The sequence below is a fragment of the Triticum aestivum genome, chromosome 4D, assembly GCF_018294505.1.
Source record: "Triticum aestivum cultivar Chinese Spring chromosome 4D, IWGSC CS RefSeq v2.1, whole genome shotgun sequence".
In the NCBI taxonomy this organism is placed as follows: domain Eukaryota; kingdom Viridiplantae; phylum Streptophyta; class Magnoliopsida; order Poales; family Poaceae; genus Triticum; species Triticum aestivum.
In genome coordinates, this window is record NC_057805.1 from 481,170,790 (window position 1) to 481,242,370 (window position 71,581).

General features: G+C 47.9%; 2 protein-coding genes across 4 annotated transcripts; both read left to right on the forward strand.

Annotated features, from left to right (window-relative positions):
- Nucleotides 1-13,079: 13,079 nt before the first annotated feature.
- Nucleotides 13,080-19,078, forward strand: LOC123098813 (DUF21 domain-containing protein At5g52790). Of its 3 annotated transcripts, XM_044520888.1 has the most exons (11): nt 13,229-13,776; nt 13,869-13,982; nt 14,742-14,828; nt 15,476-15,615; nt 15,692-15,779; nt 16,535-16,608; nt 17,100-17,266; nt 17,461-17,654; nt 18,030-18,076; nt 18,186-18,438; nt 18,580-19,078. In XM_044520888.1, exons 1-11 carry the CDS (start codon nt 13,438-13,440, stop codon nt 18,607-18,609), a joined length of 1,533 nt encoding a protein of 510 aa, XP_044376823.1. In that variant the 5' UTR covers nt 13,229-13,437; the 3' UTR covers nt 18,610-19,078. The 3 variants fall into 3 exon arrangements, 2 of the variants coding, with proteins under 2 accessions (XP_044376824.1, XP_044376823.1); XR_006447985.1 differs by lacking the exons at nt 18,186-18,438; nt 18,580-19,078 and having other exon boundaries at nt 13,082-13,776; nt 17,146-17,266; nt 18,030-18,077; XM_044520889.1 differs by lacking the exons at nt 18,030-18,076; nt 18,186-18,438; nt 18,580-19,078 and having other exon boundaries at nt 13,080-13,776; nt 17,146-17,266; nt 17,461-17,655.
- A 26,835-nt stretch (nt 19,079-45,913) lies between these two features.
- On the forward strand, nt 45,914-48,290 carry LOC123098814 (uncharacterized). Its single transcript, XM_044520890.1, has 2 exons — nt 45,914-46,933; nt 47,933-48,290. The coding sequence occupies exons 1-2, from the start codon at nt 46,362-46,364 to the stop codon at nt 48,087-48,089; spliced, it is 729 nt and encodes a 242-aa protein (XP_044376825.1). The 5' UTR covers nt 45,914-46,361; the 3' UTR covers nt 48,090-48,290.
- The last annotated feature ends 23,291 nt before the right edge of the window (nt 48,291-71,581 follow it).

The following is a 71,581-nucleotide window of genomic DNA, read 5'->3' on the forward strand; positions in this document are numbered from 1 at the left end:
AGTGCATACAATCTTTTTTAGCACACACAGTGACATGAACTTCTATATAGAATTGTCCAACATGGTTGCTGAATGGAACATTGAGAATACAAGGATTGTCACCGAGTTGTTTGTCAAGCAAGTGAGAGCTGGAAATAGGCCAAATACTCACTTGACCTCGAATGCATATGATGAGGTGGGGAGGGAATTCAAACTAATAACAGGGCTGGAGTACATCAATGACCAATTGAAGAACAAATGGGACAAACTGAGAGGTGAATACAGCATATTCAAGAAACTTAAGTTGAAGGAGACAGGAGCGGGATGGGACATAGAGCGTAACACTGTGAAACAAGATGCGGAGTGGTGGAAGAAGGCAAAGATAGTGAGTTTTCATCCTCATGTTGTGCATACCATATCTTTCTTCTCTTTAATTGTTGTTAACAAATGCTATCATCGTTGTATATTTACAGGACATTCCAGGTTGTTACAAGTTCAGGAAGCATGGACTTCGCAATGAAGAGAACTTGCGCATCATGTTTGAAGACATCACAAGTGACGGTTCCGATCACTGGAATCCGACTTCTGGCATCCCCCTACTTCCACCGCACTAATATCAAGTGCCATAAATCTTGAGCAAATAGAAGATGTTGATCTGTTGGAGGATACCCAAGAGACACCATCTCCTGTTACGCCAAAGGTTAATAAAAGGCTTGGAAAGATCATTTGTGACACAAACAAGAAACCCAAGACCGCACAAGTCATGCAGGAGCAGATTACAGTGATTGGGGACATTTGTAAGGAATCACACTCAACATTTCAGTCGTTCTTTAAGCACGATGACACCACCTCTGTTGCATCTGTTATGAAAGAAGCAATTACTTGTGGTGCAATAGAAGGTAGTGATGAGCACTTCATTGCCACTGAGCTTTTCATCAAAAGAGAGCAAAGGGAGATGTTTCTAAGCATGAGTGCTGAAACTCGTTTGGGTTGGCTCAAGAGGAAGTTCAGCGTCAAGTACGGGAACTAGTTGTTTCCAATTTATGTCATATGTGTGATGGTTGCTTATGTCCTATGGTACTGAACCATTTCGTATCCTATGTGTGAGGTTCAACAATATTAAGTACTCAGTGTTGAACAATTGTTTCCTATAAGGCTTGTAATAACTTATTGGATAATATTTATGAAGTGGAGTTTCATCTTCATATTTCTTACTCGCCATGCTAACCTTTGTTAGTTAATTCATTGGTTGTGTATGTGCAGATGTCATCTGATAGTGACAGTGATGATGAAAACTATTATGAAATGAAGAAAAGAATGGTTCGTGCCCATGCACAAGAAATGAACATCATGTATCTGAGTGCATCAACCATATTTGAGAAGTATTGTGACAGTTGGGTGATGAAGGCTGATCCTAGGACATCTATCTTGAGTGGATTTGGATGGTTGCAGGAGACTATCAGTACACCGGGAGAGACCTTCAGCATGCTTAGAATGAAGGCAACAATATTCTTTGAACTTCATGACTTGTTGAAGGATAAGTATGGGCTGAGCCATTCCCCTTTTGTTAGTAGTTATGAGTCTCTTGCTATGTTCTTGTGGACCTTGGGGGCTGTGAATCAAATAGAAGAACCCAAAACCGTTTCAAGCATTCCGCCGATACAATCCATCGTAAATTCCATGAAGTACTACTTTGTGTGGTGAAGATGTCAGCTGACTACATCAAGCCTAAGGACCCAAATTTTAGGACCGTGCATCCAAGGATTCGGAATGACAAAAGGGCTTATCCACACTTGAAAGACTGCATTGGTGCAATAGATGGGACTCACATTAGGGCTTCTATTCCGAGGCCGCACAAGTGAGGTACATCAGAAGAACAGGAGCAATAACTCAAAATGTGATGGCAATATGTGACTTCGATATGCATTTCACGTATGCATCTATTGGTCAACCTGGTTCTATGCATGACACAACTGTGCTATATACCGCAATGCATATGGATAAGGCCACCTTTCCCCATCCTCCAAAGGGTAAGCATTTTTGCTTGTTGCAACTTATGTCTTATGTCCAACAACTTACATGCACCATTCTCTCTATTTTGTAGGCAAGTACTATCTTGTAGACGCTGACTACCCTAACCGAATTGGATATCTTGCGCCCTACAAAGGAGAAAGGTATCATGTCCCTGACTTTCAAAGAGGTGCACCACCGAATACTCCTAAGGAGAAGTTCAACAGGATCCACTCGTCCAAACGCAATTGCATAGAGAGGGCCTTTGGAGTTTGGAAGATGAAATGGCAAATTCTTTTGAAGATGCCAAGCTACTCAATTGAAACCCAGAAGATGATAGTGGCTGCTACCATGGCATTACACAATTATGTTCGCTTCCATGACAAGTCAGATCTCCACTTTGTTCGATGTGATAGGGATCCGGATTATGTGCCAACAATTCCAGAACGGTATAAGAAGTTTGTTGTTCCTACAAATGCATCGGATACGTCAACTTCGGAGGAAAATGGTGTTGACATGGATCTGTTTAGGAACCAACTTGCTACTGACATTGCTCTAGGTTGGTGAAGATTACTATAGGAATATGTACCACTTTTGATTTGCAGAACTTATGCAAATATTATGCTTTTGTTGAATGAAATATGCGTGCACTGTGTTGATCCTTAAAATATGAGTTGCCAACATTATATTTTCAGTCAAAATAAACATTTCAAGATGCATTAGTCATAATTTGCAGGCTTGAAAGCATAGCAAACTGGACCAAAATTGCTCTCTGTTAGTGAAGGAACATACAGAAAACGGAGAAAACGCTGTCTCCCAGCGATCTGGGCTGAAAAATGCCCTCCACTCGGTCCAAATTAGGCCTTTTAGCCAACTTTCCAGCCCCTAGGAGCCGGGCCTCACGTGACTTTCCCCCCAGCGTCCTTCTTGGGCTCACTTCGGCCTCTCCTCAATACCCAACAAGGCCGAATTCCAGTGAATATGGATGGCAGCCCATGTGTGGCGACCGAAACCTGGAGCTGAGACACCGAACGAATTTCTCAGCGCTAGCGCTCGCGTCGGAAGCTGGCGATCCAAAATAGAAGCTGGATTTCAAGATTTATGGCAGTTGGGGAGCTGCCGAACAGGCCCTTAATCCCACTATTTTGGAAGAGTGTCAACTTCGCATGCATGTGGACTGTGTTGAGAATATGTTATGTGATAGCTATTTTGTTGAATTTTCTTATGATCCTACATGTAATTATTATGAGAGAGGAAAATATGGTTGTAGAAATTTTCATGTTACTAAATTACCTCTCGTTTTGTTGAGATTGCTATTGTTTCTTTCCGCCTCCTTGCATATGCTAGATTTTGCTTGCCTTGATAATTTGTTTGCCTATAAGATGCCTATGCATAGGAAGTATGTTAGACTTAGATGTGTTTTTCACGTGTTTTATGATGCTCTCTTTGCGCTTCAATTCTTGTCTTTCATGTGAGCATCATTGAAATTATCTATGCTTAGCTAGGGGCGTTAAACGATAGCGCTTGTTGGGAGGCAACCCAATTTTATTTTTAGTTTTTTTTGCTTTTTGCTTCTGTTTAGGAATAAATAGTTGATCTAGCCTCTGGTTAGATTTATTTTTATGTTCTAATTATTTTTTATGCCAAGTTTAACCTATAGGATCTTCTTGGATGATAGTTATTTGATCTTGCTGAAAATTCCAGAAACATTCTGTTCACGAAAACAATTGTTAAAAATCACCAGAACGTGATAAAATATTGATTCCAATTGCAGCAGATCAATAAACAAATTTTCTAGGTCGTCCTATTTTAGTAGATTTTTTGGAGTTCCAGAAGTTTGCGTTAGTTACAGATTACTACAAACTGTTCTGTTTTTGACAGATTCTGTTTTTCGTGTGTTGTTTGCTTATTTGATGAATCTATGGCTAGTAAAATAGTTTATAAACCATAGAGAAGTTGGAATACAGTAGGTTTAACACCAATATAAATAAATAATGAGTTCATTACAGTACCTTGAAGTGGTGTTTTGTTTTCTTTCGCTAACGGAGCTCACGAGATTTTCTGTTAAGTTTTGTGTTGTGAAGTTTTCAAGTTTTGGGTGAAAGATTTGATGGATTATGGAATAAGGAGTGGCAAGAGCCTAAGCTTGGGGATGCCATTGGAACCCCAAGATAATCTAAGGACACCAAAAAGCCAAAGCTTGGGGATGCCCCGGAAGGCATCCCCTCTTTCGTCTACTTCCATCGGTAACTTTACTTGAAGCTATATTTTTATTCACCACATGATATGTGTTTTTCTTGGAGCGTCTTGTATTATTTGAGTCTTTGCTTTTTAGTTTACCACAATCATCTTTGCTGTACACACCTTTTGAGAGAGACACACTTGATTCGGAATTTATTAGAATACTCTATGTGCTTCACTTATATCTTTTGAGTTATATAGTTTTTGCTCTAGTGCTTCACTTATATCTTTTAGAGCACGGTGGTGATTTTGTTTTATAGAAACTATTGTTCTCTCATGCTTCACTTAGATTATTTTGAGAGACCTACAAAACAGCATGGCAGTTTGCTTTGACAATGATAGGCATTCAAGATTAGTAAAAAAAATTCTTAAGAGTGTGTTGAATACTATGAGAAGTTAGATGCTTGATAATTGTTTTGAGATATGAAGATAGTGATATTACAGTCATGCTAGTTGAGTAGTTTTGAATTTGAGAAATACTTGTGTTAAAGTTTGTGATTCCCGTAGCATGCACATATGGTGAACCGTTATGTGATGAAGTCGGAGCATGATTTATTTATTGATTGTCTTCCTTATGAGTGGCGGTCGGGGACGAGCGATGGTCTTTTCCTACCAATCTATCCCCCTAGGAGCATGCGCGTAATACTTTGCTTTGATAACTTGTAGATTTTTGCAATAAGTATATGAGTTCTTTATGACTAATGTTGAGTCCATGGATTATACGCACTTTTTCTCTTTCCACCATTGCTAGCCTCTCTAATACCGCGCACGTTTCGCCGGTATCATACACCCACCATATACCTTCCTCAAAACAGCCACCATACCTACCTATCATGGCATTTCCATAGCCATTCCGAGATATATTGCCATGCAACTTACCACCGTTCCGTTTATTATGACACGCTCCATCATTGTCATATTGCTTCGCATGATCATGTAGTTGACATTGTATTTGTGGCAAAGCCACCGTTCATAATTCTTTCATACATGTCACTCTTGATTCATTGCATATCCCGGTACACCGCCGGAGGCATTCACATAGAGTCATATTTTGTGATTCCCGTAGCATGTAATTGTTGAGTTGTAAGTAAATAAAAGTGTGATGAGCATCATCTTTTATAGCATTGTCCCAAGTGAGGAAAGGATGATGGAGACTATGATTCCCCCACAAGTCGGGATGAGACTCCGGACGAAAAAAAGAGGCCATAAAAAAGAGAGAAGAAAGACCCAAATAAAAAAATGAGAGAAAAAGAGAGAAGGGACAATGTTAGTATCCTTTTACCACACTTGTGCTTCAAAGTAGCACCATGATCTTCATGATAGAGAGTCTCCTATGATATCACTTTCATATACTAGTGGGAAATTTCTTTCATTATAGAATTTGGCTTGAATATTCCAATGATGGGCTTCCTCAAGATGCCCTAGGTCTTCATGAGCAAGCGAGTTGGATGCACACCCACATTGATGGGCTTCCTCAAGATTCCTTTTGTTGAGCTTTCATATACTTATAGCTCTAGTGCATCCGTTGCATGGCAATCCCTACTCACTCACATTGATATCTATTAATGGGCATCTCCATAGCCTGTTGATATGCCTAGTTGATGTGAGACTATCTTCTCCTTTGTTTTTTTTCTTCTCCACAACCACCATTCTATTCCACATATAGTGTTATGTCCATGGTTCACGCTCATGTATTGCGTGAAGATTGAAAAAGTTTGAAAACACTAAAAGTATGAAACAATTGCTTGGCTTGTCATCGGGGTTGTGCATGATTTAAATATTTTGTGTGGTGAAGATAGAGCATAGCCAGACTATGTGATTTTGTAGGGATAACTTTCTTTGGCCATGTTATTTTGAGAAGACATAATTGCTTAGTTAGTATGCTTGAAGTATTATTATTTTTATGTCAATATTAAACTTTTGTCTTGAATCTTTCGGATCTGAATATTCATACCAAAATTAAGAGAATTACATTGAAATTATGCCAAGTAGCATTCCACATCAAAAAATCTGTTTTTATCATTTACCTACTCGAGGACGAGCAGGAATTAAGCTTGGGATGCTTGATACGTCTCCAACGTATCTATAATTTTTTATTGTTCCATGCTATATTATATTCTGTTTTGGACATTAATGGGCTTTATTATACACTTTTGTATTATTTTTGGGACTAACCTATTAACCGGAGGCCCAGCCCAGAATTACTGTTTTTTGCCTATTTCAGAGTTTCGCAGAAAAAGAATATCAAACGGAGTCCAAACAGAATGAAACCTTCGGGAACGTGATTTTCGGAACGAACGTAATCCAGAGGACTTGGACCCTACGTCAAGACATCAACCAGGAGAGCATGAGGTAGGGGGCGCGCCTACCCCCCTGGGCGCGCCCTCCACCCTCGTGGGCCCCACGTTGCTCCACCGACGTACTTCTTCCTCCTATATATACCTACGTACCCCCAAACTACCAGATACGGACCCAAAAACCTAATTCCACCGCCGCAACCTTCTGTACCCGTGAAATCCCATCATGGGGCCTTTTCCGGAGCTCCGCCGGAGGGGGCATCGATCACGCAGGGCTTCTACATCAACACCATAGCCTCTCCGATGATGTGTGAATAGTTTACCTCAGACCTTCGGGCCATAGTTATTAGCTAGATGGCTTCTTCTCTCTTTTTGGATCTCAATACAATGTTCTCCCCCTCTCTTGTGGAGATCTATTCGATGTAATCTTCTTTTGCGGTGTGTTTGTTGAGACCGATGAATTGTGGGTTTATGATCAAGTTTATCTATGAACAATATTTGAATCTTCTCTGAATTCTTTTATGTATGATTGGTTATCTTTGCAAGTCTCTTTGAATTTTCAGTTTGGTTCGGCCTACTAGATTGATCTTTCTTGCAATGGGAGAAGTGCTTAGCTTTGGGTTCAATCTTGCGGTGTCCTTTCCCAGTGACAGTAGGGGCAGCAAGGCACGTATTGTATTGTTGCCATCGAGGATAACAAGATGGGGTTTATATCATATTGCATGAGTTTATCCCTCTACATCATGTCATCTTGCTTAAAGCGTTACTCTGTTCTTTTGAACTTAATACTCTAGATGCATGCTGGATAGCGGTCGATGTGTGGAGTAATAGTAGTAGATGCAGGCAGGAGTCGGTCTACTTGTCTCAGACGTGATGCCTATATACATGATCATACCTAGATATTCTCATAACTATGCTCAATTCGGTCAATTGCTCAACAGTAATTTGTTCACCCACTGTAATACTTATGCTCTTGAGAGAAGCCACTAGTGAAACCTATGGCCCCCGGGTCAATTTTCCATCATATTAATTTCCCGACAACAAGCTATTTCTGGCGCCATTTTTATTTTGCTTTCTTTACTCTGCATCTTTATCATAAAAATACCAAAAATATTGTCTTATCATATCTATCAGATCTCACTCTCGTAAGTGACCGTGAAGGGATTGGCAACCCCTTTATTGCGTTGGTTGCGAGGATTTATTTGTTTGTGTAGGTACGAGGTACTCATGCGTGGCCTCCTACTGGATTGATTCCTTGGTTCTCAAAAACTGAGGGAAATACTTACGCTACTTTGCTGCATCACCCTTTCCTCTTCAAGGGAAAACCAACGCAGTGCTCAAGAGGTAGCAGTATGGCCGCTTGTCGAACCGCCATGACCCCTCCGACAGCTTGAGGTCGGCGATCTCATTCACCATCCGGGCCACCTCAGCAGTCGGCATGTCCCTTGTGCACATCCGGCTCGGGTCGCAGTGCCCGCTCATCCGACAGATCAGATGAGGCCGGCCTTGGAGCGGGAGAACCCGGCGCTCGACAAAGGCGACAAGCAAGTCGGATGCCACGAGGCCCTCCGCCTCCGTCAGCACCCGGAGCCGGTTAATAGCGCGGTGGCGTCGGCCGATATGGGCTTCGGCTTGTAGCCCCAGTTGGCCCGAGGCCCAGCCGGAGGGCCGGCTTCGAAGGGTGGCAAGTTGATGAAGTCGATTGCCGGGTCGACGTTCTCCACGTAGAAATATGATTTCTGCTACAGTTTCACCGACTGTGACAGCTTGATGGCGGGGAAGACGTTCTTCGGCGACGGCCGGCGCACCGTGACGAAGGCACCACACTGGGCCGCCTTCTCCTTGGCGGAGGTGCCCAGTTTGGTGTAGAAGAAGGCTCCCAACAACTCGATGGTGGGGAGGATGCCGAGGTAGCCCTCGCACGCCGTGACGAAGGCGGACAGCAGCGTCACGTTGTTGGGCCTCAGGTGGTGCGGCTGAAGATGGTCGAATTCCATGAAGGTGCGGAAGAATCCGCTCGCCGGTAGGCCGAAGCCGCGGAGGAAGTGCGAGCGGAAGACGACCCGCTCGCCTCCTTGCGGCACCGGCGAGATCTCCTTCTTCGGCGGCACCCGCACCTTGACGAAACCCTTGCGGGGCAACAACTGTGTGGCACGGAGGAAGGCGAGATGGCCGTCGATGACGAGCGAGCCATCCCGGTCCCCTCCCTTCTCGCGCGCCATGAAGACCGAGCAGGATCGAGCGGGAAGCTTGGGGCGAAAAGAGCCTGACGGCGGCAAGCTGCGGCGGCGCCTCGACGGAGCACGGAGGTGCGGCAGCAGCAAGAGGAGGAAGAAGATGGAAATGGCGAAGGAAGGGGAGGGCGCGCGTGCTCCGCCGCTCCCCCTCCTCCCCCTACTTATAGCCCTCATGCTACGAAGCCGAGGGGGCGGGGCGTGGGATCGTGGGATTAACTGCGCCCGCGACCCCATGACCCCGCGATTATTGCGCGAGTTACTGCGTGCAGTAACTCCGCACGAATCGCAACCGCCAGCCTCGGTCGTAGCGGATCCGCTCGCGCGCCGAGGCCCGATAGTGGCGGGCCCAGCCTGCTGTCGCGTCCCATCGCGCGCGTGGGCTGGCAGGCTGGCCCGGCTGGCTGACGCCGCGTGGCGTGCTTGCAGCGGGCGACGGACCAAGAGGCTTGGCAAGCACGCTACCTGGTTCCCGCTTTGGCATTTCGAAATCATCACACGCAGCCGCCTGGTCGCGTCCGACTCCCAGCAGGCGGCGCACCAGGAGACGGACAAAGCACTCATTGAGAGCACTCGGAGAAGGAAACTGCTGAGGCTTCTCGACTCATCAGCCACAACGCCTCACCAGCTTCGGGGACTACTGTCGGAGTAATGGGTCACGGGTAGCCTAACCCGAGTCCCTGAGCCTTTCAAGACATTGGGTCGGCTGCACCCCACAAACATCCAGAATGAAGCGCCGCCTTCTGGTGGCCGGCTGGCTCAAGAGGCCGGCTGCCAGAAGACGGCCGAGCTCCAGAAGACGGCACCAAGACAGGCCGACTCCTAGCAGGCGGCCTCCAGAGAGGCCGGCTCCTAGCAGGCGGCCCACGGCGCCCTCAAAGTCCGCGCCCCATTAAGATGACAAGACAGGATGTGGCTACAGTATAGCCCATCTCCCCCATATCCAGGGCAAGGCGCGGCCACAGTGCCCCGTACAGGCGGAGATCTGCGCACGACGCGGCACTGTTGCCACTCCCCCTTGACGTCACTCCTGTCAGGCGGAGCCCTGTTCCCACGACGGCCTGTCGGTACGGCCTGCAGGCGGCGGGCCCCACCAGGCAGCGAGAGCCCGGAAGACGGCGAAAGCCTGACCAGTCGGACCGAGGGAGGCCGGCCTCTGGCAGGCGGCCCACTCCTCTCTCGGGGTCCGTGCGCCATTAACCAGATGAGACATGGTGTGGCTACAATGATCTCCCACCAGGCGGCGGGACTGTAGCCACGCTTCCCTGACCAAGTACGCGTCATTAGCATCACGACTACAGTAACCAGCAGCCGGCAAGACCCGCGAGCGGCGGGAGCGGCCTGTCGGCTCCGTACTAGACCAGTCGGCGGGGCCCACCAGGCGGCGGGCCCCAGCTGCCGGCGGAGAAGCCGGCGACCAGAGACACTGACAGCCGGGTCCTACACCCGGCCAGATTACCATTGTACCCCTGGAGGGTAGGCCTATATAAACCCCTCAGGGCACCCATGCAAAGGGTTCCCACCTGGTTAGACCTAGACTCACATACAGAGAGAGGAGAGGGCAAGCCCTGCCTTCTTCCACCTCTAGCATACAGCTCGAGGAGCACCATTGTACCACTAGTGCCTTAGTGATCATGCGGAGACCCCGCAGAGCAGGACTAGGGGTATTATCTCCTATGAGAGCCCCGAACCTGGGTAAAATGCACCGGCGTTCGTGTCTACGTCTCATCCCGTTTTCAGGCACCGGCAACGTTTTACTCGCTCCCACCATGATAAGCCATCCATTGACATATGTCGCACCAAACCCCGACAAGTATCTTCTGCTCCGTGAGCTGGGACACACGCTAGCTCACGGTGAGGACTCAGGACGATGGAGCACCCAGCTAGCTGAATGAGGATACTCTCTGCCTGCAGCGCTGACGGAGCAAGCTAAGATTACAGTTGACCAGTGGAGCAGAGCCTTCTGTTCTATAAAAATATGTTCCAGTGCCGTCTCAAGTTACCGACGAGCGTGTCGCGGTCACGACGGTAACGATACATCTCGGAGCGAGCGAAACACGTTGCTGTCAGAGTACTTACGTCAGGAGATGAGTCACACGATTTGTTGTCATTCGGCGGGCACCAGCGCCTTGTCCTTCCCGAGGACGCTGTGTCCTGTCCTCTTGGTTTTCCTTTCGTTTTTCATACAGTGTTTTTTTTAGCTTCTGAGAGAGGCGCTGTCAATCTCAAGACATATACAGTAAAAAAACTTTAAACAGTGTAGTACGCAGAAGCAGGTGTTGAAAACAGAAGGAAAAAAATGCAGCAGTTGCACACGCCGTGATCGTCGAGCTGGTCGCCACAATCTCGCAGCAGTGGTGGACGTGGGTGGGATGCTTCCCCGGCCGATGGACCCTCCGCCTGCGGCACAGTGTCGTCGTCGTACTCCCAAAACAGCCCTCAGGCGTCTTTTTTTACGCCGACGGCGAAATATCAGCTTAGTCGTGCTCCCAACTCCTTATTTATCGTCGGTTTGGATCGAAATAATAGCCGGCGAACCTGAGCCGAACCCAGCCTCCCGGAGGGCGCCTGGGAACGCTGGCAGAAGCGAAAAGGCACGTGGGCCCGCGCTATCGGCGTCAGACAGGCCTATTCGATCCGTCTTCTCCCATTTTCCCTCAATTTCCTCATTGCTTCCCCCTTCTCCCCCGCCGCTGCCGCCATTCTCCTCCCGCCATCCGGTCGCCATGCCACCGAAGAAGTATTCGGCCCCTCGCCCCGCCGCCGATTCCACCTAGCCGAAGCAGAGGAAGCCGGGAACGCCGAGTGGAGGGCGGCTGTTCAGCGCCAGGAGGCGGTCACAGCCGACCGGCGGAACAGGCTCATCACCAAGAGGGCCAGGGACGCAGCAGCGGCGGAGCAGGGAGAGGCATCTCGCGCGGGGATGATGAATCCGCTCGACCACTGCCCACAAGCCACGTGGGGGAGTCAACAGAGTGTCGCGTCGCCGGCCAACTTCTCGCCGCCGCCGCCGCTCTGGGGGTATGCACCCTCGCCTGGCTACTCCGACAACGACGCGCATGGCGGTTTTAACCCCAACATCACCTTTCCGCATGGCGCGCAGCAGCGTTCCTCCCCCTCTGGCTTCAACACCAGGATCGAGTCGTGTGAGAAGTGGAGGGAGGTCCGGCTCACTCTCGCCAAGGCCAAGGAGACCTACAAGCCGGACGCGCCCGCCCCGGCGGCGACAGAAGGGCGCGCTGATGGCAACAAGAGAGCCAAAGCGGCGAGGGACGCGGCGCCCGCTGCCGAACGGCTGCAATCGTCGATCGAGCAGTGCATCGCCGACGCCAAGAACAGCGCCACCAAGAGGGAGGAGAAATCCGACGCGAGGTGGTCCGCGTTGATGACGAAGCAGGACGTCAAGCTCGACCTTCTCAGGACCAACGTCGCCGCGAAGAAGAGGAAAACCGACCTGGTGTTCTTGATGGCGGCAAACATGTCGATGATGGACGAGCAGTTGAAGGCGTGGTACCTGGCGGAGCGCGGCCTCATCCTGAACCAGATGCCCGGGCCGGCGGTGACCATCGCCCCTACGCCCACGACGACAACACCAACGACGACGCCCAGCCCGAGCAATGAAGCTGTGCCGACGCCGACGACCAGCCGGAGCACAGAAACCACGCCAACGCCGAGCCCGACTACGCCCACACCGACCCGGCCAGTCCCACGACAGAGGAGCCTGCTGTTTAATGCGTTCCATGTCTATGATTCCTTTCTTTTGATCGTCAAATTTTTGGGTGTGTTTGATCGCCGAACTGTGGCATGATGATCGCCGATTTGTGGCATGATGATCGTCAAACTTGTGGCGTTTTTTTGTCAGCGGGGAATACAAGTTTGAAATTTTTTGACGTCTGAGGGCCGAAACCTAGGGGCGCGGCAGGAAATTCGATCGCCCCATGACCATGCTCTAACGTGCATGTCATCGGCCCGTCCACGGCGGCCACCGGGAGATGAGATCTGAGAGAATAATCCCACGGAATATCGGGAGCAGCCGATGGACCTGCTTGCTGCACAGTGCCCTCGTACGTCTCGCCACTAGACAATGCGTGTGGCCGCGACGTGAGGTGAGCTTCATCGGTCCCTCCCTCCACTCCACGCCGGCCGGCCGGCCGGCCACGGGACTGGGACTCGGAGGAGAATAATGCCACGGAATAATATCGGCGTAGGTAGGAGCGCACGCAGACGCAGCCCAGGTGTATCGTCGACGCCCCCAGCAAAACTCGGCCCAGCACCACCCCGCTCACGGTGGCGGTGGCGGGCACGACGGCCGTTTCCAGCTCCGGCGAGAAAAACAAAACAGAACAGAGCCGAGAGGAATCCGGTAGTGAAAAGTGGCCGAGGCGCAACGGCCGGTCGAAAGCGAAACCAAACCCCGACGCCAACGCACCGAAAACGCGCGGTAACCAACCACCATAAATCCCCAACCCACCAACGCACGCACGCCGCAGCCGGTCGAGCTCAGCCCACTCCACCCCAGAGCAGAGCCGCGAGCACACAATCTAGCTAGCTAGCCAGCAAGCCAGTTACGCTAGCTAGCGCTCGACACCGCGGCACTGCTCGGCTCGGTCCCCTTCTCCCTCGCGGGAGCACGCGGAGAGGCGACCGAGGATCGACCGACCGCCGGCCGGCGAGCGATGTCGAGCCACGAGGCGTGCTGCGGGACCATGTTCTGGGTGTACCTGCTGTCCTGCGCGGGGCTGGTGATGTTCGCGGGGCTCATGTCGGGGCTCACCCTGGGCCTCATGTCGCTCAGCCTCGTGGACCTGGAGGTGCTGGCCAAGGCCGGCACCCCGCAGGACCGGCGCAACGCCGCCAGGATCCTGCCCGTCGTCAAGAACCAGCACCTCCTCCTCTGCACGCTCCTCATCGGCAACTCCCTCGCCATGGAGGCGCTCCCCATCTTCCTCGACTCCCTCGTGCCCTCCTTCGGGGCCATCCTCATCTCCGTCACCCTCATCCTCGCCTTCGGTGAGGTGATCCATTAACCACTTCTCCTCCTCCCCTGCTTCCGATTTCTCGTTTTTCCCCCTTCTTCTTGTTCCTGACAAGCTGTGATTTGGTGCAGATCATGCCGCAGGCCATCTGCACGCGCTACGGGCTGAGCATGGGGGCCAAGGCGGCGCCCATCGTCCGGGTGCTCCTCGTCGTCTTCTTCCCGGTCGCCTACCCCATCAGCAAGGTACGCCCAATTTCTTCTTCTGCTTGCAAGAATCCATCCGGGAGGAGCAACTGCAAATTCTGTGTGCGCGCAGTCGAAATTGGGCTGAGAGTTCAGGCATCCCAACCCAAGTGGGCGCCTGCCTGCAACTGCGAGTGGGATGTCGATCATGCTTCCTCGTCATTAACTAATTTGTCATGCTCATCTAGTCATCAGAACTACCCACACAGGTCAACATGCCCTGTTTCTATGAATTGTTTTGTACCACCTACCTACTAGTGACTAGTTGTCGCACTGATTAAAATCTCGGCGCAACGAGCAAGTAATCGGTGGCCATGAAGCAAGGTCCGTGTCTTGCTAATGTCAAACTAATTGAATGGAAAAATGCCTCTACATGTGCATATGATTGAGTTCTGCTGACAAAGCATCTTCAGTTTTGAACAACAGTATTTTATTTAAGACCAGTTACTTTGCAGTTTTACCATTTCCCTGCTAAGTGTTTGTTATGTGAACCACTTATTCTTCAGAATTGTATTTTGACAAAAATGCAAATTTGGTACTACTGACCAACGATCTGTGATCAACCATGTACCTTGATCTTTATAGCACAAGCTTAGCCAGGGTAGTTGCATATAGCTTTCATGTCATTTCAGTGTTCTTCTAATATAAATGATGGGCACTTCTTTGTGTGTCCGAAAAGAACGAAAAAACACTAAAAGTGTGCTCCTCTTTTTCGTCAATTCAGTACTTATCTTGTTTCATTTATGTTTTCCTTTTCAGCTTTTGGATTGGTTACTGGGAAAGGGTCATGTTGCACTTATGAGGAGAGCTGAGCTGAAAACATTAGTTGATATGCACGGCGATGCGGTCAGTTCTATTCTTATTCGCTCTTTCGTTTATGATAAGTAGATGCCATCTTCAGTCCAACATTTATTACTATGTTCCAATTTCTCAACTATTATAAGTTGCATACATACTTTTTTTACGATAATCATCAGCCTTGTATACATTTTCATTCAATAGTAGAAAATAGTTTTACAACTGCAAAGCCAAGCGGCAGAAGCAGATGTCAGTGTAACAGCAAAGACCAATTTTTTTTTTAAAAAAAACGCCCTGTCCTAGTGCCCATTATGAGTTGTATATATTCAAAGCACAATTTGCATTCATGATAACTTAATTTCTCTGTACAACCTTACAGGAATTAGTTTGCTTTATTCGATTAGTATTTCTGTCTGTATTACTTGAAGCCCTGGAAAGTTAGCTCAGGATGACATACTCTGGTTCATTAGATTCTAGATGGTCATGTCATTATACAGCGCTATAACCCTTTGTTAGAAACATTGTGGCTGCATTTCTATATGTCCCCAATCTCCTCATGGTTCGATATTTAATTATTCTTTGAAAGCTAAAGTACTAGGGAGTAGGGACTAAAGTATCTAACTAACTATTGTTGCTCTCCTTAGACAAAGATACAAACTACCACTAAACTATTGTTTTTCTCACTTTGTTCGTAGGCCGGGAAAGGTGGAGAGCTGACCCATGATGAAACTACTATCATTGCAGGAGCATTAGAGATGACTCAAAAGAGTGCAAAAGATGCCATGACTCCCATATCTGAAACCTTCTCACTTGACATAAATGCCAAGCTGGATGTGTATGAATCTTCCAATTTATATAATGTGTTTTTATCGAAATATATGATACTGATGCTACTATTTGTCTCTTGATAGGCATACGGTGGGTATGATAATGACCAAAGGGCACAGCCGTATTCCTATATACTCTGGAAGACCAAGCAATATCATCGGTCTTATATTGGTAACTGAGGTTTTCATGAATTAATTGCATTGATTGAGAAATCCTATTTCGTTAATTAGGTTTATTCCGCTAGATATGTTTTTACGGACTCCATGTTATGAACTTTTAGCAGCATCTTACAAATGGCGAATAATTTTAGACTTGTGGTTTCCAGAGCGGTGTCTTAACAACATTTTGTACCGTTCCTCGCAATAAATTACTGTGAAATCTTAAGATGATTACACAAACAGATATTTTTTTTGCGGGGGGCACAAACAGATATCTGAACCTGCTAATCTTTGTTTGGTTTAATACATCAATCTTTTGATCAAAGAACTGTGGTGAAAACTGAAAATCTCCACTATAAATTCATCACTGCTTTTCGAGTTGTCCTTTTCAGAAGAAAAAGAAAAAGGTTACAGGGGTGGGTGGGGGACTATGTCGCATCGGGGACACCTTTTTCCAAAAAAAAAAATCTGATTTTCATTGCTGTACAGAATTTCTTCTCTGAATATATGAAAGCAGCACTTCTGTGATTCGTAAAAAAAATGTCCTTTTAGAAGCTGACTTTTTTGCAAACACCAGCCTGTGAGTAGCACATGGCCATTGAAAGTTTGTTTTTCAATTATTGTGGAGCTTTCATGATCATGTACAGAGTTGTGTGATGAAGTATAAAGAGTGTAGAAACATGACACCATCCTGAACACCAATCAAGCCCAGCTTTTCCACTTTGAGTGATGTATTATTTTGATCTGCTAAAAAGTCTCCCATTTTAGGTAAAAAACTTGCTTACTTGCCGACCTGAGGATGAGGTGCCCACTAGACATGTTACTATCAGAAAAATTCCAAGGTATCATCCTTTATGACCTTGTTAAATTTGTCTGGTGAACAAATATGATTCATGCATGTATCGTATGGACTTGGGCGTTTTGGTTCATAATCTATCAGCACCAACACTGAAGCATGTTCAGGAATGCTCTGTACTATGCTGCACATGTACTAATTTAAGATTGTTTTCCTCGCCATAAAAAGTGCCTAATTGCATTTCCAGTTTTTTTTTGTGTGGTTTAAAATTGATTATATTTAATGAAAAACGGTAGAACAGATGATACAGATTTTGAAGGGATCAATGTCCTGAGCTAAAGCAGAGTGACCTCTTGGGGTAGCCACAAATTACATAAGATTTGAGCCGTTTTATTTTTGGAGAGCATACAAGCACTACTTTGCCCCTAAAAATCCGTACAATTCGTCGAGGTTAAATTATGCATATGTTATCGAATCAGTGTGCATGATTCGTCTTGTATTCTCATTCACAGTTTTTCTGTGTTTTCTGTACATCAGGGTGGCTGATGATCTTCCTCTCTATGACATTCTAAATGAGTTTCAGAAAGGTCACAGCCACATGGCTGTGGTTGTTAAACGCACTAAAGAAGACGGAGCATCTGCCGAAAAGAATAACAGTTTTACACCAGATTACAAAATGACCAACGGGCATGCTCATGCTGATGGTACATGTTTCATTCACCCAGTTTCATTATTTGATTATCCTTGTCAACTACTCCCTCTGTTGCTAAATATAAGATGTCATTTTGGTAGTTCAATGAACTACCAAAACGTCTTATATTTAAGAACGGAGGGAGTACATGTCTTTCGAGTAAATGTGTATTATCTTCCTTGGCTGATAAGTTGTGTGTACTCTTAGGTCTGGGTCTGTCACCCTCGCATGTCAACATTTCCGGAAGTCGTCGAAATAACAATGACAAGTACAGTAAGAAAATTGAAAGAAAACGGGACAACATTCTTGATTTCAACACCGATCCACTTCCTCACTATTCAATGGATGAGGAAGCGGTGGGAATAATTACGATGGAAGATGTCATGGAGCAACTGCTGCAGGTTTGACTTATTTTTGTTAGAGCCTTTCCTTAGTTGGAAAATTATTTGGGGTACATTATCGCGTCATCATATTTTCAAAACTTAATGATGCCTTTTGGATTTTATGGCCCAACTTCATCATAAAGTGGCAAGTTTTCCTTATGTCATGCGAGAATGGTTTGCTTATATTGCTTTATTGTATTTCTTATTCTTGACAACATTTTGGTCATCCTCAAAAGTAAATGAATCTCAAAGCCACAAGTCGTCCTCAACATTAGTTCACGAAAATATAATTGTACTAATTAAGGTGTCATCCGACCATTACGAAAGCTAGGCATTGTCCACAGTTTTACGGCATTATATTGTACTAACTGGCTTAAATTTCTCCCATCACAGGAAGATATCTTGGATGAAACAGATGAGTATGTTGATGTGCATAACAAGTAAGTGGCTCAGTGCTGGTACTTTGCATGTGTTATTTTCTATTTTTGGTGGGGAAGGTACTTTGCATGTTGAACTGGTAGAGAGAAGTAACTTTCCTTCATTTCGCAGGATCAAAATAAACATGTTACCGCCAGGCAAATCATTGTCGCCTCTTATATCTCCTAGTGGTGGACCTCTGTCTCAAGGACTAAGAAAGACCCCTATGGCTTCTCCATTGTCGCCGTACCATAATGGCGGCTCCATCTTACGTTCCCCTGTTACAAACCATGCTCGATCACCTGGGACTTTACCGACGATGTTTTCTCCTGGAAGGTCACCGGCATCTCAAACTCCCGTGCGCGGTTCGCCGACTTCAAGTTGGGTGAGTAGTAGCAGTTTTGTATGCCAAGTGATGGTTATTCATGATTTTTATACATGCTTTGTTTTCTTAAGAAAATCCCTTGAAGTTGAAACAACAATCTTTTTCACCTCATCCTCATTGTTCTGGTTCTTCCTTTTACAGGTCTCGAGGAATTCGTACCGAAATCCATAGAAATGGTGGTGAGAGCTGATGCCAAAGAGCTCAGGGGGCAACAATCCCAGTTGAGGTCACTCCCAAGATCAAATTGAGGCACTGAAGAGTGTAGGGTCAAAGAATGAAGACCCCACAGCTCTCTCCTTTGTTGCTGGTCCTTGTTTATTTATGATTTTCTTGTACATATATATATGTCCCTTAGCATCTGAACTGAGTATGGATGAGCTCTCACCACCTACTGTAGACGCCCTTTTTGCCAAACTTGTAGCAACCATTGCAGAAGAAAACTGCGGAGAGAAACGACGTAAACGAAACGCATTCTGTATGTATCGCGCATCTGTGCTAGTATTCTTGTTTGTCAGCCGCCATTGTACTCACTCAAACTCAAGTATAGCAGCTGTTGGTGCTAGTACTGCTGATGGCTGCCCCCATTTATGTATGAATTGTACAAGCTTATGTTTCTAATGAGTTTCATTGTGAATATGCATTTTGCTTTCCGAGAAGGGGATAGCCCCGGACTCTGCATCATACGATGCACACAACCATTTTACTTTATTAAACAAAAGTAAGTTCAAGTCATCGAGTACCAAAAGGTTTACAGCAAAACACGCTCAAGTCGGTCCAAAATAAGATTACGTAGCTCATCCACATGATTTGCTGCTCTGTCTAAACTTCCCAGATGGTTCAGCTGAACGGTTACCCTGTCAGCATCAACGGGATGTGAGTGGTCAGATGAATTACTCCCATCCGTTTCCAGGTCCTCGGCTAACATTTCTGTTGTGAGTATTGATTGTGTATGTTAGTTGGTAACGAGCGAATCAGGCAGCAGCAGCCAGCGACTCGGCGGTGGCTTTTGAAAGTGCTTAGTGCTGACCAATGTTAGTTTAAGTTGGTGATGATAGATGGACGGTGGTGAGACTAACCTGAGAAAAATGCAGCGGAGCGAGCTATCACCGTTGACCTGAATAACCGCCGCTGGTTATATGGTGGAAGATATTAAGCTTTTCCATGTGGAGTTCATATATCCACATGAAGAAATGCATTCTTTTCTGTATGAGAAAGCTTAATTTCTTCATGTGTATAAACATGGGGGCGTTTTCTACCCTGCCAACCCTTCTAGAGCATCTGCCTTGCTAATCTGAAGTTCTCAACTGTTGGTCCAGTTTTAGGGTCTCTTTCAAGGATTCTTTGATTCAAAGGATTTTTACGAGGATTAGAATCCTTAGGAAGTTTTTCTACTTTAGTCATTTGATTTGTAGGCTTGAATCATCTGGGATTTTTTTTCTTAATTTATAGTAAATCTAGCATCTACTCAAACCTCTTGAAAGAGTATTTTATTTTATTTATTTTGGGTCTGCAAACAAACTCGAATCATGTACGGTTCGAATGGGCATGACATTCAAATCATGTGTTTTTACAATACTAATGTGAGACAAAGAGGCTCTCTCTGTGTGTGCGGGGGTGGGCGTGGGAGGGGGGGGGGGGGGGGGGGAGCTCGAATGAGAACGTCAGGCCAACTCCAGCGCACGACCCCAAACGGACGTCCGTTTTGCTCGGATTCTGTCCATTTGGGTAGGGCAATGGGGTCGTGTCCAGGTCTGTCCTGGGATGCGGTGGCCGTGCGCCCAACGCGCAGACGCATCCTTTGGCCCCATCCTGTCCGACTTCATTTTCAAACGCCAACTTTTGAAATACCACGCCCTAGTTCAGGCCAGCGGCCCTAGTTCACGCCGGCAACAGAGCCAGCGGCCTACACGTCCACGCCGGCAACACAGCCAGCAGCGGGCAACAGAGCCAGCCTACAAAATGAATAGTTTTGTCACCGGCAACACAACCAGCCCCCAAAATGAATGTGTTTCTCGCCGACACACAGCCAGCGGCCGGCACCCATGCCAGCCTCCAAAAAAGAACGGCCACGGCCGATCAGACGACCTAGTTCAGGCCGTCGGCGTCGAACATCTCCTTTTGCCTGGCCTCGAACCAGCTCCTCGTCTTCTCTCTCATCTTGGTCAAGTCCACGCTCATGATCGCGAGGGCCACCTCCTTTGCTTTGGTTGCAGCATTGGTGGCCTCGATGTCGAGCTGCCGCTGCCTGGCCGTGACATTGGCGGCCTCAATGTCGAGCTGCCTTTGTCGGGACGCCTCCTCCATGTCGATCTTCCTCTTCTTGGCCGCCTCCTCCATCTCAAGCTTCTTCCTTTGGAGCTCTAGGTGTCGTGGATCTAAGACTGACAGTAGAATGGGGGGTAGGTATGAGGAGGCAAGATCCTAGCTATGGCGAAGTTGTACACACGAGTTTTACGAGTCCAGGCCCTTTGCAGTGGAAGTAACAGCGCTACGTCTCGGTGCCCGGAGGCGGTCGACTGTATTACGTGTGTGTGTGTTACAGGGGGTGCGAACCCTTGTGCCAGAGGAGGAGGGTGGCTTATATAGAGTGCGCCAGGACCCCGGCCATCCTCCGTTACCAAGAGTTCAATGTACATAAAGAGGAGGCGTTACTGGTAACGCCAGCCTTAAATGCCTTAATGGCCTTAAAGACTACAGAGTGAACGCTTGTCCGTTGCTGTTCTAGATGACTCCTGGTCTTCTATAAGTCGAGTGGATTCTTGTATGGTCGAGTGGTCGAGTGACTTCAGGAAGGAGGGGTCTCCGAGTAACTGGTAGGTCGAGTGGATTGCTCTTGACACCTTTGTAGAGCCTTTCCTGTTGTCTCTTGAGCTTCTTTGTTTCTAGGACAGTGACCATGGATCGGGCGTATAGGTCAGGCCTATGACCCTACCCCAGGTCTATGTCGTCATCATTAGCCCCCGAATGGATTGAGGTCCGAGTGAAAAGAAGGTTGAAGTTGATCGTGCTTCGACTCTTGTGCTTCATAACTATTCGTTTTTGAACGGAGGCCAGTGCTTGAACTTCGGCTTCGTTTCAGTCGCCTTGATCGATTCAGAGATTGCCGATTGGATTTACAACGTCATCCGCCGAGTGTTGTTTTTGATGCGAAACCTTTGGCGCGATTGGTTATGGCGTATCCCGGACTTCACGGGATTCGAAATTTCGGGGAAGCGCGTGGGGCGGAGGCGCCGTGGTAAGCGGGGTGGATAAACAGGAACGTTTCGATTTCCACACCACCTTTTTCGCCACGTATCCCGCGCGCGACTGTTGAGGGATTTGACAGGATCGCCCGGGCCCACGCGTCAGCCACTCGGAAGTGGGCCTTTAAAAGCGGCGAGGCCGAGGCATCTGCACTGTGCGCGTCCATTCTCCTTCCTCTTCCTCTGTTTCTCCACCGCATCCGGCTTCTCCGCTCTCGACGCCGCCGCTCCGATTCCATGGGGAAGGAAAAGACGGCGGTGTTGGAATGCGCGAAGAAGGCGTCGGGGGCGGCGAAAGGCAAGAAGACGAATCGGGGATCTTCGTCGCGTTCGGGGCTGCCGTCGGGTTGGATCCAGGGCGATTGGATCCGATCCCCGCTTCGGCAGGAAGACTTGGACAAGCTGGCTGAGTCCGGGCTGATCGTCCACAAAGCTGTGCGGTTGCCGGAGGGGGAGACGGAGCCGCAGCCGCGGCCGGGTGAGTGTGTTCTGCTCGCCACCCATGTCGACCGCGGTTTCTCACTTCCTCCGCACCCCTTTTTCCGGGGCTTCTTGAATTTCTTCGGAGCCCAACTCCATCATTTATCTCCCAACACCATCACATATCTTGCCGCGTTCGTGTCCATTGGCGAGAATTTCTTGGGGTGTCGACCGCACTGGGGTCTTTTCAAGCACATTTTCACCATCCGCTCCCAGACGGCGAAGAAAGAAAATTCGAAGGACGAGAAAACCCGCGTTATCCAGATGTGTGGGGGCTTGGGTATCCAGAAGAGGAAGAGGAGTTCTTTCCCTTCGATGACTCTTCCTGAGTTGGTCAGGGGCTGGCAGTCGACCTGGTTCTACTGCCAGGATATCGCGACCCCAGGCCAGTCGACTGGACTTCCCCCTTTTTTCTTTTGATCGTGTTCAGACTCCCTCTCCGTTGAAAGTGACCGCCGAGGAGAAGGCGGAGACAGCCATGCTGGTCGAGAGGGTGGTCCAGCTGATCAACCAAGGCGTCACCAGCATGGATTTGTTGGAGGTGTTCCTCAGTCGGCGCATTCAACCGCTCCAGGCCCGTTACCACTCTATGTGGATGTACTCCGGAGCCGGCGACACCGCTCGGGTTCATCCAGAGGAGGTGCCGGCCAAAATAGTGGCCCAATGGCTGAGGAGTATCACTGGGAACAACGACAACCCCAGGGGCGCTAGGAGAGTCGACCCTTTCAGCGACAGCAATCAGCCAGACAAGGTTCGGCCGCTATAACCGATTGCATTTGGATACGTTCTCCGACTATTTGTTAATCCGACTGATTTCCACTCGGCTTCTTGTCTTGTAGATTTATACAGAGATGTACTCAATGCCCAATGGCGAACAAGCTCTGGAGCAGGACCATGAGGGCGAGGACAGCACGGAGGAGAGTGGTGATTGGGAGTCGCCAGACGACGATGATGAAGACGAGAGCGACGAGTCAGACGATGAGGAGGTAGTCGACTCACCGCCTCGTTCAGAACGTGGATCCAAGCAGCACCATGATCCCGCGGGCAGGCGCGGTAAGGCTGTGGCCTCGAGCACTCAAGCGCAGAAGCGCGCTCGGTCTTCAACTCCGGAGCTGGCGGAGAAAGTCACCAAGCAGCCCAAGATCAACCCCTCGAAGGCTCGGAAGACCTTGCCTAAGATCAAGATGGATGTTCTTGTTGCTTCCGGGTAAATGTTGTTTCTGTGTTTTCTTGCTCCGACTGATTCTCCTGTCCTGACCGAGTGGATGATGAACTTTTCCAGCCCAGACTCTGCCGCGACTGATATGGATATCGACAAGGTCCCAGACGACGAGGAAACCGATGACGTGGCTACCTCCAAAGCTAGTAAGTCTGCTCGACTCGAATTTATTCTGTCGATTGGATTGTTCGTCAGTTGCATCTCTCATTTTTTCTATTTTTTGCAGCTCCACGAGACGTTGTCGTGCTTCCGGACGATGAAGAAGAAGTGCCCCTGAGGGAAAGGAGGAGGAGGGACAAGGGACCGAGCGGGAAAGCGCCTGAGGTTCAGGTTCCTCAGTCGACACTGATGCCTGGAACGGCGGTTGAGCGATCCACAGATCCGGCTCGCACCAACGTCACTTTCGCTATCCCGCTATCGACTGATTGCCCATCAGGATCAGCTGCTCAGACCCCTGCTGCTCCAATACAACTCCACGCATCAGACCCAGCGGCTGCTTCGACTGCCCTACCATCATCGCTTTCACTGCGTACCAAACTCCAGACGACCCACCGAGTGCCGCCAAGGAAGCTCTTCTTCAGTTGAATCTTGTGATGGGGCAGATGAAAGTGGTGCACGAGGCCAGTCAGGTGGCCTACAACGCCGGCACTGCTCTGTAAACCAATGTCCAGGTTAGTTGATTTCCGACTGATCTTATTTCTCATCCGATCACCCACTGGGGTGTGTCTGCTTTAAAGTTGTATAAGTCCATTTGAGTCGACTTGGATTGAGTCGATTGAGTCTTTGAACTAGTGGGGGCATGCTGAGTGCACTCACTGGGTGTAGTCCCCGAGACCATAGTTGACTGCGGGCAGTCGACTGTGGTCTGAGAATCTGAATTTCTCACTCGACCTAGACGGGCCAGGTCGAGTGGAACCGGAACCAGTGGGGGCACGCTAAGTGCACCCACTGGGTGTAGTCCCCGAGACCGTGGTCGACTGCAGGCAGTCGACTATGGTCTAAGAACAACTTTCTTCTTCTCTTTTTTTATGACTCGCGCTGGGCAGACCATGCCGAGTGTTGAATCAAACCAGTGGGGGCACGCTAAGTGCACCCACTGGGTGTAGTCCCCGAGACTGCCGTTGAATGTTTGATTCGGCGGTAGTCTTAGAATAACTTTCACTGTGATGTTCTTTTGTTTATGTCGACTGATATGCCTTATATGTTGACTGCAGAAATCTTGTGATCTTGGGGCTCAACTTTCTGCACTGAACAAGCAGCAAATCAGCCTCAGTCTTGATCTGGAACTGGCCAAGAAGAACCTCAAAACTTCTCGTGACGAAGTAACTTCCATGGGAGGTAACCAATCGTCAACTGTCCATCTTACGACTGGCACTTTTCCGTGTGTTTTTTTTTACTTTGAACCGGGTGACTTCACTCGAACAGATGTGCGTAGTGAAAACCGTCAACTCCAAGCTCGACTGAAGAATGTTGTTTCTTTAGAGAAAATGAAGTAGGCTCTGGAGAAGAAGGATCTAGATCTTGCTGCTGCCCAGAAGGAAGCGCGAGAGAAAACGGCACTTGCTGACAAGAAGCTTGCTTCAGTCGGCAAGTTAGAAGAAGAGAACTCCAAACTAAAGACCGCTGTCTCTGATGCCACTCGGGAGGTCGAGCAACTGAAGAAAGACAAGGAAAGGCTGACCGACGAGATTGGACACCTCAAGGCTAAGAAGGGCGAGTTAGAATCTTATCTGGGCCAACTTGCTGCAAAACTGGTCTTAAAGCTTGAAGGTATTGTTGTTCGACTGACTTGTTGCTGTCGAGTGATTGATCTTACTGTACTGTCGACTCACTGTTTACTCGACTGTGTAGAACTTTGCCAGGACTTTGAAGCAGAAACTGGGCGGGTGGAGACGGATCTCGATCCCATAAACTGTCCAGTCAAAGATGACGTCGCGATGAATGTGCTGCGGTTGGAATCCCGCATGGACAGCGCAGTCGCTTATCTTGCCCGTCTGAAGGCGGCGATGACTCGGGTTGATGCTGAACTCTGGCCTCAGGCAGAACTGTCTCAAGACCTCGAGTCTCTGATGGCTCCACTGAATCAAATACCTGACCGAGTGCAAGAATGGAAGAAATCATCTTCTCGCTGCGGTGTTGATGTCGCCCTGTCACTGGTTCGAGTGCACTGTAAGGATGTCAAAGAAGACAAGTTGGCGGAGCTCAAGGTTGCTAACACCAAAAGGCACACTTTCCAGTCCTTCATGGACACTTTCCTTGACGCCGCCACTCGCATCGCAGATAGCATAGACCTTGACAGTTTCTGTGACCCAGCTAGTCCTTCTCCTGACGAGTGACCGAAAAACATTATGCTCCACCTTTATTTGCCTCGGAATGCCGAGTGATCGTGTAACCGTTAAACTCCTTCGGGCTTAATGCTCGAGTACTTTAATCCGTGGTCTGAAACTTTTAGGATTTATCTGAACTTGGTTTATCCCTGAATATGCTTGTGTTCGCTTTTGAGTGGAATTTGTTCTTCACTCGGAATAGTCTTTGTGTTTGTGAAGCAGCTGCGAGGAAGAGGTGGCAGTCGACCTGCACCTCGTCATCCTTGCGTATAGGGATGGAGCGCACGTTGTACTTGTGGCGCAGCTTCGAGGAGAAAGTGGCAGTCGACCTGCACCTCGTCGTCCCTGCGGATAGGGATGGAGCGCACATTGTACTTGTGGGGCAGCTCCGAGGAGAAGGTGGCAGTCGACCTGCACCTCGTCGTCCCTGCGCATAGGGATGGAGCGCACATTGTACTTGTGGCGCAACTCCGAGGAGAAGGTGGCAGTCGACCTGCACCTCGTTGTCCTTACTATCCACTCGGAAAGTATTTCAAACTTAGGCGAGTACTGGAGTGCAGCTAAGCCCCCGAGTGGGAGGGTTGATCTCCACTCGGTAGGATTTTTTAAACTTAGGCGAGTACTGGACTGCAGCTAAGCCTCCGAGTGGGAGGGTTGCTCTCCACTCGGTAGGATTTTTCAAACTTAGGCGAGTACTGGACTGCAGCTAAGCCCCTGAGTGAGAGGCTTGCTCACCACTCGGTAGGATTTTACAATCTTAGGCGAGTACTGGACTGCAGCTAAGCCCCCGAGTGAGAGGCTTCCTCACCACTTGGTAGGATTTTACAAACTTAGGTGAGTACTGGACTGCAGCTAAGCCCCCGAGTGGGAGGGTTGCTCTCCACTCGGTAGGATTTTTCAAACTTAGGCGAGTACTGGACTGCAGCTAAGCCCCTAAGTGAGAGGCTTGCTCACCACTCGGTAGAATTTTACAATCTTAGGCGAGTATTGGACTGCAGCTAAGCCCCCGAGTGAGAGGCTTGCTCACCACCCGGTAGGATTTTACAAACTTAGGCGAGTACTGGACTGCAGCTAAGCCCCCGAGTGGGAGGGTTGCTCACCACTCGGTAGGATTTTACAAACTTAGGCGAAACGGATTCGCAGCTAAGCCTCCGAGTGAGAGGCTGGCTCTACACTCGGTAAGATTTTTTACAAACTTAGGCGAAACGGATTCGCAGCTAAGCCTCTGAGTGAGAGGCTGGCTCTACACTGGGGGATTTAGAACATATAAGGCGAAGGTAAGATTTTTTAAACTTAGGCGAAACGGATTCGCATCTAAGGCACCCACTGGGGGATTTAGAACATATAAAAAAGGAACAACAATCATTTAGGAGACTGTAAAACTGTGTCTTTGATAATCAAACTAGAAGGTATTTCTTATTACATCTCAACAGTCTGAATGCTTAAGTGTAAAAGGGGCGGAGCAGCTCCGCATTCCAAGCGCGTGGCTCGTCTTTCTTGTGCTCGACATTCTAAAGGTGGTATGCTCCGTTGTGGAGCACTCTGGTGACGATGAAGGGGCCTTCCCAAGAAGGAGCAAGCTTGTGAGGTTTCTGCTGATCCACTCGAAGAACCAAGTCTCCCTCTTGAAATGCTCGACCCCTCATGTTTCTGCCGTGGAATCGACGCAGATCTTGCTGATAAATGGTCAACCGGATCAGGGCCATCTCCCTTTCCTCTTCTAGGAGATCAACTGCATCTTGCCGAGCCTGTTCTGCTTCATCTTCAGAGAAGAGCTCGACCCGGGGTGCATTGTGAAGCTAGTCACTCGGAAGTACAGCTTCATCTCAATAGACTAGGAAGAATGGAATTTGACCAGTCGACCGATTAGGAGTTGTCCTCAATCCCCAAAGCACTGATGGAAGTTCATCGACCCAGGCGCCTACTGCATGCTTGAGATCACGCATCAATCAGGGTTTCAGTCCTTTGAGAATTAATCCGTTTGCTCTTTCAGCCTGTCCATTTGACTGGGGATGGGCGACTGAAGCATAGTCGACTCGAGTGCCTTGGGAAGCGCAGAAGGCTCTGAACTCATTAGAATCGAAGTTCGACCCATTGTCAGTGATGATGCTGTGCGGAACACCATATCTGAATGTTAACTCTCTGATGAAGCTGACAGCAGTACTGGCTTCAAGATTTTTGATGGGCTTGGCTTCAATCCATTTAGTAAACTTGTCAACTGCCACAAGCACATGAATGAAGCCACTCCTACCAGTCCTCAGAGGCCCAACCATATCCAATCCCCAAGCAGCAAAGGGCCAGACGAGTGGAATGGTCTTCAGGGCTGATGCAGGCTTGTGAGACATATTGGAGTAAAACTGGCAACCTTCACATTTGTCGACTATTTCTTTCGCCATTTCATTTGCTCGTGGCCAATAAAATCCCGCTCGGTATGCTTTGGCCACAATGGTCCGAGAGGACGCATGGTGAACACAGGTCCCCGAGTGGATGTCGTTGAGGATCACTCGACCTTCTTCTGGTGTTATGCATTTCTGGCAGACTCCAGTCACACTTTCTCTGAACAGTTGTCCTCTTATCACAATAAAGGCTTTGGATCGACGTACGATCTGTCGAGCCTCTTCTTCGTCTTCAGGGAGTTCTCTCCTAAGAATGTATGCAATGTATGGCACTGTCCAGTCGGGAGTGATGACCAAAACCTCCATGATTAGGTCAACCACGGCCGGGACTTCGACTTCAGTCGGATCAGTGGCACTCTTAGGTTGTGGGGGCTCTTCAGTGAAAGGATCTTCCTGAACTGAAGGTATATGAATATGTTCAAAAACACATTGCTGGGAATGGCCTCCCTTTTGGAACCTATCTTTGCCAAATCATCAGCTGCTTGATTTTTCAGTCGGGGTATATGATGGAGCTCTAACCCCTCAAACTTCTTCTCTAACTTTCTCACTGCATTGCAATAGCCAGTCATAGCCGGGCTTCTGACGTCCCACTCCTTCATCACTTGGTTAACCACCAAATCCGAGTCGCCGTAGACCATGAGGCGACAGACGCCGAGTGAAATGGCCATACGCAACCCGTACAGAAGTGCTTCATATTCAGCTTCATTATTGGAGGAATCAAAATGAATCTGGAGAACATAACTGAGCTTGTCACCTCAGGGGATACCAATACCACCCCAGCACCGGAAACATTCAGCATCTTGGAGCCATCAAAGAACATGGTCCAATGCTCCGAGTGAATCTGAGTCGGCAGTTGTTGCTCAATCCACTCGGCAAGGAAATCTGCAATTGCCTGGGACTTGATAGCTTTCTTTGCCTCGAACTTGATATCCAATGGAAGGAGTTCGATCGCCCATTTAGCCACTCGGCCAGTTGCATCTCTGTTATTCAGAATTTCTGACAATGGTGCGTCGCTGACGACTGTGATGGAGTGATAAGAGAAATAGTGTGCAACCTTCTTCGTGGTCATGTAAATCCCATAAACAAGCTTCTGATAATGTGGATATCTTTGCTTGCATGGAGTCAGAACTTCAGAAACATAGTTTACTGGGCGCTGAACTTTATAGGCTTTTCCTTTTTCTTCCCGCTCGACCGTGAGTACTGTACTGACAACTTGTCCAGTGGCTGCAATATAAAGCAGTAAAGGCTCTTTGCTGATTGGGGCAGCAAGCACCGGCTGGGTGGAAAGCAGGGCTTTGAGCTTTGCAAACGCTGCGTCAGCTTCGTCAGTCCACTCGAACTTGTCAGATTTCTTCATTGGTCGGTAAAGAGGCAAGGCCTTTTCACCGAGACGAGAGATGAATCAATTCAAGGCGGCCAAACAACCAGTGAGCTTCTGAACGTCATGCACACACACAAGGCGTTTCATTCGGAGGATGGCACCAACTTTCTCCGGGTTTGCGTCGATCCCCCGTTCGGAAACGAGAAAACCGAGTAATTTACCTCCTGGAACTCCGAATGTGCATTTTGACGGATTAAGCTTGATATCATATCTTCTCAGGTTGGCAAAGGTTTCAGCAAGGTCAGTCAGCAGGTCGGAACCTTTACGCGACTTGACCACAATGTCATCCATATATGCCTCCATATTCCGACTGATTTGAGTGAGCAAACACTTCTGAATCATCCTCATAAATGTGGCTCCGGCGTTCTTGAGGCCGAATGGCATGGTGACATAACAGAAGCACCCGAGTGGAGTGATGAAAGTTGTTTTTATCTCATCGGGTCCATACAGTCGGATCCGATGATACCCGGAATAGGCGTCCAGAAAGGACAAGCGCTCACACCCCGCAGTCGAGTCGACGATTTGGTCGATGCGAGGCAGAGGAAAATGATCTTTCGGGCAGGCCTGATTGATATGCTTGAAGTCAATGCGCATGCGAAGTGAGTCGTCCTTCTTGGGGACCATGACAACATTGGCGAGCCACTCTGAGTGGTAAATTTCTCGGATGAACTCAGCTGCTAGGAGCCGAGCCACTTCTTCACCAATTGCCTTTCTCTTCTGTACGGCGGACCGTTGAAGATGTTCCTTGACTGGTTTTACTTTCGGGTCGACTCGCAAACGGTGCTCAGCCAGTCCCCTGGGCACACCGGCATGTCAGAAGGTTTCCATGCAAAGATGTCCCAGTTCTCACGGAGGAACTGGATGAGAGCTTCTTCCTATTTGCTGTCGAGTGATGTTGAAATATGAGTAGGAGCAGCATTAGGATCGGTCGGGTGAATATGAATCGGCTTCATTTCACCGGACGACTGAAAAGCAGAATCTGTGGCAGGCTTCTTAGCTCGCAATAAATCACTCGGATCTGCATTCTTCCGGTATTCTTGCATTTCGACCGCTGCCATTTGTGCATCGGTGATTTTTGAGCCCTTCTGGAAGCACTCTTCTGCCTTCTGCCGATTGCCAGTGATAGTGATCACTCCTCTGGGACCAGGCATCTTCAATTTGAGATACACGTAACATGGTCGAGCCATAAAACGTGCATAAGCAGGCCTACCCAGAATAGCATGATAAACACTCTGGAAATCCACTACTTCAAATGTCAACTTTTCCTTGCGGTAATTCTTGGAATCACCGAAAACTACATCAAGGGCGATCTGGCCGAGTGATTCAGCCTTCTTGCCAGGTATAACGCCATGGAAAATCATATTGCTTTCACTAAGCTTGGACATCGGAGCCCATTCCCTTCAAGGTTTCAGCATAAAGGATATTCAGGCCGCTGCCACCATCCATTAGCACTTTGGTCAGTCGAGTGCCTTCAACAACTGGGTCGACCACCAACGCTTGCCTCCCAGGGGTGGCTATATCCGCTGGGTGATCAGACTGGTCGAATGTGATGGCAGTCTGAGACCACTTCAAATAACTGGGCGTTGCCGGAGCAACCATGTTCACTTCTCTGTTGATAACTTTCAGTCGACTTTTGCTCTTCACATCAGCAAAAATCATCAGAGTGGAATTGACGTTGGGAAAACCATCGTCATCTTCTTCCTTGTCCTCATCTTTGTCCAACTCCTTTTCCTTCTCATTGGGTTGCTTTTCTCGGAACTGCTGGATCAAAACTCGGCATTGTCGAGTGGTATGTTTAGGGTAAATCAGATTACCCTCTTCATCCTTCTTGATGTGAATGTGACATGGCAAATCCAACACATCATTTCCGGCTTGATCTTTCACTTTCTTGGGGGTCCAGGGCCCTTTGGGCTTCCCCTTGAACTTTCCTTGAGTCACGGCTAAGGCTTCACCAGGAGCAGCTGGCTCGGCTTTGCGCTTCTGTTTCCGACTGGAATTCCCTCCCCCGGTTTCCTGGGCGACTGTTTTGTACTTGCCACTCCGGAGTCGGTCTTCTTCTTCGCCGTTAGTGTATTTGGTGGCAATCTCCATCATCCGAGTCAGGGACATATCCCCTGTCCGACCGAATTTCAGATTCAACTCTCGATACTTGACGCCTTCTTTGAAGGCACACACTGCTTGGTGATCTGACACATTCTCCACTATATGGTGCAACGTGATCCATCTCTGGATATAGTCTCTCAGGGTTTCATTCGGTTTTTGCACGTAATGCTGCAATTCTGTTAAGCTCGCTGGTCGTTTGCAAGTACCTTCAAAAGTCCTAACAAACACTCGGGCGAGTTCCTCCCAACTGAAAATACTGCCAGCTGCTAACTGGTTCAACCATGCTCTGGCCGAGCCTTCCAACATCAAAGGAAGGTGCTTCATGGCCACCTCATCATTGCGACCACCAATTTGTACAGCCACTCGGTAGTCTTCAAGCCAAGTGTCAGGCTTAGACTCACCAGTGAACTTGCTGACTCCAGTCGCCAACCTGAAGTTGGGAGGAATCACTGCGGCCCTGATGGCTCTGCTGAAACACTCGGGACCTGAAACGTGCACTCTGCTGCCAGTCAGATAATCTCTGTCATGGCCTTCTCTGTGTGCTCTGTTCCTGTCAACCAGACCTTGAACGAGAATAGATCTCGCATCAAAGCCCGGCTCCCTTGGGCCGACTGGTATTCTTCGCTCGCCGCTGTGAGGGCGCCTGTCATCATGCCGCCGAGGCACATATGACCCACCAGTTACTACCCAGGAAACTAGAAAGGGGAACGCAAGTTCAACGCATCTGTGGGAAACCCACTGCAAGCACTCGTCATCGAGCAGCCTGCCGCGGGGCGAAAACCCACAGACACCAAATACTTTTAGTATCAAACATACTAGAATTAATGGGACTCCAACAGGGCTCACGCAGGAGCAGCAAACCATGCCCACGCAGGGGCAGCAAAACATCCTGAGACGACGACGAAACCCAGCTTTAGCTCCAGATTGTAACCGAGATCTCCCATTAGTCCAGCATCTTCTCACCCAGCGTTGCGCAGATCCTCATCATGGCTGAAGCGCTGGCCTTCAACATCTTGGACCCTCGTTCCATCATCTCCCGATCCTCTCCATTCATCATCCCTTCCCAATAAGACATGAAGCCACATGCTAAAAAGCTCACAGCAAAAGGGGTTTTAAGTTTTTTCTGTTCAAAGGTAGCTTGGTTGCGACAATTCCAAATTGCCCAACAAATGGCCGCTAATCCGAAGGTGTAAAATCTTTCACCATCAGGGAGGAAAACATAACACCAGGAAAAAAGTGCCAAATATTGTTTGGGTATCTATGAGTACCCAACGTACAACCCACCGTCCTCCAGACCACTCTGGCTATAGGACATATAAAGAAGAGATGTTGAGAGGTCTTTTTGCCTCTACAAAATGAACATTTCAGATTTCCAGCCCAGCGCCTTCGCTTCATGACATCTCTTGTCAAGACAGCATCTTGAAACAGCTGCCAAAGGAATATTTGGATTTTAAGTGGAATCTTAGCTTTCCAAATCCACTTGTAGTTGCATCCAGCTAAATTTCTCTCAATGTACTCATACACTGATTTAGTTGTGAATTTTTTCTTTCCCCCCAGGGTCCACACAACTTGGTCCGAGCTCTCAGATAAGTGCCAAGAGGCAACTGTAGCTCTCAGCTCATCCCACTGAGCCACTGTGACGGAAAAAGTTCACCCCCACACCATTATTGAACTTAGCCACTGTGATATCTTGATCATTGCAAATGTTATATAGTGCAGGGTACTTCTGATGCAAAGGAGTTTCATTATTCAGAGGATCTTTCCAAAGTCTGGCAATATTAGCAGAATTCAGCTCAACTCCTCTCCCAGCTAGATAGTATTCTTTCACTTTCATAATCGCCTTCCAAATGGGCGAATCACTAAATTTGCACTTAACAGAGGCCACTGTGTCTTTATGCAAGTATTTAGCACGGGTAATGTCTTGCCACAGCCCTTGCTGCGTCTCCAGTTTCCACCACCACTTGGTGAGTAAACTGATATTTTGTTTCCGGAGGTCTTTCACCCCCAAACCACCTTTTTTCTTAGATCTACATATTCTAGTCCATCTCACAAGATGATATCTCTTACGACCATCATGCTCTTGCCAAAACAAACATTTACGGTGCTTGTCTAACTTTGCAATGACCATCTTAGGTAGCAAGAACATGGACATGTAGAAATATATGATGCTGGTAAGGGAGGAATTAAGTAGTATAAGCCTCCCTCCAGAGGATGCCGCATTACCAATCCAGGCTTCACAGCATTTCAGAAATCTTTCGTCAGCAAAATCCCAATGTAAACCCCGGAGAGTGGAGTAGCTAACAGGAACACCCAGGTATTTCATAGCCTATCTGGCAATTGAAAAGATCGGCATGAAATGCCAGAGTGTCATCGTCCCCTCCAATACACAGAATTTCGCTTTTCAGGAAGTTAATTTTAAGCCCCGACATGAGCTCAAACATGTAAAGTAACAATTTCAGGTTCACCGCAGCTTCTTTATCATGCTCAAAGCGGATGACCGTGTCATCAGCGTATTGAAGAATAGCCGCCCCATCTTCAATCAGGTCCGGTGCTAATCCATTGATTAGTTTCTCTTTCTGTGCATTGCGGATCATTTTTGATAAGGCCTCCACAGCCAGGTTGAACAAGAAGGGGGAATTGGGGTCACCTTGACGCACCCCTTTATAACTTTGAAAGTACGGGCCTTTCTCATTGTTCAGCTTAACACTAACAGTGCCATTGTGTAAAATACTTCTTACCCAGCCGCACCAAGTTGGGCTAAACCCCCGATCTCGGTGACAGGCCAGTAGGAAATCCCAATCAATTTTGTCGTAGGCTTTTTCAAAGTCTAATTTCAAGACTATACCCACCCTCTTCTTTTGATTTGTCTGATGTAACACCTCATGAAGAGATAGGATACCATCCATAATATTCCTCTGCTTGAAAAAGGCGTTCTGATGCCTACTAATCAGCTTGTCAGCATAGATTGCTACCCGATTATCCATTACTTTTGTAATCAATTTATAGGGACATCTCAATAAACAAATGGTACAATATTGCTGGATTTTACTAGCCCCCTTCATCTTTGGTATCAAGGTAATAGTCCCATGGTTTAGGCGAGCTATATCAAGTTTATTCGAGTGAAAGGCCTCAAACAGGCGCATGATGTCATTTTTGACAAACTCCCAGCAATGCATATAGAACTCAGCTGGGATATTGTCCAGGCCCGGGGCTCTATTGCTTTTCATGCCGAATAATGCTTTTTTCACCTCTTCTTCAGTGAATTTATTTGTGAGTATATTATCTTCCTCATTAAGTTTCTCTTCTTCTGACCAAGTATCAGGGGACACATGAAACATGTTACCTCTAGCAGGGCCAAAGAGGTCCTTATAAAAGGAAGTGGCATGAGCCAACAGATTTTGTGTGCCCTCAATAGTCACCTCTACCGCAGTGAACGAGTGAATGGTATTTTTCCGTTTTCTGCCATTCGCAATCCTATGATAAAAGGCTGTATTCTAGTCTCCTTTGAGCAACCATCGCTCATTGGATTGTTGCAACCAAAATAGCTCTTCCATAAACAATAGTTCATTCAACTCCGCATTCAGGCTAGTCCTTTTTTCATAGGCTTCTGGCTCAAGTGGTCCATCCTCTTCTAGCCTCTCGATCTCTTCTAGTTCTTCTTTGATGCATTTTTTCCACTTCAAGTGTTTCTTTTTTTATCCCACACAAAATCCCACCTAACTTGCCAACAGAGGGGATCACTACAGGAATCAGCTACTTTCGCATGGATGGCAGACGGCAAAGGCCTTTGCCATCTGCCGCGGATGGCAAAAGCCGCCGGCAAAGATAGCATCGGTAAAGACCTTCTTTGCCGTCTGCTTTCTGAAGCGGACGGCAAAAGGGCCTTTGCCATTAGCGGCTGACGGCAAAGAAAGCCGACGGCAATAAATTCACTGTTAGTCCGTTAGGTGGCTAACGACAGTCTTTGCCGTCCGCCAGCTGCCGGCAAAGAGCATCAGGCCTTTGCCGTCGGCCAAATGACGTCAGCTGGACGTCACTTCCCACCAAGGCTTTGTCGTCCGCCACTGTAGGCAAATGTGGTGATCCTTTGCCGTCTGCCACTGTAGGCAAACTGACCAAATGGGTCAGCTCCCAGGAAGCACAGGTGGCTGCCATGTGGCTTCTTTATCGTCCGCGGCTGACGGCAAAGAGCCCGTTGCCGTCGGTGGCAGACGGCAAAGAGCCTGCATTGCCTCTTTTTTCTGTTTTTTTTAATCCAACAATTTTCGCAGCAAATATATATGACATATATATATATATATTTCACAGGCTATTTCACAGCAAACATATGACATATCCAACACATAAGTTTCATCGTACATACATATATAGTTCCATCCATTCATACATAGCAAGTTGCACATACACATTGTTCCATCCATTCATACAATGCAAAGTTTCATCAAGATAGCAAGTTGCATCATAGCAAGCTAGAAGAATACTAGAAGAGAATGAAAGAAAAAACAAGCACTCCATCATAGCAAGCTAGCTTCCGTGAAGTGAATGAAATCTGCAAAATGGCAAATAAGAAAGTTAGAAAAAGGTGACTAGAAGAAGACTAGAAGAAGAAGTATATGTCATTTATGAGCTAACTTAGGTGAAATGGATCATTTATGAGCTAACTTATTTGAAATGGATCGTTTATGAGCTAACTAAGGTGAAATGGATCATTTATGAGCTAACTTAGGTGAAATGGATCATTTATGAGCTAACTTAGGTGAAATGGATCGTTTATGAGCTAAGTTAGGTGAAATGGATCGTTTGTGAGCTAACTTAGGTGAAATGGATCGTTTATGAGCTAACCTAGGTGAAATGGGTTGTTTATGAGCTAATTAACTTAGGTAAAATGCATCATTTTAGAGCTAACCTAGGTAGATGGGTCATTTTGGAGCTAACCTAGGTAAAATGGTTCATTTTAGAGCTAACCTCGGTAAAATGGATCATTTTGGAGCTAACCTAGGTAAAATGGGTCATTTTAGAGCTAACTTGGGTAAAATGGATCATTTATGAGCTAACTAAGGTAAAATGGGTCATTTTAGAGCTAACTTAGGTCAAATGGATCGTTTATGAGCTAACTAAGGTAAAATAGATCATTTTAGAGCTAACTTAGGTAAAATGGATCGTTTATGAGCTAACTAAGCTAATTATGCCATTTTTGACATAAGTAAGCTAAGTACATGTCATTATTGAGCAAACCTAGTTAACTAAGCATATTAGAGCTAACTTAGGTCATTTTGGAGGAAACAAAGCTAAGTATAGATCCTTTTAGAGCTAACTTAGGTAAAATGGATGGTTTTGGAGGTCAGTAAGCTTATTAAGTCATTTTGGAGGAAATAAAGCTAAGTCTAGGTCTTTATGCATTTGTTAAGCAAAACACTAGAGAAACTTACCATGATCATGGAGGTGTAGGAGCGGGCTACTAATAATCTCGATCACTATCATCAATAAATGCATAATCATCATCATCACTATCATCAATGACGTTCTCATAGGGTTCAGCGGCATCAACATGTGGAAGGCCACCTTGACGTAATCGGTCAAGCATTGACAGGTCATCCGCATCAGTAACCTCTTCTTGTTCCGGCTCTTGTTCCTCCTCCGGGGTGATGCCGGATTCACTGTCGCTGTCGACTTCAAAGTTTTGGGGTGAAGTATAGTGGTTCTTGAAATGTTTTTTTGGAAAGACGTGTCTCTTGGAAGAATTCTCCTTCATATGTGTCTGGGTTAATGTGAGGTTCATAATCCTCTTCCTTTGGGGGAGATAGTCTAGCACGTGGCGGCACTTCATAAACGACATCTCAACCTATTAGATTTGGATTAGTTTGGCAGGCCCACGATAGATAGAATACTTGGGTCGCTTGTTAAGCCATAATATAGACATCAGGAACATCTAAATGGGTGCTTTGTTTGATTTCAACTAGCCCTATATGTTCATGAGTCCTTCTAGTCTCCTTCGGCTGAAACCAATAACATTTGAAGACTACGACATTCGGTGGGTTTTCACCATAGAATAGAAGTTCATAAATTGCTTCAACTCTCCCATAATACTCGGTACCTCCTTCGCCGATAGCAGATACACAACAATTTGTAGACTTTCGGTCGGCCATAGATAGCTCTTTGCCATAGGTACGAAAGCGATACCCATTGATGTCGTATTTGTCAAATGAACGGACCTTATAGTCAAAACCATTAGCGACTTGTCTCAATTCGGCGTCCATAGACTCTGAATTAGCCTACAAGTTTAATACGGAAAGCATTGTTGCATTAGGCACAAATTAGCGAATGAAATGAAATGGTCTAATAGAAATTACCGTTTGTTTGAACCAAGAGATAAAACCGGGATAGCCGCCTCCTTGCTTTGCGAGAAGCTTATACTCTTCGACGGAATCCTTTTGGTTCACCCCTCCATACGAGAATATGGCGACGTATCGACTGTATGAAATATCCAGGAATAAGAGCAGTTCAAAGGAAATAGAAGTTGCGAAACAATGTACCGAGAACTTACTCGATGTACGGCCGCACTTCTGTCAGGTTGTTGAAGATATACAACGAAATGGTCCGTCATTCTTCGTTATCCAAAGATACTGGTTTCGAACCAATGGCTGGTGCGAGATTCCCTTTGAATAGGCTGAGGTTGGATCCACCCTTTTTAGGGTCGTCAGCATTGTACCGAGGCTTCGGATTATGCAAATGACGATTTTTGGCTTCGTAGTGTGCTGTCACGAAGTTTGCCGCCTCCTCAGTGATGAATGCCTCAGCCATCGATGCTTCAATTCTACGTTTATTTTTACATTTTTCTCGAAGCGTCTTCTGCATCCTCTCAGTTGGGTAGCACCAACGATTTTGCACGCCCCCCCCCCCAATCTTGCCTCGGTCGGGAGATGCAAAATCAAATGCTGCATTGGATTAAAGAAGCCCGATGGAAAGATCTTCTCTAACTTGCAGATCAACTCCGGCGCCAACTCTTCCATTTCTTCTAGCACGCCAGGCGATAGTTCTTTCGCACAAAGAACACGGAAGAAATAGCTGAGTTCTGCCAGTACTAGCCATTCATCCTCAGGGATGAAGCCACGCAACATCACCGGCATTACCCGCTCAATCCATATGTGCCAATCATGACTCTTGAGACCAAATATCTTCAATTTATCAAGACTCGCTCCCCTCTTTAGATTCGCTGCATACCCATCGGGGAACATCAACTGCATTTTCACCCACAAGATAATTTCCCTCATAGCTGGCCTTCCAAGATTGAACCATGCCTTTGGCTTCGTCCAGTTCTGCTTTCCTTTCGGTTCTTTCATGTTTTGTAACGGCCTATCACATAGCGCCTCCAGATCGACTCTAGCCTTAGTATTATCCTTTGACTTCCCATCTATGCCGAACAATGTACCAAAAAGTGCCTCGGCGATATTCTTCTCAGTGTGCATCACGTCGATGTTGTGTGGGCAAAGGAGGTCTTTGAAGTAAGGCAGATCCCATAAGCATGTCTTGTGAGTCCAGGCGTGTTTAGAATTATACCCCTTGAAGTACCCTGGACGCTCTGGATCTGGCTCGAGAGCGTTTAACTGATCCAGGGTCTGTTGGCCTGTCAACGCAGGTGGTGCAGAGTTTTTGACAACTCTACCTCTGATGAAGTTCTTCTTGTCTTTCCTGAACTTATGGCGAGGATCCAGGAACTGTCTATGCATGTCGAAGCAAGAAAACTTGCGGTCGGCCTGAAGCCAACGAAACTCAAGAGCTCCCTTGCATGTGGGGCACGGGAACCTTCCATGCACACACCAGCCAACGAATAGCGCATACGCCGGCAAGTCATGCGTCGAGTACATGTACCAGACATGCATTATGAAGTTCCGTTTGCTATAGGCGTCGTATGTCTTGAACCCATTATCCCAGGCTTCTTGCAATTCGTCCTTAAGCGGCTGCATGTACACATTCATATTTTTTCCCGGATAGTTGGGCCCTTGAATTATCAACGTCAAGAAAATGTTCTTCCTTTGCATAATCTGTCCAGAGGGAGATTGAGTGGAAAGACAAATACGGGCCAACAACTTTATTGGGTTGCCCACACTGAACCCATCCATGCTGATGCCGACTCGAGGATGCCTCGGATCTGCCGCTTTGTCATCATGTAATTCATCAAACTTCTTCCACGCAACACCATCCGATGTGTGTACCATCATCAGATTCCCATCTGCATCTAGTTCGGTTCTTTTGCCCGTTTTGTGCCATGTCATCTGTCTGGCCGTCTCTTCGACCATGAAAAGACGTTGAAGTCTTGGTACGATTGGCATATACCGAAGAACACTAACAGGGATTTTGGTCTGCGTCTTCTTACCCATACCGTTGTCTACCACAATATACCTGGAAGACTTGCAAATGGGACAATAGTTCAAGTCCGCATATTCAAGCCTAAATAAGGCACATCCTTTATAACAGGCATGTATCTTCTCATAGGGCATCTTCAGTGCACGGAGGATTTTGTCCGACTGGTACAGGTTTGCAGGCATTACATGGCCTTTGGGTAGAAAGCATCCAAATACTGTCATCATTGCGTCGTAGCATTCTCTGCCCAAGTTGAACTGAGCCTTCAGAGCCATTACTTGTGAGATGGCATCCAACTGACAAAGCTCAGTGTGCTCGTGGAGCGGACGTTTTGAAGACTCCAACATTTCATTGAAGGCCTTTGTATATTCCTCCATCTCCTCGTCCGAATCCCGAGCATCATCCAAGTCTTGCACCATGTTTTCCATCCCGGTACCATGCTCGTCGGTGCGACGACGAACCACCTCAGCTCGGTCACGTTGGGCAGACTCACCATGAAATGTCCACACCGTATAATTGGGCGTAAAACCACTCTTCTGCAGGTGTTTGCCCATTTCAGCCTCTGTCCTCTTTTCCCAATTGTCGCACCGGAAACAGGGGCACCAGGTTTTCCTCTGGCCATTTGCAAATGCGGCTTGCACAAACCCCTTGGTTTTTGTGAACCATTCGGTGCTCCATTTATTCTGACCAGTGTGACCGGTGTACATCCACGCACGATCACTCATCTTGACTTTCAGAGCTACTGGACACACAGCAAATATATATATATATATATATAATTCACCATGTATATATTCATCAGTTGATCTAGTTTGTCAATTTTATTACGTCCATGCAACCTACACTCTAATAGGTAATGATAGGTCCTAATCCCACCCGAGTATGTGTAGATTGGGTTCATTTTCCCATGCTATGCTCCGGATCTGACGCAAAATTTCGGCAGCACCTCCCCGCTGTTCTCCTGATACACGTCTCTGCAATAAACAGAGAGGATGTGTACCCGGAGAACAACAGGGGAGGCACTGACGAAATTTATGCATCGGATCCGGAGCAAAGCATATGGGAAAACGAACCCAATCTACACATACTCGGGCTGTCCATGGACAGCGTTGAACAATTCAAAAGAATAACGGTTATAAATATGCAAATGCATGCATATTTATATATGTAACCCTTTCGAACGGGAGACGCATAGTGGTTGCGCATACTGATGATTGACACCTATAGCTAGCAAGTTTCATCGGCGCGAAGACTGGAACAGAGAAAATGAAGGGGGAGGAGGAGATGTCATTTGTGCTCACCAACGAACGCAGGGGCGGAGCTCGTCGAACGCACGGGGAGGTCGTCAAACACCACACCCTCGCAGCGACGAAACAACTGCACATTTGAATCCACCCGATCAACACAAATATGTATGATGTTTTGCATAACAAAATCGAGAAATATACGACCTAACTCATAATTCACAAATATATGACCCCGTCGGCCTCTGGAAGGCCAAAGAGCACCTTTTCGGGAGGTGTCGGGGGTCGGGGTGTCGTGTCGGTGTCGGGGTGCCGTGTCGGGGTCGGGGTGCTGTTTCGGGGTCGGGGCGTCGAAGTGTCGTGTCGGGGTCGGGGTGTGGTGTCGGGGTCGGGGTCAAGGGGTTGGGGTGTCAGGGTGTGGTGTCGGGGTCATGGGGTCAGGGGGTCGGGGTGTTTCCTTCTGTCCTTCTTCTTCTTTCCTTCTCTTCTTCTTCTTCTTCTTCTTCTTCTTCTTCTTCTTCTTCTTCTTCTTCTTACCTTTCTTCTTCTTCTTTACTTCTCTTCTTCTTCTTCTTCTTCTTCTTCTTCTTCTTCTTCTTTTATTTCTTCCTTATTTTCCTTTTTCCTCTTCTTCTTCTCATCTTCTCCTCTTTTTCTTCTTCTTCTTCTTCTCCCCTCCTCCTCTTCTTCTTCTTCTTCTTCCCCTTCTACATATTCTTCTTTTCTTCTTCTTCTTTTTTCCCATGCACTAAATCTAACACTAACACATATCTAGCACTAAATCTAACACTAACAATTAAACGGCAAAAAAAGAAAAAACAGAAAAATAACGCACCGGAGCCGGCGGGGGCCGGGGCCATGCAGCGCTAGGGTGGCGGTGGCGACGGGGGCCACAGGGCTCCGGCCGGGGCGGTGGAGCTCAGGGGGAGGGGCGGTGAGCGGCGGCGCCGAGCCGGCAGGGAGGCGGGGGCGATGGGGCCGCGGTGGCACCGGGGCGGTGGGGCGGTCGGGCGGCGACGTGGTGGGGCGCCGGGGCGGCGGGGTGGTGGGGCGACGGGGCAAGCGACGGGTGGCGGGGGCGGCGGCGGGTGGCGACGGCGGCGGCGGGCGGCGGGGGCGGCGGTGGGTGGCTCTGGTCGTCGGGGAGGAGAGAGGGAGAGAAACAGAGAGATGGAGGGGCGGGGTGGGGCTCGACCGTTAGTTAGGCTAGTTCTTTGCCGTCCGCCCCACCTTTGTCGTCCGCTTTTTTTTCTCTTTGTCGTCTGCTAGCAGACGGCAAAGAGGGGCCGTTAAGTTTTTTCTAATCAGCTTGTTAGTGGGGGACACCTCTCTCTTTGTCGTCTGCCAGCTGACGGCAAAGATTCTTTGTCGTCCGCTAGCGGACGACAAAGAACTGGCTGATGGCAAAGACCAATTCTTTGCCGTCCATTTTCTGTAAGCGGACGGCAAAGGCAGACGGCAAAGAACTGGCAGACGGCAAATAAGCTAATTCCAGTAGTGGATATGGTTCCAAGAATATCTATCCAGAGGGTCAATTTTCCTTAAGAACTTAGGGGAGATTTTCTTTTTCATAGTTTCCTGAAGGCCTATAAAACCAAGGGAATGGTCTCTTATTAAATCTAAGAAGCAGGTAGTCATCCCCCTCTTCCCTGCTCCTCTACAGTTCCAGAATATGCCATTCATTTGATCATATTATTTTTTTCCCTCCTGGTAATCCTGCTAGGAGGCAATACAGGATTACCCTTTTTTCCTTTTGTAACATCATTATCTTTCTGGCTCATGGTAACAGGCCTGGATATAACCACATTGATTCTTTTTTCTCTTTTTTTCCTGGACCTGACCATAGTAAAACTCTCTTCTTCTATTTCACTTTCATCACCCCATCTCAAATTCAAAGAGGTCTGGTCACCTTTTGCATTAGTTAGCATCAAAGGTTTTTCTAACACAGAATTTAGATTTTCCTTCTCATTCTGAGATTCCATATTACGACATTTTTCAAGTTCTCTAAGCACATCAATGCGAGCAAAATCAGAATCAGGTATATTCACTCCCATCTTAATAGCTCTAAGCATTAAATCAGGGTTAGATAGAGTATCAAAGGAGTTTGAGTTCTGTTGTATACCTTCTAGGTTTCTCTTCTTCACAGCGGCCACCGCTCTGTCATCCATCCTTTCCATTTTACTCTGCACATTACGCAAGCTGAAGCGCAAGTTTTCTTCAGTGACCAGAGGAGGGGTAGGGATCACCTCTTCATCTGCATTTTCCTCAGGTAGCTCCACCCTGTACCCGTTACCCCCCTCGAGATCATCTTGTTTGTATGTTTCCATCAGACCATTCACCTGTGCACATGATTTTACAACATCAGAATAGGTTTTCTGCTCACACCCCCTTTTCTGATGGATGTCAGGGCTAACATTAGTAAGGTTACTCACTTTTTCTTCTTCAAAGCTTTGTTCCTGAGCCAGAGTCTCAAGAAGCAAAGTAGTGTGTAAGGACTCATCTGACTCAAAGCTTTCCTGTGACTCCCAAATAGTGTCAACCCTCTCACCCTTGGAAGTGGAAGGAGCCAGTCCAAGTCCAGGGGAGGGATTGTTCACTCTAGCTCCAGGAGTCCCCTGTTTAACCACCTCTTTTTCCATATTTCTCCCACGGTTCTGAGCAATACTAACAGTATCTTTCTCCCTGTTAGGATCTTTAACCAAGATCTGCTCCACTTCATAGTAAAAATCATAGAAATGTCCCCCCGGGACTGCTTCAGCAACAACAGGAATTTCCTCCACGTTTTTGCAGCCCATTTTTTACCCTAACAGAGTTGGGGAGATGCAGCGTGGCACTGTTAATTTCCAGGGGAACACCCACCAAAGATGTGACAAATGCAAGGTTCCTTTCACTCCTCTTGTCTAGAGGCACATTACTAACTTTCACCCAAGCTACTTCCATCACCCCCTTCACCCCAACAGCAGATGACCACTGTGTGGCATGAATCACAACACCACTTGTTTAAGGGTGACTTTTCCCACATAGCATATTTGAGCCACAGCCCTAGGATTGGGGAATCTCACTACAAACACACCAGGGCCTATAGCATGAGTTGAGCATCTCCAGCCCGTCGCAAGATAGTCACTCAAATCAAGTTCCATCTGGCGAGTGGAAGTTTCCCCCTCAACAATCGTCACAACAATGCTATTGGCCCTCTCTTTCACCTGACTAGCCATGCACGAGTCATGGATATAGTGGAAGCCCTGTCCCTTGGATTGAAATGCACACATGGGGGCGATGCACTCCCAAGGAAGGAACTCGACACAAACAGACGCCAGGTGCCCTAACTTATTGCAACGCTCGCAAAAAGCTTGAGGGCAACGAGCAGGATGATCCTCAGGTGATTTGCATATAGGACACAGATCTGAGTTCTTGGTAGGGTGCACCTGATTTGCTTTCCCGTGGGGACGCTTTTGTGGTGGGGGAGCGTGTTGATCTACGCCGGCATCGCCCGAGCCCGACGAGGCCGGCGTCTTCTGCACCCAGACTCCTCTGTCTTGGATCTCGCGGCGCCTCCCCGCCGCCTCCTCCCACCTGGAAGTCACGTCCGACTCCAACGCGCCCTTGGATGAGTTGGAGTTGGTGTGGCCTCCATCCTCGCCGCGCCTCCATGAGAACTTGCTTCGATCCCCCCACGGCCGTTGCCGCGTCCAGGGATCCGGCCCGACCCGCGCCCAGCTCGTCCTGTGCCGGCCGATTCGCGCCGCTCTCCGTGGTAGCCTCGTTCCCTCCATCGCCTTGGGAGACGAAGCAGCCACAACGGCGAAGGACCGCGTGTCTCCCCCCACTTTGCCTCTCCACCACCCAAACGACTCCAGTGGTTTCGATCTAGGGTTTCTCTCCGCCGACCAGAAGTGGGAGAAAGCAGATTCTAGGTCAAGCACGGGGCGGGGGGCGCTGTTTATACCTCCGACGCGGGGCTGGGGGTGGGAGTGGAGGGCTGGATTTCCCCCCACGTGTCTCTCATCCGCCATTGGCGGGCGGTAGGTGGATCTCGGGCCCGTCCCGAACCGGGTCGGCTCCGTTGTCTTGGTTTTTTCCTCCCGAACCGCCTCGCCTGAAACCGCCGTGGAACACGCCGGATTATTCGCCGGCGGCAGCCAATCGCGCACCCGCGCAAAGTGACACGGGAACGCCACGACGTCGCCGATGTCGACATGCTCCGCCTCGCGTAAGAAGCGCGCATCCACCGCAACACCTTGAGAATCCGATAGGACCAGGCAGAGTGCGTCTCGATGCAGCAGGAGCACGCCGTCGCGAAACGTGAGAGTGCGCGTCGCGAGATCGGCGGCGAAGGAGACCCGCCATCTCACATCCGCGTCGCCGCTGGAGTCGCCGCTCGGTCCGCCGCTCGAGCACGCCATCCCCCAATCTGTAGCTGAAAAATATGACTCCCTTCTGGGTTTGTCGTGTGCTTCTTGTTGTTGCACTGAAGTTCTTTGTACTTCAGACAAATTTAGTAACTGTGAGTGTACCTGAAAAACACTCCTTCAATGACTTCCCAGATGAGAAATCCTTTACAATAATACACATCAAATAAAGTGCCAGCACAAATTGGAGCACTGTAATCACCAGTGCATCTGTGGACACTGGTTTCTTGTGTGCAATGTGGCCAGAGGACGCGCATCAGATGCACCTATGGACGCACCCGTTGGAGCTTCTTCTTCTCACATGACCGACCGACCGGGCGCTAGCTAGCTTTTGGACTTTGCTCGTCGTTGCTTCTAGAGCGCAAAGACTTCCATGCTTGCAACCCAAGGCACTCGGATGCTTTCGCTTTCAGTCTCACCGAGCCGGAGCCAGAGCTCGTAGCAAAGCTGACACCTTCGCCTTCTAGTAGATCGATCCCAGCGTATCCGCCGCGGTCACCATCGGCAGATCACGAGGCCCCCCTGTGGCCCGGGTCCATACGCGTACGCGCGTCGTCGTCTCCATACGCTCGCCATCACCGCCTTTCCCTCCTCCCCGGCCTCCTCCTCAAGTACCAAATCGGCCGTCGCGCTCTCCACCACCACAGCCACCTCCCCCTCCTCCTCCTTGCACCGTCGCGTCAATCACGTAGCCGAGTCGACGTCGACGACGCGCGCGCCCACCCACAAGTGCGTCGGCCTCTCGCGCTCGCGCCGGCGCCATGCTGCAGGCGGGCTCGGAGCGGGCGGCGCCGCTCCCGGGCGCGGCGAGGCTGTGGGTGCCGGGGATGAGCCCCGTGGTGCCGGACGCTGGGGCGGGCGCGTCGGCCAGGGCGCGGGAGATCGCGCGGAGGCGGGAGGAGATGCTCGGCATGCTGCGCGACCTCCCCGAGGCCGAGTACGAGCTCTCCCTCACCGACCTCGTCGACAAGACCGCCGCGGCCGGGGCCAACAACGGCTGTGCGGCGCCGCTGCCGACCGAGAGGAAGGAGGCGAGCCCGAGCCCCAGCCCCAGCCCCTTGGGTCTGGCCGAGCGGTCCGCGTCCGGCGGGCAGGCCGAGCAGCAGCAGGCGGCGAGGACGACGGAGAGGAAGGGCTCCGCCTCCGCGAGGCGGCGCGGGGACGGCGGGAGCGGGAGCGGCCTCCGCAGCAGCAGCGACGGCGTCCTGCTCAACTTCTACATGCCGCGCTCCTTCACCCGCAGCTTCACCGCGCCGCGCCCCGCCCGCACCCCCTCCTTCTCCAACTCCGGCCGGGCCGCCAGCGCCATCGTCCCCGAAGACTGCAACAAGAGGTACTACTAATCCATTGACCAGTGTAGACCATACGCTCCCTGAACATTCCATTTCGATGCCATGGATTCTCGATCGATCGACCGGTGCGGTTAACTGCGGATCAATCACCACTTTTAATTACCAGAGTACGGCAGGGTGAACAAATTCATCCAAACACGGACGGACACAAAACCCCTCCATATCAACCTCGAATTCTCGATAAATAAGTTGGCCTATACAAAATCCCTCGTCGTGCTCTCGTTTGTCTAGTAATTGTGGATAATCATTACCACTCGATCGACGCGGTGGTGTATACTCTACCTAGTCATGCATAGGAATTAGGAACAAACAAACAATGAAGCATACATCAATCTCTCTGTTTCAGTGTTGACTGGCCGGCCAAATCAGGGCCGGCACGGCACGTCGGCACGCACGACAATTCCGAGGCGAATGTATGGGTAGATAGATAGATGCTGGGCACGTCAGTCATGGTGCATAGTCGAGGCGGTCAGGCAGTGCTGCTGATTTGTCCGCTCACCGACTGAAAATTATATCCTATTAGTTGCAGCTGTGAGGCGTTTGCAACTAGCTAGCTAATTAGCTTGATCCATTATACCCATACATCTGTGCGCCATAGGAGCTAGCTGATCGTGACACAGCCAGCCAACCACATGAGCGTGACCTGCCTGCTGCTGGGTGCAGTTCGCTTGCAGCTGCAGGTGTCGTGCTGAGCAGTGCAATCTGATTACTACTCTAATTACTACGTACTCCCTTAACTAAAACTTACTATGGATCGAAGAGAGTAGCACTTAATTAGAAGAATATCTTTAACCGTCAAAAAAAAATTAGAAGAATATCTGATCGTGCTAAGGAAGAAAATCTAATATGCGAATCCAGCGTAAATCTACTTTTGCGTGGAGAAAATCTGCACTTTCATCATGGCTTGCTTTCTTAATAACAGTCAGTGCGATGCTAAGCAGACTGATATGTATAGTCTAATATTGTGCGTGGTGGTGCAGGGAGAGAGACGGCGACACGGTCAGGTGCTGGCCGCTGCCGTGGGACCGGCGGTGGCGCAAGTCGAGCCGGCGGCGGCAAGACCCCGCCGCAACGTCCGGCGAGTTGTCGGCCATGCTGACGGCGGCGGACCACCCTGCTCCCGCGGACAAAGTCTGAAGACCTTTTCTTAGGTATCTATACAGTATGAGAAAAGAAGACAGGTCTGGCTGGGAGAAAAAGAAGACAGATCTACGGTACCAACTACTGGATGTGCACTCGATGCACACAAAAAAAAAACTACTGGATGTGCACGCGCGTTTCTGCGGTTCTGTACATACTACTTACTTCACACGCAATACTGTCTGGATGTTTTTAGTTTGTATGAGTGCGTTATAGGAGTACTACCATGGACTCCGTATATCTCGAGAACTAATTGCGTGTATAGAACAAAGGTGCTAGCTTTCCCAGGAAAAGCGATCTAGCTTTCCCAGGAAAAGCGATCTAGCTTTCCGCCGCCAGGGACTCGTGCTCCGCTGCGTTCTCTGGTGGCTCCCCTTCGTCGACGACCTCGGTCGTCGGCGGTGAGGGGGATCGCCGGTTTCACACGTGTAGATAATTTTAGACCAAAATAGCTTAGTTCTTTTAGGTTTTTCATCATCTTGGCTTCGGCGATGGCGGCGCTGAATAAGATTTCTTCAGATCCTACTTCGATGAGACGATTGGTCCTATCGTTGGGATGGATTTGGAATCCAGTCTGTTCAAGTAAGGATGGTGTGGCAGCGGCGGCATCCTCATGGTGGACATGTGTCCTTGGGCTCCGTCGTTGCGACGGCGTCTGCTCCAGCGTCGGCGCGGAGCTTGGGAGGTAGTCCAGGAGTGGATGCAGATTGTGGTCTGCATCGACGACATCTAGCAGACGGAATTTGTGTTAGGTTCGTGGTTGATTGATGGCAGGTGTGATTTCCTCCTTCGGCGTTATAGTCATGGTGGGTTGTCAGATCTGGAGTTTGATAGCGTGTCCGGAGTGTTGTCCCGGTCTGATTCGTTTAACGGCAATGGCTTCACTTTTTGGGGGGGGGGGAGGGGGGGCACCTTCAAGGTCCGAAAAGCTGCATATCAGTGATGGAGCCGCGTCGAGCTCGGGTGAGGAGGTGATACGTCATTCTATTCTTCGGTGGCTGTCGTGGTGGTGCCGGAGGCAGGTGATGGACGTTGGTGTCAAACTCACAGATGTTCTGCTGTCTTTTCGGTTTTGTCATGTCGATCCTTACGTGACTTGTACTTTGATCTTTATCATATGAATGAGACACGTATTACCATGAAAAAAATATCTAGGGCTGCGCTGCTTTATCAGCCGTGTGTTGTCCCCGTTATCACTTTTGCCAGGCATATTTTTCTTTTTTCGAAACAGAGGTATAAGATTTGCTTCATCTGCTAGATAAGGAGAAAATGAGGGAAATGCATTGAGCACCCAGGTGTCACGCACCCCTATATGAAAGTAGCATTGAAAGAATATCAGAAAAAGTTCCATAAAAATTCAAAATTTTGGATCAAACATGGGTCCCCGTTGCACACATGTGTTCATTTTCGTGGAAAATGGGTGCCCGTGGTATCCGCGGCGCTGGAACTGAACACCGCAGTTTCAGTTGTGACTCACGATACATCCATTTTTTTCTATACATACGATTTTTTGGTCTTTTTTTACTAACATTACCACGGGCACCCATTCTCCGCGAAACTGAACACGGGTGCACAAAGGGCGCCCTTGTTTCATATCCGAAAATTTCATATTTAAAAACATCCTGATATGTTTTTAATGCTATATCATCTAGGGGCGTGTGGCACCAGAGAGCCACAAATCATCTTCCAGTTTGTTTTGCAAGTGATCCAGAAGCACAACATTGTAGAAATTATGGTGGAAGCGTTCTACCCTCTCGAGAGAGGGCCGTGGGTATTTATTGATAACGATGGGGCTTATCCCATGAGCGCATACATAACTTGGAGTACAAGAGAGAATAGATAGAGATGAGAAGGTTTAAACTAGATACTAGTATATCTCTAACTAACTAACTCTATACCAGAATCATATGCGCCGGCCCATAGGCCTACATGAGATATTTCAACACACACCCTTAATCACAACTTGATCAAGTTGAGATTACGTCTAAATTTCTCAAAGCTCCTTGTAGGCAACGCCTTGGTGAAGCCATCTGCAATCTGATCTCCAGAATGAATAAACCGAACGTCCAACTCCTTGTTGGCAACACGTTCTCTGACAAAGTGAAAATCTATCTCAATATGTTTTGTTCTGGCATGAAACACCGGATTAGCAGAAAGATAAGTGGCACCAAGGTTACACATCATTAACAAGGAGCTTGCATTTGAACCGCTCCAAGTTCCTTCAGCAAGGATTGAAGCCAGATAATTTCTGTAGTAGCATTAGCCAGTGCCTTATACTCAGCTTCTGTACTAGACCTGGAGATAGTAGCCTGTTTCTTTGCACACCATGATATCAAATTTGGACCAAGAAAGACTGCAAAACCACCTGTGGACCGTCTGTCATCAACACTGCCAGCCCAGTCAGCATCAGTAAACGCACTGACAAGTGTGGATTGAGACTTACTGAATATTAATCCAACATTTACTGTATACTTCACATATCTCAAAATATGTTTAGCTGCAGTCCAGTGCGAGGTGGTAGGTGCATGCAAAAACTGACATACCTTGTTTACAGCAAAGGATAAATCTAGTCTAGTAAGAGTTAGGTATTGAAGTGCACCAATCATACTTCTGTACCGAGTACTATCTTCCTGACTTAGGATCTCACCTTCATACAAGGAAAGTTTCTCTGAACTAGATAATGGAGTTGGCGAAGGCTTGCAATCCTGAATTCGAACCCTTTTCAAGAGATCATTAGCATATTTTTCCTGAGACAAGACAATACCATCTTTGTTCCTCTTGACTTCAATGCCGAGAAAGAAGTTTAGATCTCCCAAGTCCTTCAAGGCAAACTCAGAGCCCAGGTCCTTTAGGAGTGCTGTCACTGCTTCATCAGATGAGCTTGCAATGATGATATCGTCAACATATATGAGCATCTACATTGTTATTTTGGACTTGTTGAAAATAAACAATGAAATATCATACTTGGAAGGAACAAAGCCAATAGCTTGCAACTTCATACTCAAGCGATGATACCATGCTCTCGGGGCCTGTTTCAGACCATAAAGGGCCTTATCAAGTTTACACACATGAAAAGGTGCATTCTTGTTTTCAAACCCAGGTGGTTGTTTCATGTAAACCTCCTCTTCCAGAACACCATGCAAAAACGCGTTCTGCACGTCCAATTGTCGTAGGCTCCATCCCCTAGACACAGCAACAGATAAAACCAATCTGATAGTAGCAGCTTTAACAACCGGACTAAAGGTGTCCTCGTAATCTATTCCATATCTCTGTTTAAAGCCTTTTGCCACTAGTCTGGCCTTATATCTATCAACCGTGCCATCTGCTTTCCTTTTAATTTTATAAACCCACTTACATTCTATCAAATTCTTACCTTGACCACGTGGAACCAAGTGCCATGTCTCTTTTTCCTCAAGGCCATATATTCTTCTTCCATGGCCTTCTTCCATTTGGGGTCTGTTAAGGCTTCATCAACCGAACGTGGCTCTCCTGTTGTACAGGTTAAACCAAATTTCAAAATATTTTTGTAATTGACAGGCTGAATTTTTCCTGTTTGAAGTCGCGTGCTGGTGCGTGTAGCGCCCCCTGGTCCGGGTGCAGAAGATCCCACACCCGACCGTGCAGGCCTGCGTGGTGGCGATCCCGAGGGAGATCCGTCGTCAGGCACATCAGGACCCGATGGAGATCCCCGACCGGACTGGACAGGCGAGGCAGCCACCACAGCGCCACCTGACGAACCAGCAACCGCGTCGCCATCTGGCGCGGCTTCGTCTGCATGCGCGGAGGGACCCACCACAGGCGCGTGAGTGGGGGACAGCCGTGGGCCCGCAGCACGCGTGGTGGGTGGAGAGTGGCACGCTTCAGCTCCGCGTGGGCCGTTGCCGCCTGTGCGTCTCGAGGCCGAGGCGGAATCATGCCGTGTTGGCGGCGGCGTATCTGCATGGGATCGCTCGCCTACGGATCCCAAGGCATGCACAGGCGAATCGTCCTCGTGTCGCGTGCATTCGTCCTCTTCTGGAACATGAAATATGGGCTGATATGCACTGTTTTGAGCACCATTTTCTGCACCAAAAATTCCTGTACTTTCTGCATCATCAACAGGATTAGTTTGAGAATTATTCATGTGATCAGTAGTATTATTTCCCCCTTGATCTAAGCCGGAAAGATGAGCAGGAAGAAGGAGAATTTCCTTTTGTAAGAGAGCGCCGGCGTTGGGATGGAGATCTCTGAAAGGAAAAATTGTCTCATCGAAAACGACATCACGGGAGATATATACCCGACCGGTGGAAACATCAAGGCACTTGACACCTTTGTGTTGGGGGCTATACCCGATGAACACACACTGTTTGGACCAGAAAGAGAGTTTTCTTGAATTATATGGCCGTAAGTTGGGCCAACACGCACACCCAAAAACACGGAGAGAAGCATAGCTTGGTGTAGTGTGTAGGAGACGTTCGGTGGGTGTTTCAAAATTGATAACTCGACTGGGCAGAATGTTTATAAGATGAGTGGTAGTGAGAAAAGCTTCATCCCAGAACTTGAGAGGCATAGATGCATTCGCAAGTAGGGACAAACCAATCTCAACGATATGTCTGTGCTTACGTTCTGCCGAGCCATTCTGTTGATGCGCATGAGGGCAAGAAACATGGTGAGAAATCCCTAATCTTTGGAAGAAAGGGTTCAATTTTTCATACTCACCACCCCAGTCTGACTGAATTGAGATAATCTTACTATTGAATTTTCGTTCAACTAGTGCTTGGAAATTTTGGAAGACTTGAAACACATCAGATTTATTCTTGATAAGATAGATCCAAGTATACTTGCTATAATCATCGATAAAGCTTACATAATACTTGTGTCTACCAACAGAAAGAGGTGCTTGCCCCCATACATCAGAAAATATGAGTTCTAATGGTTTGGAAGAAACACTAGTTGACACAGGGTAAGGAAGCTGATGACTTTTTCCTTTCTGACACGAATCACAAACTGTTTCATTGCTAGGCTCACCAACAAAAGGGAGCTTATTTTTCCTAAGAACACGATGAACAATAGTAAAAGAAGGATGCCCTAGACGATCATGCCACCTTGCCGAAGATAATGTGGTGACACCAAGACCTTGTTTATTGGAACTCCTAACACGGGGAATCAACGGATATAGCCCACCAACGCATCTACCTCTGTAGAGAATTCTCCTCGTTGCTTGGTCCTTAATCAAGAAGAAAAAGGGATGAAACTCAAGAAAAACATGATTGTCCAAAGCAATATGATGAACGGAAAGGAGATTTGTTCTAGCATGAGGTGAATAAAGAATTTTTTTAAGGTGAATAGGTCGGCTAGAGGTATGTAATACTGACTGACCAACATGATCTATTCTCATACCTGTCCCGTTTGCGCCATGGATCTGATCTTGCCCGCGATACTTGTCATGAACAGTCAGCTTCTCCAGCTCTCCTGTGAGGTGGTCGGTCGCCCCACTGTCGATGTACCAGTTTGTATCCACCCCGTATTGGGCAGCAGCAGCAACTTTTCTTCTAGTGCATCATCATCGAACCTGTACCAGCAATCTTTGGCACTATGGCCAAACTTACCACAGATCTGGCACTGGATGGGATCATTCCCCCTTGCATTGTTGTTGCCGGGTGCAGGGCCACCGGGGCCTCCTGGACCACCGGGACCGCCTGGTGCACCGCCTGATCGGGCGCCCTTGTTGTTGTTGTAGAAAGGACGCCCGCCGCCGCCCTACTTCTTCTTGTAGCCACCGTACCCGCCACCGTTTGGCTTCTGCTGCTGCTTGCCGCGAGGAGGTGGCGGACCACCACGACGTGCGGCTGTGTTAGCAGAGGACTTGAATCCTCCGCCGCCGGTGCCACCCGTGAAGAGCTCACTCGCTGATCAAAGTTGCAGATTTGCGAGTAGAGGAGGTCGACAGTGACTGGTTCGGTGCGGGCGTCCAGGGCTGAGACCACATAGTTGTAGTCGAGGTCCAGCCCCGCGACAATGAACGAGACGAGTTCATCTTCCTCCAGTGGCTTCCCGGCCGCAGCAAGTTCATCGGCGAAGCCTCGCATCCGGGAGAAGTACGCCGCAGCAGATTGGGTACCTTTCTGAGCATTGGCAAGGGAGATGCGAAGGTTATTGATGCGTGAACGGGAGTGTGAAGCAAACATGATACCGAGGCTTGTCCAGAGTGCGTGAGCAGTCCGGATGGAGGCGACGGAGACGAGCACATCTCTTGTCAGATTGTTCAAGATGTGCCCGAGGACCTGCTGGTCCTGCCTGACCCATGCATCATATGCTGGGTTTTGGATCGTCTCCTCCTTGCCATCCTTGTCCTTGACGACGGCGAGCTTCTCTGGCGTGGTGATGGAGCCGTCGAGGTAGCCATAGAGCCCTGCGCCGAGGAAGTGGGGGAGGATCTGCGCCCTCCACAGAAGATAGTTCTCCCTGGTCAGCTTCTCCGAGACCTGAGAACCGAGGCCGGAACCAGCTGGGGTTGATGATGAAGACGCCATTGGGTTTTGGTGTAGATGGGATTTTTCTAGGGTTCAGAACGTGGAGGAAGAGGATGCTCTGATTACCATGTAGAAATTATGGTGGAAGCGTTCTACCCTCTCGAGAGAGGGCCGCGGGTATTTATTGATAACGATGGGGCTTATCCCATGAGCGCATACATAACTTGGAGTACAAGAGAGAATAGATAGAGATGAGAAGGTTTAAACTAGATACTAGTATATCTCTAATTAACTAACTGTATACCAGAATCATATGCGCCGGCCCATAGGCCTACATGAGATATTTCAACAAACATCACAACTACTTGCGCGACAATACTTCCTAGTAGTTTCTTAGCACCCTCGGTAACCCAAAGTTTAGCCTCATCAACAACAAGTTTTAGGAGAATTGGCGGCGATGCACTGTTGTGGCGGAAAACACGAGTTTCTCTCATTTCAGGTTGTCCAAGAGACGAGCTTGGTGAGGGAGGTCATAGCTTGCCTATTGGGATTTCGCATGACAGGTCTCTTATCCAACCAATCCTTGACAGACTCCTCTAAGTGGCACATGGAGGTGTCCATGTACACAAGCTCAAGCTTCTTGATGACTGGTCTTCAAAGCCTAATAGTGCAGCAGCACTTGAAGAAAAGGTGAGCATCCGTTTCTTGCTCCCTTTTGCAAAGAGGACAAAGATCGCAATTTGCCCAACCATACCTCTCCAATCGATCGGCGGTTCAAATTCCATCTTGCAAAGCCGACCATGCAAAGAATTTGACCTTCGAAGTCGACCATACTAGGTGTGTGCCGTGGGTGTTGGCCTTCCGGCGTTTAATGTGTATTGTGGTTCTTCGGGCTTAGTCTAGCTAGGTGTTGTTTAGCTTTTCATCCGATTTTCCTCAATAAACCAAGTAACCCGTTTTTCCTTTCTGTTTTGGCACTCACCTTTATGCAATGTATTTCTGCTTTGGGGATGTTCTTGTAATCAAGGCTTTGCTGTTGTTGTTGTTGTTGTTGTTGTTGTTGTTGTTTTAGATGTTCTTCTAATCAATGGAATTGGCTACTCTCCAAGCAACGTATGAAAAAGTTACATCCTGCTTTGTTTGCTTACCAATTGCCAATTGTAACATCCCCAGCATCACACTACAGTAATCCCTTATGATCAGTGCCAAGTCATCTTGTTTTACAAAGCTTAATCATGTTGGGATGATATCTCAACTCAAGTCCCTTCTCTGAGTTCTATTCAAATTCAAAGTGAAATTTGAAGTTGCACAAAACTTGCTAGAAAAATGTTCATCATTTAGCCAAAATTCCATAACATTTAATTGTTAAGGAAAACAACATCACCATTGAGCTAAGATGGACAGTAGCAATTATTTCACTTCAACTTCAGCATTTTTTAATGTCATTTTAATTGTGAAAAATGTAAATGACATTCCCTAGCCTCCAAACTTTTTGTGGCACTGGCTAAAAATGCCTTGGATTTTATGGGCCCAGTTCCATAATTTATTTAAGATATTTGGATGCCCAATTAACTTCCTTTCTGTCTCTGTTTATTAAACAAAAAGAGAAAAGGGAAAGTAGAGGGGAGAGAAAGCCCCTGCCCCACTTGGGCTTCGACCCACCCAGCCAACCGACCCAGCCCAGCCAGCCCAACTCCCCCTCCCCGGTCGTCTCCCCAGTTCCAGCGACCGCATCGCTACAGGGGCGAGACCCCGCCGGATCACCTCGCCGGCATCGCCGCGAGAGGATAAGGCCTCCACCTCCCGCGACGCCTCGGGCACCTCCCCTCCACTCACTCGCCCCCTCGCTCTCCCTCTCACCCGGTTCGTCGTCCCTCCCCCTCTCAAACGACCTCGCCCGATCCCGGAGTATCCGCGCTCGCCGTCGTCAAGCCACTGCCACCGGCCACCCCGGGCTGCGTCACGGCATCCAGGCGCCTCGCCGCCGTCGTTTACTTCGTCTCCACCCTCGAGCTCGTCGCTAGGCCTTCGTCAAGCTCGCCTTCGGCCTCTTCTTCCCCCGCCATGGCGCCGCACCTCGTCGCTCGATCTGCGCATCTCGGCCACCCACGTCGTCCCCGAGCACCCCTTTTGGCCCCGCTGTGAGCCCCTCTTCTTCTCCCCTCACTCCCCTGGCCTCTTGCGCTACCATAGCCACCGCGCCGCCATGGCCGAGCTTGGCTCCGCCGAGCAGCTGGCCGCCGTCGTTGCCATGCTCGCCTGAGCACGGGAACGTGCTCAGTGCAGCCCGCCGAGGCCGCCCGTGCCGCTTTCCCACCTCGTCGACCCCCGTAGCGCGATCCCGACGAGGTCCCGAACGCCACCACCGCCTCCACTCGTCGCCGACGCCGTTTCCGGCAGCTCCAGCTCCGACCGGCCTCACCACGCGACGCGGCGGGATCTCCTCGTTCGAACGCGCCAAGTCCCAGGCCAAAAGACCCCATGTGCACGATTCCCGGCGAAGTCCGGCAAGCCCCGCCGCTGTTTTGGTCGCCGGCGGCGAAACCCCGCCGCCGCCGATGTGGCACACCTGGGGCCCGCCTCTGGGTCACTGCCCGTGGGCCCCCTGGCCCCAGTTGACCACGTTGACCGTGGTCAACTGTGCTGACTGGGCACACAGTGTCACTGACACGCGGGCCCCATCGCATATTTTGTTAAATAAACGTTTTTCTAAATAAAAATGATTAGTTAAGCTAAATAGTCACTGACATGTGGGGCCCAGCTGTTAATTAACCTCTTTTTAGTTAGTTTAAAGTTATGTTAATCCACTGTCTATGACAGGTGGGGCCCACTGGTCAGTTTGACCAGTCAGCGGGTCTGTTGACCTGCTGATGTCATGCTGACACTCTGCTGATGTCATAATTCCTTTTCTGTTAATATTAATAATTCCAGAAAATACTTTAATCTTTAAAAATTCATAGAAAATAAACCGTAGCTCGGATGAAAATGTTTTCTATATGAAAGTTGCTCAGAAAAATCCAACGAATCCGAATACGCGGTCCGTTCATCTGTCACATGCCCTTAGCATGCTGAACATGGAACATTCCCCCTCCGGTCATCTGTCTGACACAGGTCCGGAACCGGGAACACCTTCCCGGTTGAATTCCCCCTTCACCTATATCGTGTAGCCATACGTTAGGCCACACCCGGCACATCATATTGCCACGTTATGCTTTGTGATGCTATGTTTGCTTTATATTTACTGTTTCTTCCCCCTCTTCTCTCTGGTAGACCCCAAGACCGATGCTGCCCCTATGATCGACTACGTCGACGACGACCCCTCCTTGCAAGAGCAACCAGGCAAGCCCCCCCCTTTGATCATCCCGATATCGCCCATTCCATTCTCTCATGCTTGCATTAGATTTCGCTACTGTTATTGTTTGCTCCTATTCTGATGCATACCCTCTTTGTAACCTGCTCATTGTACCCTGCCTGCTTATCCTAAAACTGCTTAGTATAGGTTGGTTAGTGATCCATCAGTGACCCCCACCTTGTCCTTGTTGCCCCTGCTTCATCATTGAAGACCCGATCTACGGGATCGAAGACCAGGCCCCGGCACCGCACATCACTTTCCCCTTAGTTGCTCGACACTACTGGGTTACTATCGAGTGCCGAGGGTGAGACCTCTACAGCACTTCTGATGTTAACCCTGTAGTGTAGCTATTCGGTCATGGTCATCGAGGGTGATTCTGCCTTAACCACTTCCGATACGACTCTGTCGTGCAACCCCTCAAGTGTGAACCTCGGGGGTGATTCCTCTTACGTTCACCTTGATGATTACATCAAGTGGAATCCGTCAAGGGTGATTCCTCAGGTTTTCCTCTTGGTGTTAGACACACGGTTACTATGGTTACTATGACTTTACACTGAACCATGTTACTAAAGACGGGTCGACCCTGAGGGGTACCCGCGCGAGCATAATTGCGAGTGATGTGGAGTCGGGTTGACCTGGAAGGTGCCCGCGAGATAATTACGAGGCGTGGCCGGGCATTCCTAGCCCTTGCCGCAAGTCCTCGAGACGGGGCGACGGGGTCACATCTTTCGTGAGTCTCTGCTTGTTACCGCGCGTTCCTAATCCACTACGATGTGGATATTCTATCCGAGGGGCCTCTGGCCTGATAGCACTAACCATCACGTCCACTACGATGTGGATATTTGATCCGAGGGGCCTCTGGCCTGATAGCACTAACCATCACGTGGGCATAGTATGGGCGTTCTGCGTCGTATGCATCAGCCGAAGCTTAATAGACGTCATGCGACTGAGCGGCGCGCGCCGGGTTGGACTGGTAAGCTCCCGCCTTTTTTAAGTAGGTAGCTAGGTCTGCTCACCGGCCGCCCACGCAACGTGCAGGAGTTCCCGGGGCGATGGCCCATGACCCCTGGGGCATAGGTTTAGTCCGGCGTGCTTGACCTCTCTATTAAGCCTAGGTCGGGTTGCGGCGTATTGTTTGGCCGAGGCCGGGCATGACCCAGGAAAGTGTGTCCGGCCGGAGTTAATCGAGCGTGGTGGGTAAGTTGGTGCACCCCTGCAGGGAAGAAAACATCTATCGATAGCATGTCCTACGGTAACGGAAACTTGGAGTTGTATCCCGATCGATACAACTAGAACTGGATACTTGAGATGAGACATGGATATGAGAATTGGATTATGATTGGAACTGGATAGTATGGCTCTGGGATTGCTTTCTCGCAGGGAGTCAAGAAAGGATCTCTGGCCGAGGTTGATAACACTTCTACTACTTTACTTTATGCTATCCTACTCCCTCCGGTTGCTGCAAGATGGTGGTTTCCAGAAGATGCTAGTCTTCGATAGGCTTGGCTTTCCCCTTCTCTTCTGGCATTCTGCAGTCCAGTCCACAGATACAACCCTTTTCATTGATATCGTTGCATACGTAGTGTAGATCCTTGCTTGCGAGTACTTTGGATGAGTACTCACGGTTGCTTTGCTTCCCGTTTTCCCCCTTTCTTCTTCTTTCCGGTTGATGCAACCAGATGGTGGAGCCCAGGATCCAGACGACACCACCGATGACTACTACTACCCCGAGGGTGCTTACTACTACGTGGAGACCGCCGACGGTCAGGAGTAGTTAGGAGGCTCCCAGGCAGGAGGCCTTGCCTTTTCGATCGTTGTTGTTTTTGTGCCAGCCTTCTTAAGGCAAACTTGTCTAACTTATGTCTGTACTCAGATATTGTTGCTTCCGCTGACTCTTGAGTATTCGAGCTGATGTATTCGAGCCCTCGAGGCCCCTGGCTTGTAATATAAAGCTTGTATTATTCTAATTTGTGTCTAGAGTTGTGTTGTGATATCTTCCCGTAAGTCCTTGATCTTGATTGTACACATTTGCGTGTATGATTAGTGTACGATTGAATCGAGGGCGTCACACCAATGCGGTGCTAAGAAGGCTAAAAGAGTCTAATATTGTGCGTCGTGTGAGGTGTTGGCCACTGTCGTGGCGGGAGTCGAGTCAGCGGTGGCGAGCCTGGAGGGGGCAAAGCACTTTGCCCCTGCAAACTGAAGACTTGGTGAGGCTCTAAACAGAGGCCTGCCACAGATTCTTCTTATGAAGAAAATGGAAGAGAGATATGGACCACTGATGTACGTATGTGTCTCGTTCATATCAAAAAGAACATAGTATAAGCCACATACACACCAACGTGGCAAAACTGAAAGGAAAACGTTCCCGCATCGGTCGCATCACGGGCGTGGGATCAAAAGAGATCATGCCGGCCATGAGGGGTCACAAGCTGGCCCTCTTTTTTTGTGGGGCCCAAGGCTGCTCTCTACCTTATCTCTTCTTTTCCCTACCTTATCCTCTCTCGTGTCGCCCTCCTCCTCTCATCCTTTCCTCTTCACCCCTGTCGCTCTCTTCCTCCATGGCTCCTCTCCATGCGTCAATGCCCCTGCCGCCATTTTTGTCTTCTCGTCCTAGTCCCTCCTTCGTAGCACCATGCCCATGGATTCCCTCCTCTAGTCCTCTGTACATGTATGCCCGTGCCCCCATGGTGTCGATGGCGCTACGAGAAAGCTCCCTGGGTGTCAATGGTGTTGCTTGCATGGGACGCGTGGCGGTGGCGCGAGGCCGTTGGCGTCGCCGTGAGCGGAACACCACTGCTACGACCAACAGTCCACGATGCTGCAACCAGCGCCCTACGTTGCTACGACCAGCGTCCACGTTTGTTACGACCGATGCCATGGATGCTGGAAAGCCTTCCGGCAGCTTCGGTGCTGGGGTAAGCCACGGTGGGTGGCCGTGCTGCAACCGGCTCCCGGGGATGCTACAACCGGCGAGACGAGGTGCTGGAAGCCTGGAATGGGCTCGTGGTCATGCTGCAATTGCTTGCGGACCGAGCCATGCACATGGCGATGCTAGAAGCGGCGAACACTTTTGCTGGAACCGGCGCGTGTACGTGCTACTATGGCGTGCCGGAAAAAAGCTGCAATAGCTCACGACGAGCTAATGATGGTGCACGGGAGCCATGCTAGAACCGTGTATGAAAAAGCTGGAGCCGGCGCGCGGCCGTGCTACTAAGGCGTGCCGGAAATGCTGCAATTGCTCGTGGCGAGCTAACGATGGCGCACAGGAGGGATGTTGGAACAGTGCACGAAAAAGCTGGCACCGGCACACGGCCTTGCTAGTATAGCATGTAGGAAATGCTGCATAGCTCGCGGTGAGCCATGACAGGGAACGCAGATTTTTGCTGCAACCAGCACGCGGCCTTGCTACTACGACGTGCCGAAAATGCTTCAACCATGGCAGCAGAAGCTGGAAATGCACCGACGCCTATGCTGCAACCGTCGGAGCAGGGGAGAGCAAGGGAGCGAAAGGCATGGCACGCTGCACAGGTGCTGCAGGCGAGCCGACAGGGTCTCTCTTCGGAGTTCGGCGCACATCCATTCATCTCCGGCTCGTGCAAGCTGGAACAAGAACATGAGAGGAATCTCTCTCTCTCTCTCTCTCTCTATATATATATATATATATATATATATATATATATATAAACACTATTCTAATCACGGGATCAGAATAATATTCTGATCACAACATGAACTTCCCGAGTAACGCGCCTGTCCTTCCCCGAGTACTAGGTTGAACTTCAACTAAAAGGTGTCCAAATGAGGCTTGCGATATACCGTTGGAAAGCTATGGACACTAGTATCATGACCCAAGTTAATTTTTTGGCAAAATGTAAGCGGTTTAAGAGCAGTTTTGAAAACCGTTTTTTCTTCGTACAAAAAACGTGAATCGTATTTTCGATCACATTTCTAAACCGTTTATCGGAATGAGGTAAATAATATGGCGTTCGAAAGCTGCTGCAAAACCGCTCCTTCAACATGTTGAAAGTTTTCTCTAATTCCCTATGGATAAATAGTAATTTGGAAAATCATAAAATTTCACAAACCGAACAACCGAGTTTGTATTTTCAATGTAATTTCTAAATGGCTAATCCAATTGAGACAAATGATATGGCATTGGAAAGCTTGTGAAAATGCGCTGCTTTTTCATGTTGAAGTTTTTTCTAATTTTGAACGGTTTAAAAGTAATTTAGAAAACGGTACAAGTTCCATCGAGTTTGTATTTTCAAGTTAATTTTTTGACCGTACGTCCGAATGCAACAAATGATACGGCATTGGAAAGCATGAGGAAATGCGAAACTTTTTTGTATATATTGTTTCTCTCAATTCCTTACTGTTTTAAGTCAATTTTGAAAATGGCTAAAAACGTATTTTTGCCGTAATTTCTACAAACTTTATCGGAATGGGGAAAATAATATACCGCTGCAAAGCTACGGAAAATGCGAAACTTTTTCATGTTGATGGTTTTCTTTGATTCCTAGCCGTTTTAAGTAATTTCAAAAACAGCGAGATCATGCGTTCTGACTTTATCGCGAATCGAATTCTTCGAAAATGCACTGCGTGAAGAACTTGAACTTCTCGGCATGTCTACCTGAACTTCACTCTGTTTTTCATGTGTTTTTTTTGCTCGTAGATCTCCATCCACTGCTAGTATCTCTCCATCCATTCACCGGAATTGAGCAGGTGATATACCGATGGAAAGCTGCTGTAAACACGCAACTTTCCCATGTTGATCATTTTTTTCATACTTGCGACGATTTTAAAAGTTTTTCATCTAAAATTCATTCAGCGTAGTAGTTGAACTTCCTGCTGTTTTCACGTTGAACTTCTGTGACGTATTTTTGTTTGTAATTTTCTCATCCATTCGTTAATGTTACACAAATGATATTCCTTTTGTACAAACGTCTCTCACAATAATTTTTTTAACTTTCTCCGACCGAGGACTTGAACTTACACAAATGATATTCCTGTCGTTTTGAGGTAAATTAGAAAATGGCGAGATCATGATTTCTGCGTTCATCACGAACGGGAATGCACTGCGTGAAGTAGTTGAACTTCTAGGGCATGTCTGTTTGAACTTCACTCTGTTTTTGACGTGCTGTTTTTTGCACTGCGTGAAGTAGTTGAACTTCTGGGGCATGTCTGTTTGAACTTCACTCTGTTTCACTTTATTGTATTTTTCTTATACGAAACACACACCATGCAGTACGTGAACTTCTGGATGTTATCACTTTGAACTTCTCTCTCGTTTGAGTGAATTATTTTAAAACACAACAAACAACATCTTTTTATGTATTTTGGACATCTAAATACACGGTGAACCTCTCTCACAAGAATTTTTGAACTTTTCCTCGCCAAGCACTTGAACTTCTAGCAACCATTTTTTTCATTTATGAGTTGTTTGTAAAAGTGCAAAAAAAGGAGTTGTGTTCTTTATTTTTTGAACAGGTAAATCCTAGGTTTTAATAAACTCTGAACTTCTTTGTTATTTTTATATTTTTTAGTAAATAATTGTATTCGATTTTTATACGGAAAAAATCGAACATGGAAATACAACGTGAACCTCTCTCGCAAGAATTTTTGAACTTCTCCGGACACATCACTTGAACTTCTTTCAACAAACCTTTTAAGCTTTTATTTTTTTCTATACTTTTATTCTCACCTTGAACTTCTGTCACGTATTTTTTGTTCAACCTCACTCACAAGAATTTTTGAACTTTCTCGGGCCGAGCACTTGAACTCCTAGCAACAAAAATTTTAGACTTTGCCTTTTTATTCTTGTTTGCTCATACGAAATGCACACCATGCAGTACTTGAACTTCTGGCTAATATCAATTTGAACTTCTGTCTATTTCGCTTTAGCAACGGAAAACATTTGAGTTTTTTATAGACATCGAACCGCTACAACTTTTTTAATTGAACTTCTTTGTGTATTTTTTAGAAATGCGAAAATTGGAGTTTAGTTAGAAAGATCAAACTTCTTCGTTATTTCAAATTGAACTTATTGGTATTATTCTTTACTAATGAGAAGACCTGAGTTTTTTATATACATTGTTAAAATTGAACTTCTTGGTTTAATCTTTAGTGAGAAAATTTGAGTTTTCTATAAGCATCAAACAGCTTCATGTTTTTTAATTAGGACTTGTTGGTGTTATTCATCGGTAACAGAAAAAAATACTAGTTATGTTATAAATATCGAACCGCTCAATTATTTAAATTTGAACTTCTAGGTCTTTTTTTAGAAAAGGGAAAATCCATTTTTATAAATGTTTTGAACTATTCGGTTTTTTAATTTGACCTTATTGGCATTGTAATAAACATTGAACTTCTCCGCGATTTAAATTTGAACCTCTAGGTTTATTATAGAAACGGGGAAAAACATTTTCTCTATAAATTTTGAACTGCTCTATTTTTTATATTGGCCTTCTTGGTGATGCTTGTTTTCTTCTTGGTGTATAAACGTCGAACTACTCTAATATTTGAAATTGAACTTCTGGGTTGTTCTTTAGTAACGGAAGAAATCTGAGTTGTGTAATATGTTGGAAATATTCCCTAGAGGCCATAATAAAATGGTTATTATTATATTTCCTTGTTCGTGATAATTGTCTATTGTTCATGCTATAATTGTGTTATCCGGAAATCGTAATACATGTGTGAACACATAGACCATAACATGTCCCTAGTGAGCCTCTAGTTGATTAGCTCGTTGATCAATAGATGGTTACGGTTGCCATGGACATTGGATGTCATTGATAACGGGATCACATCATTAGGAGAATGATGTGATGGACAAGACCCAATCCTAAGCATAGCACTAGACCATGAGATCGTGCAACTCCCGGATACCGTAGGAATGCTTTGGGTGTACCAAACGTCACAACGTAACTGGGTGGCTATAAAGGTGCACTACAGGTATCTCCGAAAGTGTCTGTTGGGTTGGCTCGGACCGAGTCTGGGATTTGTCACTCCGTATGACGGAGAGGTATCTCTGGGCCCACTCGGTATTACATCATCATAATGAGCTCAATGTGACTAAGTAGTTAGTCACGGGATCATGCATTACGGAACGATTAAAGTGACTTGCCGGTAATGAGATTGAACGAGGTATTGGGATATCGACGATCGAATCTCGGGCAAGTAACGTACCGATTGACAAAGGGAATTGTATACGGGATTACTTGAATCCTCGACATCGTGGTTCATCCGATGAGATCATCGAGGAGCATGTGGGAGCCAACATGGGTATCCAGATCCCGCTGTTGGTTATTGACCGGAGAGTCGTCTCGGTCATGTCTGCGTGTCTCCCGAACCCGTAGGGTCTACACACTTAAGGTTCGGTGACGCTAGGGTTGTAGAGATATTAGTATGCGGTAACCCGAAAGTTGTTCGGAGTCCCGGATGAGATCCCGGACATCACGAGGAGTTCCGGAATGGTCCGGAGGTAAAGATTTGTATATAGGAAGTCCAGTTTCGGCCACCGGGAAAGTTTCGGGGGTCACCGGTATTGTACCGGGACCACCGGAAGGGTCCCGGGGGTCCACCGGGTGGGGCCACCTATCCCGGAGGGCCCCATGGGCTGAAGTGGGAAGGGAACCAGCCCCTGGTGGGCTGGTGCGCCCCCCATGGGCCTCCCCCTGCGCCTAGGGTTGGAAACCCTGGGGGTGGGGGCGCCCCACCTGACTTGGGGGGCAAGTTCCCCCTGGGCCCCCCCCTCCTTGAGATTGGATCTCTAGGGGCTGGCGCCCCCCCCCCAGGGCCCCTATATAAAGAGGGGGAGGGAGGACTGCGCACCCAAGCCCCTGGCGCCTCCCTCTCCCCATGTAACACCTCTCCCTCTCGCTGAGCTTGGCGAAGCCCTGTCGAGATCCCCGCTGCTTCCACCACCACGCCGCCGTGCTGCTGGATCTACATCAACCTCTCCTTTCCCCTTGCTGGATCAAGAAGGAGGAGACATCTCTCCCAACCGTACTTGTGTTGAACGCGGAGGTGCCGTCCGTTCGGCGCTAGGATCATCGGTGATTTGGATCATGACGAGTACGACTCCATCAACCCCGTTCTCTTGAACGCTTCCGCTCGCGATCTACAAGGGTATGTAGATGCACTCCTCTCTCTCGTTGCTAGATGACTCCATAGATTGATCTTGGTGATGCGTAGAAAATTTTGAATTTCTGCTACGATCCCCAACAGTGGCATCATGAGCTAGGTCTATGCGTAGTTTCTATGCACGAGTAGAACACAAGTTGTTGTGGGCGTTGATTTTGTCAATTTACTTGCCGTTACTAGTCTTATCTTGATTCGGCGGCATCGTGGGATGAAGCGGCCCGGACCGACCTTACACGTACGCTTACGTGAGACAGGTTCCACCGACTAACATGCACTAGTTGCATAAGGTGGCTAGCGGGTGTCTGTCTCTCCCACTTTAGTCGGATCGGATTCGATGAAAAGGGTCCTTATGAAGGGTAAATAAAAATTGGTATATCACGTTGTGGTTTTGGCGTAGGTAAGAATCGTTCTTGCTAGAAACCTATAGCAGCCACGTAAAAGTTTGCAACAACAATTAGAGGACGTCTAACTTGTTTTTGCAGCAAGTGTCATGTGATGTGATATGGCCAGAAGGATGTGATGAATGATATATGTGATGTATGAGATTGATCATGTTCTTGTAATAGGAATCATGACTTGCATGTTGATGAGTATGACAACCGGCAGGAGCCTAGGAGTTGTCTTAATTTATTTATGACCTGCGTGTCAACTGAAACGTCATGTAATTACTTTACTCTATTGCTAACCGTTAGCCATAGTAGTAGAAGTAATAATTGGCGAGACAACTTCATGAAGACACGATGATGGAGATCATGATGATGGAGAGCATGGTGTCATGCCGGTGACGATGATGAACATGGCGCCCCGAAGATGGAGATCAAAAGGAGCAAAATGATATTGGCCATATCATGTCACTATTTGATTGCATGTGATGTTTATCATGTTTTACATCTTATTTGCTTAGAACGACGGTAGCATAAATAAGATGATCCCTCGCTAAAATTTCAAGAAAGTGCTCCCCCTAACTGTGCACCGTTGCGAAGGTTCGTTGTTCCGAAGCACCACGTGATGATCGGGTGTGATAGGTTCTAACGTTCGCATACAACGGGTGTAAGCCAGATTTACACACGCAATACACTTAGGTTGACTTGACGAGCCTAGCATGTACAGACATGGCCTCGGAACACAAGAGACCGAAAGGTCGAACATGAGTCGTATAGCAGATACAATCAACATGAAGATGTTCACCGATGATGACTAGTCCGTCTCACGTGATGATCGTACACGGCCTAGTTGACTCGGATCATGTATCACTTAGATGACTAGAGGGATGTCTGTCTGAGTGGGAGTTCGTTAATAATTTGATTAGATGAAATTTATTATCATGAACTTAGTCTAAAATCTTTACAATATGTCTTGTAGATCAAATGGCCCACGCTAATGTTGCCCTCAACTTCAACGCGTTCCTAGAGAAAACCAAGCTGAAAGACGATGGTAGCAACTACACGGACTGGGTCCGTAACCTGAGGATTATCCTCATAGCTGCCAAGAAAGCATATGTCCTTGAAGCACCGCTAGGTGATGCACCTGTTTTCCCAGCAACTCAAGACGTTCTGAACGCCTGGCAGTCGCGTAGTGATGATTACTCCCTGGTTCAGTGCCGCATGCTTTATAGCTTAGAACCGGGGCTCCAAAAGCGTTTTGAGCAGCACGGAGCATATGAGATGTTCCAAGAGCTGAAAATGGTATTCCAAGCTCATGCCCGGGTCGAGAGATATGAAGTCTCCGACAAGTTCTACAGTTGTAAGATGGAGGAGAATAGTTCCGTCAGCGAACACATACTCAAAATGTCTGGGTTGCACAACCGCTTGTCTCAGCTGGGAGTTAATCTCCCGGATGACGCGGTCGTTGACAGAATCCTTCAGTCGCTCCCACCTAGCTACAAGAGCTTTGTGATGAACTTCAATATGCAGGGGATGGAAAAGACCATTCCTGAGGTATATTCAATGCTGAAATCAGCGGAGGTGGAGATCAAAAAGGAACATCAAGTGTTGATGGTGAATAAAACCACTAAGTTCAAGAAAGGCAAGGGTAAGAAGAACTTCAAGAAAGACGGCAAGGGAGTTGTCGCGCCCGGTAAGCAAGCTGCCGGGAAGAAGACAAAGAATGGACCTAAGCCTGAGACTGAGTGCTTTTATTGCAAGGGAAACGGTCACTGGAAGCGGAACTGCCCCAAGTACTTAGCGGATAAGAAGGCCGGCAATACCAAAGGTATATGTGATATACATGTTATTGATGTGTAGCTAACCAGCGCTCGTAGTAGCTCCTGGGTATTTGATACCGGTGCGGTTGCTCATATTTGTAACTCAAAGTAGGAGCTGCGGAATAAGCGGAGACTGGCGAAGGACGAGGTGACGATGCGCTTCGGGAATGGTTCCAAGGTCGATGTGATCGCCGTCGGCACGCTACCTCTACATTTACCTACGGGATTAGTTTTAAACCTCAATAATTGTTATTTAGTGCCAGCTTTGAGCATGAACATTGTATCTGGATCTCGTTTAATGCGAGATGGCTACTCATTTAAATCTGAGAATAATGGTTGTTCTATTTATATGAGAGATATGTTTTATGGTCATGCCCCGCTGGTCAATGGTTTATTCTTAATGAATCTCGAATGTGATGTTACACATATTCATAGTGTGAATGCCAAGAAATGTAAGGTTGATAATGATAGTCCCACATACTTGTGGCACTGCCGCCTTGGTCACATTGGTGTCAAACGCATGAAGAAACTCCATGCAGATGGACTTTTGGAGTCTCTTGATTATGAATCATTTGACACGTGCGAACCATGCCTCATGGGCACAATGACCAAGACTCCGTTCTCCGGAACAATGGAGCGAGCAACCAACTTATTGGAAATCATACATACTGATGTGTGCGGTCCAATGAGCGTTGAGGCTCGCGGTGGCTATCGTTATGTTCTCACCCTTACTGATGACTTGAGTAGATATGGGTATGTCTACTTAATGAAACACAAGTCTGAGACCTTTGAAAAGTTCAAGGAATTTCAGAGTGAAGTTGAGAATCAACGTGACAGGAAAATAAAGTTCTTACGATCAGATCGTGGAGGGGAATATTTGAGTCATGAATTTGGCACACACTTAAGGAAATGTGGAATTGTTTCACAGCTCACGCCGCCTGGAACACCTCAGCGTAATGGTGTGTCCGAACGTCGTAATCGCACTCTATTGGATATGGTGCGATCTATGATGTCTCTTACCGATCTACCGCTATCATTCTGGGGTTATGCTTTAGAGACTGCCGCATTCACTTTAAATAGGGCTCCATCGAAATCCGTTGAGACGACTCCGTATGAATTATGGTTTGGAAAGAAACCTAAGCTGTCGTTTCTTAAAGTTTGGGGATGCGATGCTTATGTCAAGAAACTTCAACCTGAAAAGCTCGAACCCAAGTCGGAAAAATGTGTGTTCATAGGATACCCTAAGGAAACCATTGGGTATACCTTCTACCTCAGATCCGAAGGCAAGATCTTCGTTGCCAAGAACTGGTCCTTTCTGGAGAAAGGGTTTCTCTCGAAAGAAGTAAGTGGGAGGAAAGTGGAACTTGATGAGATGACCCCTCTCAAACCAGAAAGTAGCACACCACAAGAAAATGTTTCTGTGGTGCCTACACCGACTAGAGAGGAAGTTAATGATGACGATCATGATCAAGTTACCACTGAACTTCGTAGGTCCACAAGGACACGTTCCGCACCAGAGTGGTACAGCAACCCTGTTCTGGAAATCATGTTGTTCGACAACGGTGAACCTTTGAACTATGAAGAAGCAATGGCGGGTCAGATTCCAACAAATGGCTTGAAGCCATGCAGTCCGAGATAGGATCCATGTTTGAAAACAAAGTATGGACTTTGACAGACTTGCCCGATGATCGGCGAGCGATAGAAAATAAATGGATCTTTAAGAAGAAGACGGACGCGGATGGAAATTTTACCATCTATAAAGCTCGACTTGTCGCCAAGGGTTATCGACAAGTTCAAGGTGTTGACTACGATGAGACCTTCTCACCCGTAGCGAAGCTGAAGTCCGTCCGAATCATGTTAGCAATTGCCGCATTCTACGATTATGACATATGGCAAATGGACGTCAAAACGGCATTCCTTAACGTCTTTCTTAAGGAAGAATTGTATATGATGCAGCCGGAAGGTTTTGTCGATCCTAAGAATGCTAACAAAGTATGCAAGCTCCAGCGCTCAATCTATGGGCTGGTGCAGTTATCTCGGAGTTGGAACATTCGCTTTGATGAGATGATCAAAGCGTTTGGGTTTACACAGACTTATGGAGAAGCCTGTGTTTACAAGAAAGTGAGTGGGAGCTCTGTAGCATTTCTCATATTATATGTGGATAACATACTATTGATGGGAAATGATATAGAATTCTTGGAAAGTATAAAGGCCTACTTGAATAAGTGTTTTTCAATGAAGGACCTTGGAGAAGCTTCTTACATATTAGGCATCAAGATCTATAGAGATAGATCGAGACGCCTCATAGGTCTTTCACAGAGCACATACCTTGACAAGATATTGAAGAAGTTCAATATGGATCAGTCCAAGAAGGGGTTCTTGCCTGTATTGCAAGGTGTGAGATTGAGCACGGCTCAATGCCCGACCACGGCAGAAGATAGAGAAAAGATGAATGTCGTCCCCTATGCCTCGGCCATAGGGTCTATTATGTATGCCATGCTGTGTACCAGACCTGATGTAAACCTTGCCGTAAGTTTGGTAGGAAGGTACCAAAGTAATCCCGGCATGGAACACTGGACAGCGGTCAAGAACATCTTGAAGTACCTGAAAAGGACTAAGGATATGTTTCTCGTTTATGGAGGTGACGAAGAGCTCGTCGTAAAGGGTTACGTCGATGCTAGCTTCGACACAGATCTGGATGACTCTAAGTCACAAACCGGATACGTGTACATTTCGAATGGTGGGGCAGTCAGCTGGTGCAGTTGCAAGCAAAGCGTCGTGGCGGGATCTACATGTGAAGCGGAGTACATGGCAGCCTCGGAGGCAGCACATGAAGCAATCTGGATGAAGGAGTTCATTGCCGACCTAGGAGTTATTCCCAATGCATCGGGGCCGATGACTCTCTTCTGTGACAACACTGGAGCTATTGCCCTTGCCAAGGAGCCCAGGTTTCACAAGAAGACCAGGCACATCAAGCGTCGCTTCAACTCCATTCTTGAAAATGTTCAAAATGGAGACATAGATATTTGTAAAGTACATACGGATTTGAATGTCGCAGATCCGTTGACTAAACCTCTTCCACGGGCAAAACATGATCAACACCAGAACTCTATGGGTGTACGATTCATCCCAATGTAACTAGATTATTGACTCTAGTGCAAGTGGGAGACTGTTGGAAATATGCCCTAGAGGCAATAATAAAATGGTTATTATTATATTTCCTTGTTCGTGATAATTGTCTATTGTTCATGCTATAATTGTGTTATCCGGAAATCATAATACATGTGTGAACACATAGACCATAACATGTCCCTAGTGAGCCTCTAGTTGATTAGCT

What these genes read in the sequence shown, in the direction of transcription:
- LOC123098813 (XM_044520888.1), top strand. Translation starts at nt 13,438, where the DNA reads ATGTCGAGCCACGAGGCGTGCTGCGGGACCATGTTCTGGGTGTACCTG. An exon ending in TATGTTGATGTGCATAACAA is followed by an intron (nt 18,077 to 18,185) that starts GTAAGTGGCTCA and finishes TTCATTTCGCAG; the next exon opens with GATCAAAATAAACATGTTAC. An exon ending in GTTCGCCGACTTCAAGTTGG is followed by an intron (nt 18,439 to 18,579) that starts GTGAGTAGTAGC and finishes TTCCTTTTACAG; the next exon opens with GTCTCGAGGAATTCGTACCG.
- LOC123098814 (XM_044520890.1), top strand. Translation starts at nt 46,362, where the DNA reads ATGCTGCAGGCGGGCTCGGAGCGGGCGGCGCCGCTCCCGGGCGCGGCG. An exon ending in CCCGAAGACTGCAACAAGAG is followed by an intron (nt 46,934 to 47,932) that starts GTACTACTAATC and finishes GTGGTGGTGCAG; the next exon opens with GGAGAGAGACGGCGACACGG.